Consider the following 72,089-nt stretch of genomic DNA (forward strand, 5'->3'; position numbering starts at 1 on the left):
TTTTTGCCTTTTTTAAAACTCTTTCTTAATTGAATTTGTAGGGGTGGAATTGGTTAAAAATTATGTAGGTTTTAGGTGTACAATTGTATAATCTATAATACATCACCTGTATATTATATTGTGTTTCTCTCTCCCTTCCCCTAAGTCATCTCCTTCCATCGCCATTTATTCCACTTTATCCTTTTCTTCTTCCCCCTACTCAACTTTTCCTCTGGTAATCACCATACTGTTGTCTGTGTCTATAAGTGTTTGTGGGGGTTTTTTGGTTAATCCCTTCATCTTTTCACCCAGCCTCTATAACCCCCATCCCCTCTGACAACTGTCAGTCTGTAATCTGTTTTTCTGAATCTGTTTCTATTTTGTTTGTTAGCTTATTTTGTTTATTAGATTCCATATACAAGTGAAATCCTATGGTACTTGTCTTTCTCTGACTGAGCTATTTCACTAAGCATAGTACTCTCCAGGTCCATCCATACTGTCCCAAAGGTAAGATTTCTTTTTCATTTTTAATATCCTAGTAGTATTCCTTTGTGTAAATATACCACAGCTTTTTGTTGTTGTTGCAGTTGTTGGCACTGTCATAGATGTCCCCAGTTCTCCCCTCCATTACCCACCTCCATCCAGTCGTCCCCCCATGACCTTCACCACACTGTAGTCTGTGTTCATGGGCCAGACATATATGTTCTTTGACTCTTCACCTTCTTTCATGAGTTCCCCCCGCCACACTCCCCCCTGCCATCTGTCAGTCTATTACATGTATCCATGCCTCTCGATCTATTTTGCTCATCAGTTTATTTTGTTTGTTAGATTCCACATATAAGTATTTGTCTTTCTCTGACTGGCTTATTTCACTTAACATAACAATCTCCAGGTTCATCAACGCTGTCACAAAAGGTAAGAGTTCTTTCATTTTTACAGCCGCTTTTCAGTTGTGTAAATGTACCACAGCTTTTTTATCCACTCATCTATTGATGGGCAATTGGGCTGTTTCCAGATCTTGGCTATTGTAAATAACGCTGCTATGAACATAGGTGTGTATATATTCTTTCTGATTAGTGTTTTGGGATTTTTAAGATATATGCCCTGAAGTGGGATTGCTGGGTCAAATGGCAGTTCCAGTTTTAATTTTTAGAGGAAACTTCATACTGTTTTCCACAGTGGCTGCACCAGTCTGCATTCCCACCAACAGTACCCAAGGGTTCTCTTTTTTCCACATCCTTGCCAACACTTGTTCGTTGTTTTATTGATGATAGCCGTTCTTACAGGTGTGAGGTAATATCTCATTGTGGTTTTAATTTGCATTTATCTGATGAATAGTGATGTTGAGCATCTTTTTATATGTCTATAAGCCATCTGTATATCCTCTTTGAAGAAGTAGCTATTCAGGTCTTTTGTCCAATTCTTGATTGGATTGCATGTCTGTTTGGTGTTTTTATAATTTCTTTATAAATTTTGGTTATTAACCCCTTATCAAATGTATCACTGGCAAATATGTTCTCTCGTTCAGTGGGTTGTCTTTTTGTTTTGTTCATGGTTTCCTTTGCTCTGCAAAACCTTTTTAGTTTGATGTAGTCACATTTGTTTATTTTGTTGTTGTTGATTTGCTTGCTTGAGGAGATATATCAGAAAAAAATATTACTACAAGGAATGTCAGAGATTTTACTACCTATGTTTTCTTTCAAGATTTTTATGGTATAGAGTCTTACATTTAAGTCTTTAATCCATTTTGAGTTTATTCTTGTGTATGGTGTATGAAGGTAGTCTAGTTTCATTTTTTTTGCACATATCTGTCCTATTTTCCCATCATTTATTTTTACCCCATTGTATGTTCTTGGCTCCTTTGTCAAGTATTAATTGACCATAAAAGTGTGGGTTTATTTCTGTGCTCTCTTTTCTACTCCAATAATCTAAATGTCTGTTTTTATGCCAGTACCAAGCTGTTTTAATTATGATGGCCTTAAGTTATAGTTTGATATCAGGTAGTGTGATACCTCCAACTTAGTTCTTCTTTCTCAAGATTGCTGTGGTTATTCTGGATCTTTTATGGTTCCATATAAATTTTTTAAATATTTGTTCTAGTTCTGTGAAAAACACCATTGTTAATTCTTCCTATCCACGAACATGGTATATACTTCCACTTATTTGTATCTTCTTCAGTTTCTTTCTTTGGTGTCTTATAATTTTCCAAGTATAGGTGCTTTACCTTCTTGGTTAAATTTATTCCTAGGTATGTTATTATTTTGGATGTAATTATAAATGAGATTGTTTTCTTAGATTTCCTTTCTGATAGTTCATTATTGGTGTATAAAATGTAACTGATTTCTGGATATTTATTTTGTTTCCAGCTACTTTACTAAATTCATTTATCAGTTCTAGTAGTTTTTTTGGTGGGGCTAGTGAATCTCTTTTGATTGGGGGGGCACCAATCAGGTTCACACGAAAGTGGAAGGAATGGCCCCTGACTTAAAGCCACACAACTCAGTCACTGACCCCCCCTTAGCCTGCCCAAATGTCGACATCCTAACCCAGGCAGCTGATTCCTCAGCAGGGCACAAGTTCCATTGGTTGAGTGACTGAGAGTCCAGAAGGTGGGCTATTACATTCCCCCAGGCTGATGCCATATGGAAGAGTGTGCTCTACCTGAGAAAGATGGAGTCTACAGTAAAGGACAGGGACTTGGCACAGAGCCTCTTCCCAGAACCACAAACCCAGTCTCCCCTCACACAACTCTAGTTCACTCACCCTCTCTCCGCCAGAGCCCAGGGTGAATGAATAAGATTTTTTGTGAGCTGGCCCTTTAAGAGAGTGCCTGTGTCTCTAGATAACTCTCATCTCTCCCTGGCAGGCAGAATCCCCACTGATTTTCACAGTCAGGTATATGGGCACCTCTTCCAGGCTCTGGTGCTCTGGGCTGAGGAGTCCAGTTTGGGGTTAAGATCCTATACTTGTCACGAGGAACCTTTGCAGCTGAGATATCCCTCCAGAATCTCAGTGGCTGCCCGTGGGAGCTGTGGGAGCATGGCCAGCCATTTTCATGTCTCTGCCCTTCCTACCAATCTTGATGTGGCTCCTTATATAAATTCTTGGTCATAAAACTTCTCTTCAGCTAGTATTCAGTTGGTTAATCAGGTTGATTGCTCTACATTTATAATTCCAGTTTTGTCCTGGTAGGAGGTGAGTATAATATCTACCTACTCCACTGCCATCTTGGATCCCCTTACTAATCATTTTAAATTATCAACATTTAACTATTTTTTCAGTACCTAAAAGCTAATTTCTTTTTCCTTTTCTTTCAGGTCACTTCAGAGTCTTTCCTTCTTTATGATTCGATGGACCAAGTAAATGGCTCTGTGGTAACAGAATTTGTATTACTGGGACTTGCACAATCTCTGGGAATGCAGTCTTTTCTTTTTCTTTTCTTTACTTTATTCTATGTGGGAATTATCCTGGGAAACCTCTTCATCGTGTTCACAGTGGTTTTTGATTCTCACTTACACTTCCCCATGTATATTCTGCTGGCTAACCTATCACTCATTGACCTGGGCCTTTCATCTACCACAGTTCCTAGGATGATATCTGATCTTTTCAGTGATTGTAAAATCATTTCCTTCCGCAATTGCATGGTACAAATGTTCTTTATTCATGTCATGGGAGGAGTGGAGATGGTGCTGCTAATAGCTATGGCATATGACAGGTACACTGCAATCTGCAAACCTCTCCACTATCTAACTATTATGAGTCCCCAAATGTGTGTACTTTTAATAGTGGCTGCTTGGACCATTGGAATGATTCATGCAGTGTTTCAGTTTGTTTTTGTCATAAATTTACCTTTCTGTGGCCCTAATAATGTGGGGAGCTTTTATTGTGATTTTCCTAGGGTAATTAAACTTGCATGCATGGACACTTACAGACTAGAATTTGTGGTTATTGCCAACAGTGGCTTCATATCTATGGGAACCTTCTTTTTCTTAATTATATCATATATCTTTATTCTGGTCACTGTCAGAAAACATTCTTCAAAGGATTTGTCTAAAGCATTCTTCACTTTGTCAGCTCACATCACTGTAGTGGTTTTGTTTTTCATTCCATGCATGTTCCTCTACGTGTGGCCTTTCCCAACCAAATCATTGGATACATTTTTTTCCATTGTGGACTTTGTTGTCACCCCTGTCTTAAATCCTGCCATCTATACTTTAAGGAACAGAGATATGAAAGTGGCAATGAGAAGGCTGAGTGGAAAAGTTATAAGTTCTAGGTAGATGACGTGACACATTTCATTGATAAGAGTACAAGATGAATATCATGGACCAAAAGGACCCTCGTGATTACCATAAACACTATGGAATGTGTACAATTTCATTATTGCCTTTGAAAAACTGAGAATTCTATCAAAAAAGAAGTATTAAACCAAAGAATTTCATTCTTAGATAGAGATGCAATAGTTTTTAGTTATAAAAAATAGTGTTATAGCCTGTCCAGCATGGTTCAGTGGTTGAGCATAGACCTATGAACCAGAAGGTCACGGTTCAATTCATGGTCAGGGCATATGGCTGTGGGGGGCATGCAGGAGGCAGCCAATCAATGATTCTCATCGTGGATGTTTCTCTCTCTCTCCTTCTCCCTTCCTCTCTAAAATCAATAAAAAATATTTTTAAAACAGTGTTATATATTTTAATCTAACCTACAAAACTAAATTATAGTTACCATCAATGACTACATTCAATTTTCAATGTGTATATAAATATATAGATGTACATATATATGATTTCCCTTTTTCACTATATTTATAGTAATAAAAAGTATCACTGGAAATCAGTTACTATTTCTTACAGAAATTATATGGATCCAATGGATAAAATATGAGTTTATATAAACCAGCAGATATTAAAGTCAAGGTAGAAATAATTCTCATCCTAATTGTACTTTAAGTTAGGTAAATAAAAAGGAAAAAGTATGTTACAACTCTTGAGAATTTTTTTCAATCTTTGTCAATGTGTTGTGGACAATGTTATTTTACAAATAGACTCTATATTTTGCACTATGCAAAATTTGCCTGTGTTCCATTTTTTCCAACAGCAAATTACCTTTGCAGTCCTCCTTATAGCGTCTCCTGATTCATTCTTTTTAAGTATCTGCAATTCTAAACATATTTGAAAGAACTTATTACCGAGAGGAAGGTACCCCACTGAGATCTCAGCTTATTTACTAGTAATGTGCCTGTTCTTAAGCTAGGTGCTTAGGACAAAGAAGGCGACTCTCATCTTTCAGGTAAAACCTGGAAAGTCTAGTGCTCAATGAGCACAATTGAGAGATCACTTGGATGTATTTCTATGACTGGTTAAAGCAACATTAATTGTGACAATTTGGTTCAGTTTTAACTTGTGCATGGTAATTAAAGATGTCCAATAAAATGATTAATGATACGAACTGAGTCTTTATTATTTTTTTTAAATATATTTTATTGATTTTTCACAGAGAGGAAGGGAGAGAGATAGAGAGTCAGAAACATCGATGAGAGAGAAACATCGATCAGCCGACTCCTGCACATCTCCTACTGGGGATGTGCCCGCAACCCAGGTACATGCCCTTGACCGGAATCGAACCTGGGACCTTTCAGTCCGCAGGCCGATGCTCTATCCACTGAGCCAAACCGGTTTCAGCATGAGTCTTTATTATTGATCAAGGTATTTCTCCTATATTTTCTCCAAAATTGGTCATCAATATAGCTTATAGGTTATAAGCTATCCCCTCTTTATAAAATCTAAAGCATTATTATTCTTTGTCTTGTTAACCCATCTATATGTTAATTTTATGTTTATCTTAGTTAATTGTTTTACTATGGTTCTTTAAAAAATTCACCTTTAGACCGAGTGAAGCAGCAAAAATATCTAAATGAACCAAGAACTTGTGACAATAGCCCTTAACTCAAGAAGATTATTTTGAGAATCCTCTTTTTAAATTATAAGAATTAGTCTCAGTACTCAAATTTCAGGCTAGCTATTTCCAGTTCTCTTCACTTACCTTTCATAAATCACCAAATGACAAAATGGTAAGAAATGACACCTAATTTGGGACATTTCTTTCACATAAAGATGAAAATCATACTCAGAGTTGTGGGAATTTTTTGGAGAGCTTTTTATTCAGTGAACTCATTTTTAAAACAGGCCCAGAGATTTTGAATGGCATGTTCAAGTTTACACAGTGAATTTGAAGAGGAGGAAAAGGTGCTTAAGACAAAAATATAGCAGTCTAATGGTTTTTTAATCTATTCAGTCACTCTGTGTATTTTTTTAACATTTGAAATTTTTTAATATTTGCTTCATGTTATTAAAATGAAAAATTTTAATTTTTACAGATAAAGTAAATTTCAATTTAGTGACACCCTGTGTCATTGTACTGCCCCACTCCTTTCCCATATATCAGATCTCAGCCCTGGTCAGAAACAGCCTCTATCTGGAATCCAATCCATTTTTAAGGTTACAAACACACACAGAGCACACAATTATTTCAAAGAATGATGCATAGCATCGCTTTAACAAATTAGCATTTTGATTGTGTATGTTAGTTTTACATTTATATAAATGTGATCACTATGGACATGTTGTGTTGCATTCAGAATATGTGTTAATAGCCCTACATAATCATTAAGATAATTTTCCTATTACCTCATATATATATGCTACTATATTATATTTAACAACATTATATTTAACTAGAGGCCAGTGCACGAAATTCACACACGGGGGGTGGGGGTGTCCCTCAGCCTGGCCTGCACCCTCTCCAATCTGGGACCCCTCAGGAGATGTCCGACTGCCAGTTTAACATCCCTCTCACAATATAGGACCGCTGGCTCCTAACCGCTCACCTGCCTGCCTGATTGCCCCTAACCGCTTTTGCCTGCCATCCTGACTGCCCCCTAACCGCTCCCCTGCCGGCCCGATTGCTCCCAACTGCTCTCCCCTGCCAGCCTGATCACCCACAACTGCCCTCCCCTGCCACAACCCGCCTCCTCCGCTGGAACCTGCCTCCTATGTGTGAGGCAGCAGAGATGCCAGGACTGGCCTCCTCCGTGCTGCGCAGAGCCATGGGACCCCCCAGGCTTCATTATGCGGAGCGGCCACCAGGCCCTGCCTCTGCTGTGCACATGGCCATCTTGTGGTGGCCATCTTGTGATGATGGCTCACGAGGGCCACCTAGACTTTTATTGGTATAGACTATATTTGATTTAACTCTTAGGCCTTATTTTTTCTATCTTTAGAGTATTCTTGCAATAAACATTCTAGTGCACCAGTGATAGAAATTGTGCATGTGTGTGTGTATTTTTTACATATACATTCTTTTTGTAGAATCATTTTCTATTTTAATAAATATTAACATTTGTTCTTCAAATGTTTTACTATTTTCTACTCCCACCCAAAATTCTGAACATTATTACATACACTCTATATTTTTAATTGACCATATTTCCTTTAACTTTGCTTATAATTTTTTGTTGTGATTTTTTTTTTTATTGATTTTTTACAGAGAGGAAGGGAGAGAGATAGAGAGTTAGAAACATCGATGAGAGAGAAACATTGATCAGCTGCCTCTTGCACATCTCCTACTGGGGATGTGCCCGCAACCAAGGTACATGCCCTTGACCGGAATCGAACCTGGGACCTTTCAGTCCGCAGGCCGACGCTCTATCCACTGAGCCAAACCGGTTTCTGCAAGTTGTGGTTTTTTATTATAAAATTTATTAGGGTGACAGTGGTTCTTTTGATTGGATAATTTAATTCTTTTACATTGGGTAGGTGAAGACTAATTATTGCCATTTTAGTCAATGCTTTCTGACTGGTATGTAGTTTTGTTCCACTTCTTCCTCTTTTGCTGTCTTCCGTTGTGACTTGATGATTGTCGTGTTTTGCTTTGATTTCTTTCCCTTCATCTTTTGTATATCTATTAAACAATACATTCCTTCTTCCCAAGTGCACATGGAACATTTACAGAATTTGGTCATTCTCAAAGAAACATCAGTGTCACGAAGTAGAAATATTACAAAAAGTATTTTCTGATAAGAGTGTAATAAAACTATAAGTTGAAAATAAATTTGAGAAACAAAGGACCCATCAATCTTGAAATTTAGAAGCCTGCTTTTAATACTAGGATGAAAGTTAATATACAGAAAAATACATATAAATTTTATGAATAGAGATAACAGAGTAGTACATATCAAGATATCTGAGATACAGTTAGAGTAGTAATCAGAGAAAAACCTGTAGCCTTAAACACATTTATTAATCAAAAAGAAAGAATTAAAGAAATGAATTAAATTGCCTCAAAATTTTAAAAGGAAACAAAAAAAGTAAATAAAAAGAATCTACAGGGGAAAAAACAAGATAGCAATAGGCATTAATAAAATAAAGAAAAAGTACATCAATACCAAAAGTTTTATTTTGTTTAAATCTACAAAATGGGCAATTATAGTTTCACCAAGGATAAGAAAAAGATAAATAACAAAAACAAATAATCTATAATAATAAAAGCATAATATGCTAATTGACAGTACATCCTTCCAGATGTCCTTCTGGACGACCGCCAGGGAAGCCCAAGTTCTGGGTGCCTGCTGGCGGCTGGAGGGAAGTCCGGGTCCCAGGTGCCAGAGAGAAGCCGGTGCCAGCAGCCAGGGGAAGGAAGGCCTACTCTTGCATGAATTTCGTTCATCGGGCCTCTAGTAAATTATAAGAGGATATAATTATTAACAATCAGCTAATAAAATGTCATTTAAAATAATGTTGTATACACTGTACAAATAAATTTGAAAGCTATATGAAATAAATAATTTCTAGGAAAATGCATTTCACCACTACTCACTCCATTAAAAATGTAACACTTAAAAATACCAATTTCCATAGAAAATACACATAAATTTATCAGGGAATTATAACAGACATCCCAAGTTTAACTGGTTCACAAAGTAATCTAGCAAAGCTTTAGAAATCAAATAGTTTCAATAAAAATAAATTGTTTCAAAGAAATAAAAATAACTCCCAAATTATTTTCATAAAGCAAGTGCAAACATTGAGCCCAGATTAAATAAAAATAGTACAAAAAATTATAGACCAATATCATCCATGAAAATTGAGGCAAAAATTCTAAATAAAAGATAAGTGAATTAGACTCCATTTCTCATACCGTGCATAAGAATAAGTTGCATTAGGTCTGAAATCCAAGTGTGAAACATGAAGATACACAGTAGAAATAAGGGTTGATGTCCCAAAATCCCTGAGTTCAAGGGAAAACTCTCTGACACTAAACCAAGATGTGATTTTTTTAAATGGTAAATTAAAACAATAACAAGCAATAACAAACTTTTGCAACCCAAAATGTTGTTTTAAAAAATACATGCAAATTCAAGACAGATTGGGAGCAAATATTTACAACATATGTCACAGATTAGACTAATGTTATTAATACATAAATAACTCTTACAATTGAAAGAGGAAGACCAAACATCTGGTAAATATAAAATGAACAGGGGTTGATGTTGGGGCAAATTGCAGAATAAGTCGATGCAAGGATTCATTGCTCTATAGAAACACTGACAAGTCAGGCAAAAGCTATCAGAATCAACTTTGTCAAAACTAGGGAAAATAGTCAAAGGCTTATAGCAACCAATTGAATGATGAATAAAATAAAATGCAACTTAAAATGGTAGTATAACTTTGTAGCTTTGTTTTCCTTGCCATTTCCTTAGACCCCTCCCTATGTCAGCATCAGTCTCTAAGATAGTGGCTCTCAGTTTGTTTGTTCTAACCTGTCTGAGGGCCACCTGAAGAACTTTGTTTCACCTAAATCAAAATTCACTGGAGGTGGAAAAGGGGCAGGCATCCTTCAAAAACACTGTAAGGCAAATGAATAACACAGCCACCTGGGACAAAAGATTATAATTGAAGCAAACTATGCATACCTGAATGCCTGTGAGGAAAAAGTGGGCAGAGTTCTTTTGGGAAATGAAGTTATTCAAAACTGCTCATTTACACTTGCTGCTGATTTTTTCCACCAAGAGGTTGAGTAGTGCAATGGGCTCACACAGTGCCGACCCAAAGGATTGTGGGTGATGCTATACCCGAAGTCATCGTAGAAAAGACATCCTAGGGACGTAGGATGGGCAAGGCTTTGGAAATAGGCTGATTTGAATTCATGGTATAAAACTTTAGTATAATGGTAGTTTTCCAAGTTTATTTCAGCTCATAATGTAAAGTATTTCAAATAAATACTTAATCATTTTGCATCGAAAATTGATAGTGATACTAGTCTACAATTCTTTGCAGTTTTGCTTTCTTGGGGAAATTATAAACTAGGCACTAGGCAGTTTTTAAGCACTTTTAGTACAATGAGAAGTGATTTTTTGGAAATGGGTGACTTTCTAGCTTGTGAACTTGGCATCTCTGCCAGGTTAGTTTCAGCAGATTTCATGTGTCTTCTCCCTTTCCCCCATTTTTTTTTACATAAATCAAATCATTTGGTAGAGGTGGAATCTAAGTGGTTGTCCATTCACTTTGCATGTGCAGCCTGCCGCTGTGCCCATTCAATATTTGATGCATAATTGGACATTGAATCAATAAATGTAAATAGAACTTCTGATCTGTAATGCTTTTATACAAAGTTTATCTTAATAATAAACATTTTGTTCTTTTAAAATCCTGCTGATTTATAGTGGGGAATTGAGAAAGCCATATGCATGCTCAGGCAGGGCACACACTCAGAAAATGCCGGAGAAGATCATAAGCTTTCACCTCTGGCTGATTTATAGGCTCATTCTAGCAGAAAGTAAAGGCTAATGCCAAGTTATATAAGGCCTAGGTAGTGAAGGAGTGCCCAAGCACATAGCCATCCAACAAAGACTGGAAGAAGGGTTTTTTTATATTTTTCCCTCTGTCTTTCTTCTTATTATTTTTCTTTTTTGGTTCTTGGTGTTCAAGAAAAATCTTTTTCAAAAATCACTAGCTGAACACATGCTAAAGGAATAGAGATTTCAGATACTCAACATAACAAAGAATACAGAAACTACAAAAATACTTTAAAAGAAATTAAACAAACAAATCATGAGGAGAAGAATCTTATTTCCAGAATTTCAACTTTATAATGTTCAAAATTTCCATTTTAAAAATTTAACCAGCATGCAAATAAAAAAATAAAATATAGCCTATGCACAGAAAAAATAAAAAGAAATAAACAGATACTATCCTTGAGAAAGCCCAGACATTGGATTTAATGAACAAAAACTGTTTTATACTAACTCAGAGAGCTAAAGAAAAGCAATAGAACAATAGGGAACAAATTGAGAATAACAGTAAAGTTGAAATTATAAAAAGGAGCCAAACTTAATTTTAAAAAGCACAATTACTGAAGCAAAAGATCCTGGAAGAACTGGACATCCATATTCAAAAGAATGAACTTGAACCCCCAGCTCACACCATAAACAACATTTAATCCAACTTCAATAACTTCAACATAAGAGCTAAAACCACAAAACTCTGAGATGAAAATGTAGGAATAAATCATGGCCTTGTATTGGTAATGAGTTCCTAGATATGACACCAAAAGCTCAAACAACAAAAGAAAAAATAAATTGGACTTTATGAAAACTAAACTTTTTTATAACAAGGGACATTATCAAGTAAATGAAAAGACAACCTAGACATCAGAAAAATATTTATTAATCATATATCTGAAAAGGCTCTAGCATCTATATTTAAAAATTTACAATGGAGCAACAAAAAGACCAAAAACAACAAGAAGAAATAAACTACAACAATTAAACATGGGGAAAAATGAATAAACATTTTTTCAAAGAAGATAAACAAATGGCCAAGAAGCACATGAAAAGATGCTCAACATTATAGCTATTAGGGAAATCACATCAAAACCACACAATACCACTTCATAATCAACGTAAGGCCATTATCTTTTTTAGAAAAAGGAAATTTGTCGGTGTTGGTTAAGATGTGGAGAAATCAGAATCCTCATACACTGCTTGTGGGTATGTAAAGTAGTACAACCATTCTGGAAAGCAGTTTTACTGTTTTCAAAATGTTAAAAATAGATTTAGCAAATGACCCAGCAATTTCAATCCTAGGTATTATATACCTATAAGGATTGAAGACAAGTACTTAGACAAAAATTATATAGATGTGTTCATAGCAGCACTTTTCACAATAGCCAAAATATCCAAACATCTGTCAACAAATGAATGGGTAAACAACATGTGGTATATTTATACAATGGACTATTACTCAACCATAAAAAAAAATAACATGCTATACATGCTACAATGTGGATGAACTTCAGAAATATGCTGAAAGAAGCCAAATACAAAAGGGTACCCATTGTATGATTCCACTTACATGAAATAACCATTTTAGGTAAATCTATAAACACAAAAGGCAAATTGGTAGTTTTCAGGGCCTGACAGGGAAGCAGAATGGGGAGTAACTGCTTAATAGTTTGTGGTTTACTTTTGGGGTGATGAAAATGTTTTGTAACTAGAGAGAGGGTGGTTGTGCAACATTGTGAATGTACTAAATGCCACTGAATTATTCACTTTAAAATTATAAATTTTACATTATGTACATTTAACCTCATTTTTTAAAGGACAAAAGATATAAACACTCTGAAAACAGATTAAAAAATCTCTTAACTATATAAAAATATTAGATTTCATCAACAGTAAGATAATGACAAGCTAAAACCACAATGAGATACCATTTCTCCCATATCAGGTTGGCAAAAACACTAAAATTCTTGTCAAGACTATGGAGAAACCTAGTGTTCAAGTGGGAATGCAAAATAGTTCAATTTGCACCCTAACATATTTTGCTCAGTGGGTAGAGCATAGTCCCATGGACTGAAGCATCCCAGGTCCAATTCCAGTCAAGGGCATATACCTCAATTGAAGGCTCGATCCCCGGGCCTGGTCGAGACATGTGTGAGAGCAACCAATCGATATGTTTCTCTCACATTGATGTTTCTCTCTCTGTGTGTCTATTCCCCCTCCCTTCCACTCTCTCTAAAAGTCAATGGAAAAATATCCTTGGGTGAGGATTAACAACAACAACAACAACAAAATAATTCAACTCCTATAGAAGGGAATTTGGCAATATCTAACAAAACTATGTATGCATCAATCTTTAACTCAACAATCCCACTGTTGGGACCTGGAGACACACCACCAAAGATACAAATATATATATAGTATTATTGTGATTGCAAAATATTAGACACTACATAAGTGTGCAAATATTGGAGATATAGGTTTAATACATACAAATACTGCATATGTATTTGACTTGATGTCTGCCAAGTCAAATGAAAAAAAATGGCCAATACAAACTATAGTGTCTTGGGATGCACATTTGGAATATAAAGCTGTAAAAATATGCAAGGAAGTTTTTACAATAACAGAATCATGATTTTGAGGAGAAAGGTGGTTGTGATTTGGATAAGTCACAGAGAAGATTTCTGGGATGGTATCATTTACATAGTTCTATACAATGACTTGAGTGATGACTACTTTATAAAATTGATTATACTATAAAATTTTGTGTATTATGTTTTATTTTGCAATTTAAAATAATAAATAAAATTAAAGCCAAAGTATGGTGAACTAGGTACAGCACAAAACCTCCAACCTTGTCATTCTTGTCTGGAAACCTACATTCAACTACCATTAGTAGAGACTAACCCTATCAGTATAAATATATTTTTAAAACTGAAACACAATGAACAAGGGAAACTTGGCTCCTCTGCCTTAGGGAATAAGGCGACTGCATCTTCAGGAAGCCATAACAACTTAGAAAGTTTCTTTCTGTTGCATAATTCTCCCCTGTGCAAAGAGTTACACAAAATGCTGCCAATGTAAAGGCAGTTAATTAACAGCACTAATTATGCTTGGGAAGTGACCAAGAGGAATTGCAGAGACTTGGTATTGCCAGCCAGAAATCAGTCCATTATGGGAATTGTCTCTTAGAATCATTTTGGCTTTCCCAGGGTAACTAAGGGGAAAAGTGGTTAATGGGTCACTTGGGGGGTGACATCTCTTTCTGTAAATTACCATTTCCTTCCCCTATTACACTTTTTTTGGCCATAAAGCCAAAAGACAGTCCTTGCGTAACAAGGAAAGCAAATAATAACTGAATAAGAATAATGGTGAGGAAAATCTTGTGTCAATTGCAATATTACAATATTCCTGAGCCTTTGAATAATGCTATCTTCTATGATAAATTAAGGAGGTTCTGGAAGATCAAGCTCATTCTATATATGCCAGATTTGCATCTAAGTTTGCAGTCAACCAAACAAAGCAAACTATTACAGTCACTACCAGCCATCTGAACTAACATATTGAACACAAAATCATTGTTTAGTGCCATAATATCATTAACTGTGGCCCAATCCAATATTATATTCCTTCCACCCAGCCCAACACCCTTAGACTTCATTCCCATACATGTTCTAGATTTCTGTTTATATAAATATGTAAAATCTTGCAATTCTTTTGATGTGTACTCCATCTTCTCATGAATCCTACTTTGTCCCTGACACATTGTAGATTTCTGGGACTTAAAACTGCTTATAAGACTAGAAGCAATGTGAATAGGTGAGGGCAGAAACTGAGGATTAACAGTAGTCCCATGTATGGCAACCTATTCAGGGAAGGTCATTAGTTTCTTCAGGTAAGTGGAGACAAATCTCATCAGATACAGAAAGAAAAGATGTCTCCACCAGTAGAAAGGATTGGAAGAATTTAGAGATTCAAGTTTCTTAGTTTTATTGGAATCTTCCCATATGCCTCCATTTTTATTTTACTTCTCAATCAATCCCATACCTTTAATTTAAGAGATGGTGTGATGTTGTGAACTCAGCTTGCCTTGTAATTCAGCAATATCCATATTAGAATTTTCCCTATAGAAGACCGTATGCAGCAGTTACAGATGACAACAGTTTCTTTTAGGGGAGGCATAGAGGCTTTGATCTCAAGGCTTTGATCTCTCTTGCTTGATTTCTCTTGCTTGATCTCTGAAGATGGGAATTTGCACTGACATGGTCTACATTTGGTATCAGGGTAATGCTTGTAAAATTAGTTTGGGACTATTGACTTCTCTTCAATTTTTAAAAGAGTGTTTGTAAAGGATTTACATTAATTCTTTTTTAAATATCTGGTAGAATTGACCAGTAAATCTATTTAGACCTGGACTTTTCTTTGTTGGAAAGTATTTGATTACTAACCTCCTCATTCATTGTTCCATTCAGATGTCACATTTATTTACAATTCAGAGTTGGTAGATCATATGTTTCTAAGAATTTGCCCATTTGTTCTAGGTTATCCAATTTGTTGGCATATAATTTTCTTATTTATTTTTACTTTAAAGTTTTTTTTATTTTTTAATTATAGCTGTCATACAATATTATATTAGTTTCAAGTGTATAACCCAGTTTTTAGACATTATATAACTAAGTGATCATCCCAAAAAAATCATGTGCCCATCTGACATCATACATTGTTATTATAATACTAGAGGCCCGGTGCATGAACTTTGTGCATGGGTGGGGGGGGGGGGAGGAAGGGTGTACCCTCAGCCCAGCATGCACCCTCTCCAATTCGGGACCCCTCAGGGAATGTCCGACTGCCTCTCACAATCCGGGACTGCTGGCTCCTAACCACCTCTGCCTGCCTGCCTGCCTGATTGCCCCTAACCACCTCTGCCTGCCTTATTACCCTTAACCACCTCTGCCTGCCTGCCTGATCACCCCTAACTGCTCCCCTACCAGCCTGATTGCCCCTAACTGCTCCCCTGCTGGCCTGATCACCCCTAACCACCTCAGCCTTGCTCCACACCTGGGACCCAGGATTCCCTCCTCTGGCCAGTTGCAGGCACCTGGGACCTGGGCTTCCCTCCCTCTGGCCAGCCACAGGCACCCAGGATCTGGGCTGGCTTCACCCAGGCCGGCCACAGCTGTAGGGGACCGTGGGCGGGCAGCTTCGCCTGGGCCACAGCCACAGGCGCCCGGGACCGTGGGGCGGGCGGCTTGGCCCTCTCCTGGGCCGCAGCTGCAGGAACTGTCGCCTGGGACCATGGGATGAGTGACTTGTCCCTCTCCCGGGCTGCAGGCACAGGCGTTGGCACCCAGGACCATGGGGCGGCAGCTTGTTCCTCTCCCAGGCCACAGGTGCAGGTGCAGCCTTTGGCACAGGGGACCGAGGGGTGAGCGGCTTGTCCCTCTCCCAGGCCACAAGTGCAGATGGAGCCGCTGGCACCCAGGACCATGGGGCTGGTGGCTTGTCCCTCTCCCGGGCCACAGCCCCAGCCGCTGGCACCTGGGACTGCAGAGTGGGTGGCTTGCCTGTCTCCCAGGCTGCAGGCGCTGGGCATGCAGCTTGTCCCTCTCCTGGGCTGCAGGCACAGGCACAGCTGCTGGCACCCGGGACCATGAGGCAGGTGGCTTGTCCCTCTCCTGGGCTGCAGGATGGCTGGTCCCCATTCCTCTCTCACGAGCTCATTTGTGCCTGGTTGGTCCCCATTCCTCTCTCCCCAGTGTTGAGTGTCTGAGCTTGACCACATGAGGGTGTGATGACCATTTGCATATTAGCTCTTTATTATATACGATTATTGACCATATTCCTATGCTGTACTTTACATCCCTTTAACTATTCTGTAACTACCAATTTGTACTTCTAAATCCCTTCATATTTTTCAACCATCCCCCACACGCCCTTTCATCTGCCAACCCTCAGCTTGTTCTGTGTCACTATTTGTCTGATTATTTTATTTTTTACATTCATTTGTTGACAGATATGTATTTATTGCCATATTATTATTCATATTTTTAACTATTTCTCTTCTTCTTAAAGAAGACCCTTTAACATTCATTGTAATACTGGTTTGGTGTGATAAACTCCTTTAGTTTTTCTTGTCTGGGAATCTCTTTATATGTCCTTCCATTCTAAATTATAGCTTTGATGGGTAGAGTAATCTTGGTTTTAGGTCCTTGCTTTAATCACCTTCAATATTTCTTTCCAATACCTCCTGACCTGCAATGTTTTTGTTTAGACATCAGCTGACAGTCTTATGGGAGCTCCCTTATAGGTACTAATTGCTTTGCTCTTAATGCTTTTAAGATTCTCTGTCTTTAATCTTTGGCATTTTAATTATTCTGTGCCTTGATGTGGGCCTCTTTGGGTTCATTTTGTTTGGGACTCTGTGCTTCCTGGCATTGTGTGTCTTTTTTCTTCACCAAGTTAAGGAAGTTTTCAGTCATTATTTCTTTTTTTTTTAATATATTTTATTGATTTTTTACAGAGAGGAAGGGAGAGGGATAGAGAGTTAGAAACATCGATGAGAGAGAAACATCGACAGCTGCCTCCTGCACATCCCCCACCGGGGATGTGCCCGCAACCCAGGTACATGCCCTTGACCGGAATCGAACCTGGGACCTTTCAGTCCGCAGGCAGACGCTCTATCCACTGAGCCAAACCGGTTTCGGCCAGTCATTATTTCTTCAAATAGATTATCAATCCCTTGCTTTCTCTCTTCTCCTTCTGGTACCACTATGATGTAGATATTGTTATGCTTCATGTTGTCCCAAAGATTCCTTAATCAATCCTCATTCCTTTTAATTCTTTTTTCTTTTCCTGCTCTGATTTTGTGTCTTCCAAATTACTGATTCAGTCCTCCATTTCATCCAACCTACTGTTTATTCCTTCCAGTGTAATCTTGATGTCAGATATTGTATTTTTTTATTTTTGACTGGTCTTTTTTATAGTTTCTATGTTCTTTTTCATGCTGTTGTAGTTCTCACTAAGTTTCTTGATCAACCTTATGATCATTACTTTGAACTCTATATCTGATAAATTGCTTGCCTCCATTTCATTTAGTTCTTTTTCTAGAGATTCTCTTTTTTTCATTTGGGACCTGTTTTTTTGTTGTTGTTTTTCTCCCCATCTTGGCTGCCTCTTTGTGTTTGTTTCTATGTTTTATATAAACCTACTATGACTTCTAGTTGTCTTGGGGTGGCCTTAAATAGTAGGTGTCCTGTGGATTCCATTGGCACAGACTCCTTGATCACCTGATGACAAGGGTACCCGTGTCTCTAGCAGATTCTGGTCTCTTTCTGTTCTCTTTCTTGGTGCTCCAGTAATGTTCCTTGTGTGGGTTATGTAGGCCCTCTTATTATAATTGAATCTTTTTTTGTTTTGTTTTGTTGTTTTGATTTTTGTTGCTGTTTTTAATCCTCATCCAAGGATAATTTTTCCCATTGATTTTTAGAGAGAGTGGAAGAGAGAGGGAAAGACAGAGATAAATACCGATGGGAGAGAAAAACATCGATTGATTGCCTCCTGCACAGGCCCTGACCAGGGCCTGGGCTGGGGAAGAGGCTGCAACTGAAATGCTCTATCCAGTGAGCCAAACCAGCTAGGGCTGTAATTGAGCCTTGATTGCTATTGGTGCATTCCTGTGTAGGATTGATCCTCAGACTGGCTAACTGTGAGCCACAAACCCAACAATAGTAAGTGAACTGCTGAGCAGGTGCTGACCACACAGAGTGGAATTTACCTCAGCAGAGTTTGGTGTCTGCCGAGATCTCCCTTTGGATATTCTGCTTGTGAAGCTTATTGCATCCTGCTCTGATATTGTCTGAAGCTGGTCACTGGGTGTGTTGGTTCTGGACCTTTTCAGAGGGACTGTGGTGCAGCCAGTGACAGACACTGTCTGTGCCTGGCCCTGGACAACCTGTTTGGAGCTACAAGCGATCCACAGTTTGTGGCTGCCTCTGCAGGGCTTGGATGCATGTGGGAAAAACCAAGCTGTGCACCAAGTTTGGCTTTTACCAGCAGCAGCACCAGCTCCAGGAAGGCAGGTCAGCAAAAGTTCCTAGGCATCCTGAGATCTGCCTGCACCTGCCTCTGCCTGCCAGCTGCCTGTTAGGTTCAGTTATTATAAGAACCTCTGTTGGAGTTGAGAGAATGGAGCTAGTGAATCTCCCATGATGGTGCCAGCTGGGCTTCAGGGAAGGTGGTGGATGTGGTCCCCGCCACATCCCACATAAGTCAATCTGTCCTGGATTTTACCCCAACCTCAGGAAGGCAGAGCCACTAGGGATCAGGTATTTAGGGCCTCCAGAGACCAAAGGGTGGGTCTGCGAAAAGCTAAGAGGGTAGTTCTATCAATCTCCAGTGAGGGGGAAGCACCATTCAGATTCATGGGAAATTGGGTGGAATGGCCCCCACCCCAAAGCCAGACAACTTGGTCACTGACATACCCTGAGTTTGCCCAAACCTCTACACACTAGCCAAGGTAGCTGACTCCCAGCAGGGCCTAAGCTTTGCAGGGTGGGATGACAGAGTCCAGAGGGTGGGGCAATTGCTTTGCCCCAGGCTGATGCCACATAAAAGGGAGTGTTCCATCCAAAAAAGAGGGCATCTGTGGTATGGGAGAATGACTCAGCACAGGGATCCTGGTGGCTGTCCTCCCAGGTCTCTAGTCTGCTCTTCCTTCCCTCCACCAGAGCCCAGGGTGAATGTCTGCAAATGAAATTTTGTGCACTTGCCCTTTAAAAGGGTACCTGTGTCTCTAGCAGATTCTGGTCTCTTTCTGGTACACAGAAACCCTGCTGCTTTTCATAGCCGGATATTATTGGGCACCTCTTCCTGGCTCTGGTGCTCTGGCTGGGGAGCCCAGCTTGGGGTTTAGGCTCCACACTTATAAGGGGAAACCCCCTCAACTGAGATATCCATCCAGAACCTCAATAACAGCCAGTGGGAGTAGGGACAGTTTTTTATGCATCTCCATCTTTCCTACCAGTCTCAATGTGCCTTCTTCTATAAATCCTTGGTTATAAGACTTCTTTTCAGCTAGTCTTCAGTTGATTATTCAGGATGATTGTTGTTATTCCAGTTTGGTCCTGGAAGAAGGTAAGTGTAACTTCCACCTATTCTGCCACCATCTTGAAATCCCCTGGATTTTTATTTTCTTCCCTAGATATAGGAAGTTTTCAGCCATGATTTCTTTAAATAGGGTTTATACTCCTCTCTCTTCTCTTCTCTTCTCTTTCTGGATCTACTCTGATACATATATTCATTTTCTTGTTGGTGTGTCATATTCCCTTAGTGTTTTTTCATTCTATTTCATTCTTTTATCCTTTTGCTCCTCTGACAGGTATAAATTCAAATGGCTTGTCATCAGGTTCATTAATTCTTCCTTTTTTTGGACGAATTCTTCTTTTGAATCCCCTCTAGTGAACTTCACAGTTCAATTATTGTATTCTTCACTTCCAGTATTTTTGTTGGTTCTTTTTCCTATCATATCTATCTCTTTTGTTGATATTCTCGAGGTGTTTTTTTTTTCCCAAATGTTGCTTTCCTGATTTTATTTAGTTGCCTATTATGTTCTCTTATAACTCAATGCTCCTATTAAAGATGATTATTTTTAATTACTTTTCAGACAATTCACAGATCTCCATTTCTTTTAGATTAGTTCCTGGAGATTTGTTTTCTTCCTTGGGTTGTGTCATGTTTCATTCTTTTTTAAAAAAAATATATTTTATTGATTTTTTACAGAGAGGAAGGGAGAGAGATAGAGAGTTAGAAACATCGATGAGAGAGAAACATTGATCAGCTGCCTCCTGCACATCTCCCACTGGGGATATGCCAGCAACCAAGGTACATGCCCCTGACCGGAATCGAACTTGGGACCCTTTCGTCCGCAGGCCGATGCTCTATCCACTGAGCCAAACCGGTTTCGGTTAGGTTTGCTTTTTTTGTCTGTGTATTTAAATAATCAACTTCCTCTTCAAGTCTTTATGAACTGGTTTTGACCAGGAGAGACCTTCACCAGTCAATAGTGCTCAATATAAAGCAAGATCCCTCAGTGTGTGCTTTAAGGCTGGAACAAGACCCTCTTAACTTCTTTCTTGCCTTCCTGAAAAAAAGCCTTGGTTCTGTGCTTTTTGTCAATCTTACAGAACAGTGACAACTATGGGAGGATACACACTTCTTTACTTTGTTGCTTGCTTACCAGAAGACTTGGCTTTTCCAGTTTTTTTTAGCAAGTATGAGCCAGAACTTGGCTTCACAGAGGGCACTCTGAATTTCTGGGGATTAGGCCCCTTCTGCTTCCTTCCCTCCTTTCTGGAAATAAACCTCAGTTCTGTGTTTATTTCCAGTCTCACAGAGCAGCACCAGCTGTAAACAGTTGCCCTTCCCTTTCCTATGTTCTTAGCTGTGTCAGGGAACCAGGATCTGCAAACTGCCAATGCTAAATATGAGGTGAGATTAAAAACCTGCTCTCTTATAGGCCATAAGACAAGTCTTCATAAACTTTTATAATCCTCACCCAAGGACCTACTTTGATTTTAGAGAGAGAAACATCAATGTGAGAAAGAAACATCAATCAGTTGCCTTCTTGTAAGCAGCCTGACTGGGGATTGAATCCACAACCTTTCAGTGAATGGGACAACACTCCAACCGAGTCACACTAGCCAGAGCAAGTCTTCATAAATTTGAAACTATTCAAATCATACAAAGTAGGTTATGAACTACAGTGAAGATGAATTAGAATCAATAACAGAATATCTGGAAATTTTCCATAGAAATTTTATCCCATGTGTTTAATTTTTTTAAAATTAGAAAGTATATTGAACTGAATGAGAAGAAAACAAGATATAAAAATTTGTGATGCAGTTAAATCAGTGCATCACAAATTAAGGGGAAATTAATACAACTAAATGCCTTTATTTTAAAAAAAAAAAAAGGTCTCAAATAAACAACCATAGTTTCTACCTAAAGAAACTAAGTAAAAGGCAAATTAAAAATGAAGAAAAAATAATATAAATATAAAAATTACAAGCAGAAATTAATGAAATTAAAAAAACAGAAATAGAGAAAATAAATGAAACAAAAACCTGGTTCTCTGAGAAAATAAAAAAGTTGAAAAATTAGTCAAGCTGATAAGATAAAAAACAAAAAAGACACAAACTACCAATACTCAGAATGAGAGAGAAAGGAAAATATCACACATCTTATAGATATTTAGAAAGATAATAAGGGAATATTGGAAGCAACCTAGTCCAATAAATTTAACAATATAGATAAATGTACTAATTTATTGGGATACTCAAAGTATATAAAAATTTAATTTATATGAAAACCTTCCCACAGAGAAAATTCCAGGCCTAGATGACTTCACTGATAAATTTTACCAAACATTTAAGAAAGAAATCATATCAATTCTATAAAACTCTTTTTTTTTCTAGAACCAAGACTGTCTTCATCTACTTTATTCACAGTTCTGCTTGGCTATGGCCCCAAGAACCTCTGTGGTCACACAGTGTGCCTAGGAAAATGACCCCAGCAAGAGATGCCATTGATTTTTTTAAGAAGAACAAACAGAATTCTATAAAACTCTTGCAGTAACTTTAAAATAATAAAATACATTTTAAAACTAAAAGTAATAAATAAGTACAAGAAAAACAAAAGAACTTATAGACACAGACAACAGTATAGTGATTACCAGAGGGAAAAAGGGTGGGAGGGTAGTAAAAGGTAAAGGGGATCAGACATATGGTGAGAGAAGATGATTTGACTTTGGATTATGGGCACACAATGCAATATATTGATCATGTGTTATAGAAATGTACACTTGAGATGTATATAATCTTATTAACCAATATCACCTTGATATACTTAATTTTTAAAAAGACCAGCGTTACCCTGATACTAAACCAAAAAAGTCATTTTACAAAATCCAACGTTTATTCTTGGTTTTAAAACCATTCAACAAACTGAATAGACTGGAACTTCCTCAACTTGATAAAGGACATCTATGAAAAACCTATAGCGAGCATGATATTTAAAAATAAAAAACTGAATGTTTTTCTCATAAGAATAGGAATAAATCAAGCATGTTCACTCTAACCACTTCTATTCAGCATTGTACCTTTTGATCTAGCAAGTATAATAAGGCAACAAAAATGAATAAAATCAACACATTAGAATAAAAGGTGTAAAATGTTTTTATTCACTGACATGATCATCTATAGAGAAAATCTTTATAAAAAAACTAGAAGTAATAAGTCTTCAGGATTCAATGTCAATCAATAAGCAAAAACAATCTATTGTATTTATGTATATTAGCAATAAACAATTATAAATTAAACAAAAATATACTTTTTTAAACAGTACCAAAAATTTAAATACTTAAAGATAAATCTCAAAAAAAGATATGTAAGACCTATTCACTGAAAACTATATAACATATCTGAAAAAATTTTAATGGGAATTACATAGATAGATAGACTGTTTTATGGCTCACTCTTCCCTGGTAATAAATATATTCATCAGTTAAAAAGTATGTTAAAGGTGTGATAACATTCAAATCAATATGTGGTGCCTCAAACTTCCTGGATCTAAAATATCAAACATAGAAACAAAAGGCTACACCATGGTTAGTAAAAAGGACTTATCATATCACTTAAGAGATCTTTCTGTAAATCACTAAATTTTTGCATGCTCTCTTCATTGCCTCCTTCATATCTTTATTCCTGAATGTGTAGATGACTGGATTCAGAAAAGGCGTGAGAACTGCATCAAAAATAGCAAGAAACTTGTCCATCTGTGAATTGGGGTGTGGCCATGTATAAACAAACATGGTTGGGCCAAAGAACAAAAGGACCACAGTGATGTGAGCTGACAAAGTGGAGAAGGCCTTGGATGATCCCCCGGAAGAATGTTTCCAAACAGTAAACATGATGAAGATATAGGAAATAAGGAGAATAAAGAAGGAGCCAACACAGATAAACCCACTGTTGACAGTGACCATGAACTGCAATCTGTAGGTATCTGTGCAGGCCAGTCTGAGGAGCCGAGGAAGGTCACAGTAAAAGCTGTCCAATACATTAGGACCACAGAAGGGCAGATTAACAATAAATGCTAGTTGGAACAACGAGTGACTGACACCAAGGGCCCAGGCAGCAGCTGTAAACAAAATGCATACTCGTGGGCTCATGATGGTCAGGTAGTGGAGAGGCTTACATATGGCCACATATCTGTCAAAGGCCATGGCAATGAGCAGCACCATCTCCACACCACCAATGACATGGATGAAGAAGATCTGAGCAATGCAGCCTCCAAAAGAGATGACTTTATGCTTTCTGAAAAGGTCATAAATCATCTTTGGTGAGGTGACAGAGCAGGCTCCTAAGTCAATGAAGGAAAGACTGGCCAATAGGAAGTACATGGGGGAGTGTAAATGAGGATCGGTGGTCACAGAAAATACAATGAGGATGTTTCCAGTCATGCTTGCCACATAGAGCACAGAGGAAGACACCAGGAGTAGAAGCTGGATCTCCCATGAATGGGTGAGTCCCAGAAACACAAACTCAGACACAACCGAGTGATTCCCTTCATCCATAGATCCACCCAACTGGGATGTGGCTGAAATTATGAGAACTAAGAAAATGAGGAGGAAATTGTGATTATGGAGATGACAACATGTCAAAGAATTTCAATGTTCTCATTATACATGAGAAGTATACAGTTATCCAGTTCCTCAAATATACAAAACGAAAAATAAAAGTCAACATAATATCACAACATGTGAGCTGCAACATACTTTAAACCTATCTCTAATACTCTCACTGTAATGTTCAGCTCTCAAATTGACAGATTAAGCAAGAACAAAAGATTCATGAGTGCTCGTGACATTCATCACCTGTTTAAATCACTTCTGATATTGACTATTCCTCATTTCCAACATATTCCATCTTGCTTTTATGTATATTCTCATTATCCTCTTCTTCTTCCAATTTGTTCTCACAATCCGCTGACAGAAAGCAGGGATAAGAGGAAAGCATGATTAACTGAAGGGCTATCACCTAGAGTGAAAGGTTCCTGAGACATGAGTTGAGACTGAGTTAGGATAGACTGTAGATCAGCGGTTCTCAACCTGTGGATCGCGACCCCTTTGGCAGTCGAACGACCCTTTCACAGGGGTCGCTTAAGACCATCCTGCATATCAGATATTTACATTATGATTCATAACAGTAGCAACATTACAGTTGTGAAGTAGCAACAAAAATAATTTTATGGTTGGGCCACAACATGAAGAACTGTATTTAAAGGGCCAGAAGGTTGAGAACCACTGCTGTAGATTGAAACTAAATGAAGAGACTGGTGTTTGTGAAACTGGAGAGCCTCTAAATATAGTAGAACAGGACAAGTATGCGGATCTTGATAAAATATAGAACCAGAGCTATTTTCCATCGTACTTTATCGTGTTCAAGCTATCCTGGGTGTCTCTAATTTGCACACAATTTTTCATAACTACAAAGCCCTAAGCTGGCCTCAACACTCTGCAAGGCTTTCATAAGGAGCCTATGCCTCCTAATGATGCAAGGCTTTCTCCAGGCCTAATCAATGTGTATTTGGTATATTTCAGCAGAGTTTAGCCAAGGCACATGCCTAACTTAGCCACTAAAAATACAAAGTAGCGCTGCAGCTTTTTTCTGTCCATACAAACCTGGGTATTAAGGACCAGCACTTGGAATAGTTGAGATATGGAATTTTAATTCATCAGTGATACCCTTTGGTGACACCCTTATGTCCACTGGCATCCCCCCACCCTTTAATATACTGAGTACTGCCTGCATGGTAACCCTCTGATATTTTATATTATCCTGCTTACTTTGACTGAAATACATTCTGATATTTTATCTTCAAGAGACTTTGTATTTTATACTTTTGATTTATGATTACAAACATAAGAGAAATATCACACTAATGAGACACATTTTAGGAGGGCAGATTAGCTTTCTTCTTCATCTGAACCATAAAATACAAAATGTAACACTGGAGATTTAGTCCTTTAATATGTATTGTATTTATATGTGATGTGAAGGGTGCGCAGAAAACAGTGTTATGTTTCTCCATATTCAGTGCCCGCCTCAATCATTCCCTATAGTAGATAGTAGTTCCTGAAAACACTTAATACAGGTTAATCATTTTAGGAGTCGATGAAATACACTAGAACAGGTATACTGACATCCTTCATTTTTGAAGCTACAACTCCACAAAGGGCCCTATGACTGATGCCCTCATTCATCCCAGACCATAAAACTCATAGAGGCTGTCACTGTGTCCTGACCCCAATTCTGGGTCACCATCACTGGCATGAATCTCTATATTCTCACCTACACATGGTAATTACACTGTCACCTCTGGGGTCCACAGTCTCAAGTACACACTTTCTATTATCAAAACCTGGGCCCTGGAATAGGGGGGAGGCAGGGAACAGCCGCATGTGCTGCTCATCAGGGCAGGGAGAGTCTGACAGGAGAAGACTGATGAGATGAATATGCATGGAGATGTGATGGAGACACTGGGGAGAGACCCAGGAAACTCAGTAATTGTTAAAAAAGACCCAAGGCCTTAGTGAGAAAAAGCACATGTCCACATTGTGATGAGAAGAAATTCTCATGGAATTATATAAAGACCATGCTGTCCAATTGGTCATCACTCAGGTGGAAAACATGAGACCCAACAAAGTAAACTGAACTCCTCAGATTCACACAATTGTCAGAATTGGGCACCAACAGTTAGGTCTCTTGATTCCTATTCCAGAAAGACAAATGCTAGAGAAAATAAGTAAAAAAGAGAAAAATGGGAAACAGTGATTTTTCCTGGTTAAAGCACAAACTAACCAGTGACATTTACACAAAGTGTCCATTAATAATACTAAACTATATAGCAGGCTAACAACAAATAAATGTAAAATGTGCGCCCAATTAAGGATTATTTGACCGATACAATAAATAGTTCATTGTATTTAGGAAAGTGATTATTCATTGATAGTGTAATTTGTATACTGATTCTTATTTTGCTGCTTCCGTAACTGGTCACTACAACTGTTAAAAAAAACTCAAGGTGAGCCCTGGCCCATGTGCTCAGTTGGCTGAGTGTTGCCCCATGCACCAAGAGGATGCCAGTTCAATTCCCCGTCAGAGCACATGCCCGGGTGTGGGCTCGATCCACAGTAGGGAGATGCAGGAGGCAGCCAATCAATGTTTCTATCTCTCTCCCTCTCCCTTCCTCTCTGCCTAAAATCAATAAAAACATATTTTAAAAAATTTAAGGTGATGTTTCTAAGAAGCCCATTCTTTTGGTCTTTCTAAATTTTATTAAGCCCAAAAGTCAATTAAAATCCTAAACACTTCTTGTAGGTTCTATTGAAAAATTTCCTTCATAATGATTTCGTTGTGTTTTTTGTTGTTGCTTTTTTGCTAACTCCTGTAAGTCAAAGAACCAAGAAAACAGTTGAAAATACATGAATTGCACACATAACAAATACAATCTAATGTGGTATACAACATGCTTAAAGTGAATAATAAGATGAATATTAGTGAGGGGTTTTTTGCTGGGGAAGGGCGGTGATAGAAGATAACTCACGTCAGCAAGAGCAGGTGGGGAAGGCCAGGGGCACAGATATTGATTTGGCCTTTTAAGGATTAGAGAGAACTGAATAGGAAAAAAGGAAGAAATTTACAATGTGAAGAAAATGCCTTGAATTTTATAATAAGAAGTTGTCCTTTAATATTAACTATCATTATTCATATGTATATAGCCCATATTATATACCCAGATACCTAGAAAGTCAGTAGAAAGTTCTTGATTGAGAGGTTAGATTAATAACCCCAACCAGCCCTAGCCAGTTTGGCTCAGTGGATACAGCGTCGGCCTGTGGACAGAAGGATCCCGGGTTCAATTCTGGTCAAGGTCATGATCAAGGTCATATACCTAGGTTGCAAGCTCCTCCCCGGCCCTGGAGCATGCAGGAGGCAACCAATCTATGTGTTTCTCTCACACTGATATTTCTCTCTGTCTTTTCCTCTCTCTTCCACTCTCTCTGAAAGTTAATGGAAAAAATATCCTAGGGTGAGGATTAAAAAAATAAGTAAATAACCCCAGCCTGTAGTAAGGCCATGCCTTCAGGTCAGTGATCTTTATTATTTTTTATTCTATTCTTTCTCAGTCACATTTTCCAATAGTTTTAAACAGGCGTAAGGGAAAATTCCTCATTGAAAACTTTATAAAAGCCATGATTAATAGTCTCCCAGAGAGAAGGCACCTAAGGTTTCACAACATATTTCTTGCCAGGGATTAGAAAGCATTTAATCTCTAAACCTAGAGCCAGCACTCAATTTATTTTTCTAAAGTCTAAGGAATAATCTCATATGCAGGGGGAAAAATAAAATAGAGAAAAGATAAAGAATGAAGATTGAAAATATGGGAAAGAAGGGGGAAGGAGTAATTAGGGAAGACATGCACAATATAAAGGAAATGAGAATCCGGAGAAAAGAGCTGAGAAGGTTCAGGTAATATGAAATATGGTAGCCTCTGTTTCTGAGAACCCAGGTAAGTTAAAGAGAACATCTCTCACCTTTAATTCGGGGCTGCTTCTGTCTTTGACACTGGGTTCATTTAAGGAAGGAGACAAAAAGCAGATGCTTCCATTACGTGCCCTCTAAGGCTCACAGAGTTTCTGTGAAAACCACACATGACAATGAACAGAAAGATTGCTTGTTATGTTGCACAACGATATACATATGTAATTTACTGTAAAGGTTTTAACTGTTAGTATGATTTGAGGAGTCTAGTATATACCAAGCAGGAGAAGGAGGTATACAGGACAACAGACAACAAGCACATGAAATTCTCTCTGGTGTGTGTTTCCTGTGTGTTCTACCATTCCAGAAGGGTTCTCTGTCCAATCAGCTTCTGTTACTGAGGGTCACAGTACAGTTATTTCCAAAGGTATGTGGTTCTTCATGGTGGAGTTATCACACGGCTATATGATCACATTCAAAAGTCCAGAAATCATTTCCAAATTTTCATTCCCATCTTCTTTAACCCTAAAAAGACAAAAATTCACAGATTGCCTTTCCAACACTATACCAGAATGGTTAAAGCTTCGACTTTGACGTTGGCCAGGCTTGTTTTTGAATCCAGGCTCCATCATTCACTTGCTATGTGATTACAACCAAGTTACTTGACCTCTCTGAGCTTCAGATTTCTCGTTACTAACATGGAGATAATAATACCTCACTTGCTGGGTGTTTGAGAAATAAATGATATAATAAATGTAAACATTCCTAACCATACCTAGCACATAGGCTGGCACAATAAATGGTATCTTTTATGTATTGAAAGCTATCTGTATGAGCAACTTTCAAGTATAGAAAATTATTCCTCAAATTCATTTCTGCCATTATTCTCAAGTATTGAAACTAGACCTAAATTTAGGTAAAGCTTTCATATCTACAACTGCACCCAATCACTTGAGTATATTTTCCAAATGAAAATTTTGCTTCTGGTAGAGATACTACTGAAAGGCTGACTGAGGGATGCAGGGGGAGGCTTTGCGCTCTGATGAGGCTGTGCCCCTTCCACCGCTGCTGTCCCCACAGTCCAATGCCACTGACTTCAATTCCCACATGAAGAACATTAAATTAATTTTTATGACCACATCAGATTACACTGGATAATTCACTTGTCCTTCAGGATAAATGAGAGGGGGAAAAATGAAGAAAGGGCAAAGGCAGGTGCTTCAAGAGATTACTGAAGGTTGTGGCCATTCATATTGCAAATCTGTGTTGATCTGCCAAGGCAAGAAAGACAAACTATACAATACCAGCTGCTCAGGATAATAGACTTTTCTCCCTAACTGCCTTTTTCATGAGGTATATAAATTCTTTAGTTTTTACCTCCACTTTAATTGTGTAAGTGGAGAAAGAAGAGGAATTTTAGGCACATTATAAAGTCAGATGGCTCCTCAAGACCAAAGTTTTCAGTTATGTTCTACTCCTATTCTTACCTTCTCACTTATTCACTTTGCTAATTTAAAATGAATTTATTTGTAAGGCCTTAGACCATAAAACTCCTAGAAGAAAACGTGAAGTAAACTATCTAAAGAAGTCATTTTCAGCAGGTGGTAAAATATGAAAAACGGATACATGCAGTGTTCAGTGGGTTAATGACAAAGAATACAGATTATCTACAACATAGATATTGTTTTGTAGAACAGAAGAAAATAATATGAGAAATATGGTAGAGATTAGTTTGTGCCTAACATTGAGACCTAATCTAGATATTTAAGAATTATTAAACAGAGGGAGTCAATAAATAAGAGGGTACAAAGGGCCAACAAATCAGGCAGAATAATCACAGAGGTCAGAGGACAACCAGCAGTGTCCAGAGAAGCCAAAAGAAAAGAGTGTATCAAGAATGAAGGAGGAAATGGGTTAAGCAAAAAAGAGAGAAAAAAACTCATAGACACAGACAACATTACAATGGTTACCAGAGGGAAAGGGCAGTGGGGGAAAGTAGAAGAGGGTAAAGGGGGTGGAGAGATAAGAGTGACAGAAAGATTTGACTTTGGGTGGTAAACACACAATACAATATACAGATGATGTATTATAGAGTCATACACTTGAAACCTATATAATTTTATTAACCAATGTCACCCCAATAAATTCAATAAAAATATTTAAAAAGAAAACTTTCAAGCTTCTAATCATGGCTTTATCTTTCTGGTGACCAGCCCCCCTGCAGGAGCCCACCCACCAAGACTCACCTCATTAGAACCAGAGATGCTCCTATCACCCAGGAATATCTAAGGGATTTAGGAGCCCTGTGTTGGGAAGCAGGTTCAAAAACCAAACATTAGAACAAAAGATGCTCCTTGTGCTATTATCACTTAGGAATTTATAAGGATTCTCAGAACTCTGTGCAAAGAACCAGGGACTGAAATATATATATATGTATATATATATATATATATATATATATATATATATATATATATAATCACAACTCCATACCTATCAGAATGGCCAAAATTCAAAACACTGACAACACCAAATGCTAGCAAGGATGTGGAGCAACAGGAGCAGAAAACTAGTAGGAATAAAAAAATGGTACAGCCACTTTGTAAGACAGTTTGGCAGGTTCTTACAAAACTAAATATACTCTCGGCCGGGGAGGGTTGGTGGGGGGGGGTGGTGGTAAGAGATCAACCAAAGGACTTGTGTGCATGCATAAAAGCATAACCAATGGACACAAGACACTGTGGGGTAGGGGAGGCCAGGGGGAGGTCAAGGGGAGAAAAAAGGGAGACATATGTAATACTCTTTGTAATACTTTAAGCAATAAAACAAAATTTTTAAAAAAACTAAATATACTCTCACCATAAGATTCAGCAATCATGTTCCTTAGTATTTACTCAAATGAATTGAAAACTTTTGTCCAAATAAAAACCTGCACATGGATGTTTATAGCAGCTTTATGCATAATTGCCAAAACTTAGAAGTAACCAAAATGTTTTTAATAAGTGAGTGGGTAAATAAACTGGCACATCCGAATAATAGAATATAATTCTGTGTCAAAAATAAATGAGCTATGAAGCCATGAAAAGATATAGAGAAAACCTAAATGCAAATTAGTAAGTGAAGAAGTCAATCTGAAAAGACTATATACTGTATGATTCTAACTATATGACATTTGGACAAAGGCAAAACTATGGGGACAGCCAAAAGATTAGTGGTTGCCAGGAGTTAGAGGGGAAGGAGGGATGAGCAAATAGAGCATAGAAAACTTTGAAGGAATAAAACTAATCCATATGACACTACAATGGTGGATACAGGTCATTATTCATTTGTCAAACCCCATAAAATGTACAACACCGAGAGTGAATCCTAATGTAAACTATAAACTTGGTGATAATTATGTGCCAGTGTAGGTTCATCAATTATAACAAATGTACTACTCTGGTGGAGGATGTGTGTGTGTGTGTGTTTAAACAGGGGTTTATGAAAACTATCTGTATCTTCTGCCCAATTTTGATCTGAACCTAAAAGTGCTCTAAAGAATAAAGTTTATTAATTAAATTTTTTAAAAAGAATGAAGGAGGAAAACAGAGGAAAAAGGGAGGAAATACAGTAATTTTATGACTGAAGAAAGTAAGAAGAAATATATAAGAGAGCAGAAATAGAAGTTGAGGTAGCAATTTACATAAATTTTCCACTTTGTAAATGGGCAGTTTGGACCTGGTATAGCATAGACACATATTATATATATCAAATTGTTTCATTAAGCCCTAACTGGTTTGACTCAGTGGGTAGAGCGTTGGCCTGTGGACTGAAGGGTCCCGGGTTTGATTCCGGTCAAGGGCATGTACCTTGGTTGTGGGCACATCCCCAGTGTGGGGTGTGCAGGAGGCAGCTGATCGATGTTTCTCTCTCATCGATGTTTCTAACTCTCTATCCCTCTCCCTTCCTCTCTGTAAAAAAAAAATCAATAAAATAAAAAAAATTGTTTCATTAATGAATGAATAATATGATAGGGCTGCCAAAGAATGAATTATTGAAAAGTCCCCATGAGAGGCTGGATGACAAAATTTTCAGAGGACCTACATGACACTCTGCTGTAACCCACACCAGTAATGCTCAACAGCTTGAAATCAGTCAAAAAGAGCTGCAAACATTAGGGTGATAAAGGTTGAGAAGTGGAATGGAAGGTGAGGCAGAAGATTACCAAAGGACTAAAGGTTTCTGGGTATTGGATAGACTAACCAGGTGGCCAGGCTGACTATAAACCACAGGCTGAAAGGAGGGCACGTGAAACCAAAAAACAAAAAAATAAAAATAAAAGAAAGAGATCAAACAGTTGGGAAATTTGGAAAAGAGGACAAATAGTCATAGCTACACTCTGAGTCTTCCCTGAGATTCTTCTGCAATTTTATTGTATTCTTTGAGAGCAAAATTTACACTTTCCCCCACTCAGACCCCCAACTGACCACTCAAAGAATTCTCGTTCATGAGCTGGATTCCTTTTCCATCCTTCTCTGGTGCCAGCAGCAACCTGCCACATAGAAAGCTGACATCACAATGAGTTAAGAAAAGCTTAGTTTTGCATGCCTGGAGCATAATAACCTTGGTTAGCTGATTTATTCACTATAGATTTTATTTCGGTCCCCTTACCTACCTATTTTGCCAGGGAACTAAGAGAATAGCATCAGTTAAGATTCAGAAAGATATAGTTCTTCCAAAATCAACTATATCTTATGCAGGATCATTACAGACAAGCACAAATGGCTTTATAAAACAATCAGAGCATCAGCTAATTACAGCCCCAGGGGGTAATGACCAAGGGATGCTGCAGAGATCTGAGACTGTGAGATCACTTGGCCTGGGGAATCATGGCCTATGGTCCTTTAGGTTTTCGCAGTGTAGCTAAGCAGGGACATTTTTAATGAGGAGAAAGAACGGCATTTGGTTTGGGCACTTAGGCTGTTTCCAAATCTTAGTTATGGTGAATTGTGCTGCATGAACATAGGGGTGCATATATCCTTTCTGATTGGTGTTTTTGGTTTCTTGGGGTATATTCCTACAAGTGGGATCACTGGGTCAAATGGGAGTTCCATTTTTAACTTTTTGAGGAAATTCCATATTGTTTTCCACAATGGCTGCACCAGTCTACATTCCCACCAGCAGTGCACGAGTGTTCCTTTTTCTCCACATCCTCGCCAGCACTTGTCGTTTGTGATTTGTTGATGATAGCCATTCTGACAGGTGTGAGATGGTACCTCACTGTCGTTTTGGTTTCCATCTCTCAGATGATTAGTGACTTTAAGCATGTTTTCATATGTCTCTTGGCCTTCCTTCTGTCTTTCGAAAAGTATCTATTTAGGTCAATTGCCCATTTTTTGATTGGGTTGTTTATCTTCCTTTTGTTAAGTTGTATGACTTCCCTGTAAATGTTGGAGATTAAACCCTTATTGGCGATAACATTGGCAAATATGTTCTCCCATACAGTGGGTTTTCTTGTTGTTTTGTTGATGGTTTCTTTTGCTGTGAAAAAGCTTTTTATTTTGATGTAGTCCCATTTGTTTATTTTCAAATTTTTCTTCTTTCACCTATAGCTACCTTCTTTGTTTTTTAATTGAATTTACTGGGGTGACATTGGTTAACAAAATTACATAGGATTCAAGTATACAATTCTACAATACATCATCTGTATATTATATTGTCTGTTTGCCACCTCAAGTTAAGCCTCACCATTTATCCCCCCTTTACTCTCTCCTACCTCTCCCCACCCCACTTCCCTCTGGCAATCACCATACTGTTCTCTGTGTCCATGAGTCTTTTTGTTTACCTAATTCCTAACGCTTTCACCCAGCTCCCAACCCTCTCCCCTCTGACAGCTTTCAGTCAATTCTCTGTCTCTATGAGTCTGTCTCCACTATGTTTGTTACTTTATTTTGTTCATGAGATTCCACATATAAGTGAAATCATATAGTACTTGCTTTTCTCTGACTGGCTTATTTCACTTAACATAATACTCTCCAGATCCAATCATGTTATTGAAAAAGATAGCATATCTTTTTTATGGCTGAGTAGTATTCCACTGTGTAAATGTACCACAGCTTTTTTTATCCACTCATCTACTGGTAGGCACTTGAGCTATTTCCAGGTCTTGGCTATTATAAATAACATCGTTATGAAAATAGGGGTGCATATATTCTTTCTGATTGGTGTTCAGGATTCTTGGGATAAATTCCCAGAAGTGGGATCACTGGGTCAAAAGGCAGTTCTAGATTTAATTATTTTTAGGAAACTACATACTGTTTTCTACAGTGGCTGCACCAATCTGCATTCCACCAACAGTGCACCATGATTCCCTTTTCTCCACATCCCCACCAGTGCTTGTTATTTTTTATTTATTGGTGGCAGCCATTCTGGCAGACATGAGGTGATATCTCATTGTAGTGTTAATTTCCATTTTTCTGATGATTAGTGACATTGAGCATTTTTTTCATATATCTATTGGCATCTGTATGTCCTCTTTGGAGAAGTATCTATACAGGTTCTTTGTCAATTTTTTCATTGGATTGTTTGTCTTCCTGGTGTTGAGTTGTATAAGTTCTTTATATATTTTGGAAATTAACCCCTTATCAGATTTATCATTAGAAAAGATGTTCTCCCATAAAGTAGGTTCCCTTTTCATTTTGTTGAAATGAAACCTTCTTATTTGGTTCCATATAAATTTTTGAAATATTTGTTCCAGATAATGAAATATGCCATTAGTATCTGATAGGGATTGCATTGAATCTGTAGATGGCTTTGGGTAGTATGGGCATTTGTGTCGGGGTGTGGAGCTCCCTTCTCTGTGTCCCGCACAGGGAAAGAGAGCGTGAACCGGTTCTTTCAAGTAGAGGCGCTTTGAGATTGAAAAATGAAAGGAAAGCTGGGTCTGGGTGGGCTTCTGTCCTCTTCTGGCAGAGAGGCAGAGAGACCCAATACCAAAGCAGCGTGTTTATTTTATAGTCCAAATTCCCCAAAATATCAGGAAGTTTCACCGAAACTCAAGATAAAGGAGGTATTCCCGGTGCTTGACTGGATTTACATAATAAAAACCCATCCCCGCACCTAGGCTTTGAAGAGTTGAGCTAAAGGCAGAAATGCCCCCAAGGTATGGCTATGCCCACGTCTTGAGTTCAGTCAACATGATTTAAAGGAGAGCCATGGCGCCTTCCCTGGCAGGGGGCCTCCCACAGGTATTTTTAAAAAAAATTTTGATCCATGAACACATATTATTTGTCCATTTATTTTTGTCTTCTTCAATTTCTTTCATCATTGTCCTATATATCACTGTTCAGATCTTTCACCTCATTGATTAAATGTATTCCTAAGTATTTTATTCTTTTTGGTACTATTGTGAATGAGATTGTTTTCTATATATCTTTTCCAGATAGTTTATTGTCAGTGTATCAAAATGCAAGTGTAGTTCTGGTCAAGTTGGTAGAGTAAGTGGATGCTGTGGATGCCTCTTCCAATGACTACATCAAAATTATAATTAAATATATAATAATCAACCTGAAGAACCTTCTTGGAGACCAGCTGAGCAGAAGTCCTACAACTAAAGATATAAAGAAGAAACCAAGTCAGGAGGGGTAGGAGGGATAGAGACATTAAATGGACTGGCCTCACACCCAGATGTGGCAGTTAAGAATTCAAGAGGGACATCTCAACTGCAGAGGTCCCCCTAAGGAGCAAGGGGTCCTATCCCAGCCCTATGCCAGGCTCCCCAGACCAGAGCGTCAGTGCTGGGAAGAGAAGCCCATAAAACATCTGGCTGTGAAAACCAACAGGGATTCTGTCTATCTGGATGAGGCAAAAGACTGCTGACAACCAAGATATACTCTTAAATGGATCACACACAGACTCCCACTTGCAGGCACTCACCTGGGCTCTGGTGCGGGGGACAGTGGCTCAGAAGGCTCCAGAGACATACAAGGAGAAACTGAGTTATGTAGCTTCAGGGCAAGGACTCAAGGGACAAGTTGCCAATATCCCTGTGTTGAGCTCTACTTTGAGGTAGTCAGCAGGTGGATGCTATCCTTCCTATGTTCAGCCCTCCTCCAACACAGCCAAATCTGAATCTGCATTAACCTGGTGAACTTCATTTGCTCCACTCTGACAATCCCCTGAGACCCCACCCTATCCAACTTGTCTACCAACCAAGGCTCTTTGGGTGGCAGGCAGCCAACCTTTGCCTGTGCTATTCTCTTACTTAAAAGACTCTTGAGGAGTTCTGGTCAAACTTTCAGGGACATCAGAGACATTAATGGAGAAACAGTTGGGTGGCTCCAGAACAAGTAAGTGCTGGAGGGACAGCCACCATCTTTCTTATGTTGAGCCCTCCCCACAGACAGTCAAATCTGAATCTACATTAGCTTGGTAAATCCAACTAGCTCCACTGTGAGGATTTCCTGAGACCCTACCCCACCTCAAATATCCACAGGCCCAGGCAGGTGATGGCTGGCCTCGGTGTACACTCTGAATTTTTCTGAGTGGCCTTGGGCTCAGCATTGGTGCCAAATATGAATCTGCACTGACCTGGTAAACACTACTCACCCAAACCTGGTGACTCCCTGTGACCATGCCTCACCTAACCCATTTACTGCCCAAGGCTCTTTCAGCAGCTTAGCCTTTGGGGCAGCCAGGAGGCAGTGATAGGTCTTGGGGTGCCTTGTGCCTTTTACTGACCTATTCTAGGTCCTGTACTGGTGGCAGCCAGAGTTGGTTCACAGTATGGACTCTACCAAGTCCACCGCAGGCAGCTACCAACCACAGATTACTTTGTAGCTCCTAATAGGTAGCCCTGGGCCAGAAACAGGCAGCACCTGACAGAGCCCATTCCAAGAGTCCCCATAGCAAACACACCTGGTGGCAGGCTTCAGACCACAATAAAGGACCATGTGATTAGCTACACACGCAGCACACCCAAAGGGTGGTCTCAGCAGGCATCAGACTCCATTGGGGTAAATTCCATTCCATGGGATCAATACCTGCACAGCAGCTTATATGCTGTAATTATGGCCAGTCCTCAACAGCCAGTTTCTCTGAGAGTCAATACCACCCACTGACATGCCAAAAGCAATGAAAACTCATTACAACAGAAGTGCACACAAGATTCATACAAGGGACACTCCTAGAATACCCAGACCAGGTAATCACTGGGCCTCATAGCACACTTACTACATAAGGCCACTTTGGCAAAACTAAGAGATGTGGTAAATCTAGCTGATTATAAAAACAAACAGAGAGGCAGCCAAAATTAAAAGATAAAAAAATATATGTTCCAAATGAAAGAAAAAAAACAAACAGGAGAAATCTTCAGAAAAGAACTAAGTGAAATGGAGGCAAGCAAGCTACCAAATACATACCTCAAAAATACCAGTTATAAGGATATTAAAAAAACTTGTGAGAACTTCAACAACAAAAATAATAAGCATAAAATATAACACAGAAACCATAAATAAAACCCAGTTGGAAATAAAAAGTACAATAACTGAAATGAGGAATACACTAGAAGAAATAAGCAGATTAACTAAAGCAAAGATACAAATGAGCAATTTGGAAGACAAGGTATCAGAAAATACCCAATAGGAACAAAACAAAAAAAAAAAAAAAAAAAAACCACACACCAAGAATTTTTAAAACTGAGGATAGTTTAAGGAACTTCTAGGACAACTTTGAGTGTACCAACATTCAAATCATGTGTATTCTAGAAAAGAAGAAATATAGCAAGGAATCAAAAACCTGTGTAAAAAACTAATGACAGAAAACTTTTCTAACCTGATAAAGGAAATAGACATACAAGTCCAGGAAGCACAGAGAGTCCCGAACAAGATGAACCCAAAGAGGCCCACAGCAAGGCACATCATAATTAAAATTACAAAGGTTAAATACAAAGAGAAAATCTTAAAAGCAGCAAGAGAATAGCAGTAGGTTACTTACAAGAGAGCTCCCATAAGACTATCAGCTGATTTCTCAAAGGAAACTTCACAGGCAAAGGGGGATTCACACAAAATATTCAAACTGATGAAAACCAAGCACCTATGAACCAAGATTACTCTACCCAGTAATGTTATCATTTAAAATTGAAGGAGAGCCCTAACTGGTTTGGCTCAGTGGATAGAGCATCGGCCTGCGGACTCAAGGGTCCCAGGTTCGATTCCGGTCAAGAGCATGTACCTCAGTTGCGGGCACATCCCCAATGCGGAGTGTGCAGGAGGCAGCTGATCCATGTTTCTCTCTCATGGATGTTTCTGATTCTCTCTATCCCTCTCCCTTCCTCTCTGTGGAAAATCAATAAAATATATTAAAAAAATAAAATTGAAGGAGAGATAAAGAACTTTCCAAACAAGAAAAAGCTAAGTAACTCATCATCACCAAACCAGTTTTACAAGAAATACAAGAAATATTAAAGGGACAAGAAGAAGAAAAGAGAAGGAGAAGGAGAAGGAGAAGGAGAAGGAGAAGGAGAAGGAGAAGGAGAAGGAGAAGGAGAAGGAGAGGAGAAGGAATGAAAAGAAAAAAAAAGAAGAGAAAAGAAAAGAAAAGGAAAGGAAAGGAAAGGAAAGGAAAGGAAAGGAAAGAAGAGAAAAGAAAAGAAAAGAAAAGAAAAGAAAAGAAAAGAAAAAAAGAAAAGAAAGAAAGAAAAGAAAAGAAAAGCTATCATGACTCAGTGGTTGAATGTTGACCTATGAACCAGGAAATCATGGTTCAATTCCCGGTCAGGGCACATGCCTGGGTTGCGGGCTCAATCCCCAGTGTGGGGCATGCAGGAGGCAGCTGATCAATGATTCCCTCTCATCATTGATGTTTCTATCTCTCTCTCCCTTCCTCTCTGAAATCAATAAAAATATATTTTTTAAATAAAAGAAAAAAATAATAAAATTGAAATAACTACATTCCTGTCAATAAGCACTTTAAATGTAAATTGATTAAATGTTCCAATCAAAAGATATAGTGTACCTGAAGGGATAACAAAGCAAGACCCATACAAATGCTGTCTACAAAAGACCCCTTTCAGAAGGAAAGACACACAGAGACTAAAAGTAAAGGTATCTTAAAGATATTCATGCAAATAGAAATGAAAAAAAAGCTGAAATAGCAATACATATATCAGATAATATAGACTTTAAAACAAAGGTGATAATAAGAGCCGAAGAAAGACATTACATAGTGATAAAGGAATTAATACAAATAAGAGAATATAACCCTTATAAACATTCATGCACAGAACATAGAAACACCTAAATATATAAAGCAAACCTTGATGGACATAAAGGGAGAGACTGACAGTAATACACTCATAGTAGGAGTGTCTAACACCCCACCGACATCAATGATTTTCCAGACAGAAAATCAACAAGGAAACAGTAACCTTAAATAGCACACCAGATTAGATGGATTTAATTGATATCTTCAGAGCATTTCACCCCAAAGCAACTGAATATACATTCTTTTCAAGTGTACATGGAACGTTTTCTAGAGTAGATCATATGTTAGGACATAAAACAAGTCTCAGTAACTTTAAGAAGATTGAAATTATATCAAGCATCTTCTCTGACCATAATAGTATGAAACTAAATATCAATCACAAGAAAAAAACTGAAAAACATAAAGACATGGAGGCTAAGTAACATGTCAATAAATAATGAGTGGGTTAACAATGAGATCGAGGAAGAAATCAACAGATACCTTGAGACAAATGAATTAAAAACACAAAGGCCTGAAATCTATGGCACACAGCAAAAGCAGTCCTACGAGGTAAATTCATAGCAATACAGGCCTACCTCAAGAAACAAGAAAAATTTATAATAATAAAGCATAATATGCTAATTAGACCAGTCGTTCTTCTAGACGAAGCCAGGGGTGGGAGGGAAACCAGGGTCCCGGGTTCCTGCTGGCAGCCAGAGGGAACCCCGGGTCACGGGTGCCAGAGGGAAGCTGGTGGCATCAGCCAGGGGAAGGAAAGCCTGTTCTTGTATGGATTTCATGCATTGGGCCTCTAGTCTCAAATAAATAAACTAACCTTACCCCTAAAGGAACTGGAAAAACAACAACACACAAAGCCCAGAGTAGAAAGAAAATAGTAAAATCAACGCAGAAGAAAAAAGAATACTCTTAAAAAGTAATACAAAAGGTTAATGAGACCAAGAGCTGGTTCTTTGACATGATAAATAAGATTTATAAACCTTTAAACAGACTCAGAAAAAAAAATAGAGAGGAATCAAATAAATAACATCAGAAATGAAACAGGAGAAGTAACAACTGTTACCACAGAAAAACAAAGAATTGCAAGAAAATACTGCAAACAATTATATGCCAGCAAATTAAATAATCTCTAAGAAATGGAGAAATTTCTAGAAACATTCAATCTTCCAAGATTAAAACAAGAAGAAATAAAAAAAAAACTCTCAACAAACAAAAGTCCTGGAATTAATATCTATCTTTCTCAAAATATTCAAGAGAAGTGAAGGCTCCCATTCTCATTTTATGAAGCCATCATTACCCTAATTCCAAAACCAAACAAAGACATAACAAAAAAGAGAAATTAATATTCCTGATGAACATAGACGTAAAAATTATCAACAAAATATGAAACCAAATTCAGCAATACATTTAAAAGTTCATACACCATGATCAAGCTGGATTTATTCCAGGGATGCAAGATTAGTTCAATACCCATAAATCAATTAACATTATACATCACATAAACAAATTGAAGAATAAAAATCATATGATCATATCAATACATACAGAAAAAGCGTTTGACAAAATTTAGCATCCATTTGTGATTAAACAAAAACTCTCAGCCAAGTGGGAATAGAGGGAACATGCCTCAACATAATAGAGGCAATATATGACAAACCCACAGCCAACATCATTTTCAACAGGTATTTTCCTTAAGTATTCCTAAAAGTATTTTCCTTAAGATCAGATACGAGACAAGGTTGTCCACGTTCACCATTTTCATTCAACACAATATTAGAAGTCTGAACCACAGCAATTACACAAGAAAAAGAAATAAAGGGCATCCGAATTGGAAAGGAAGGAGTAAAACTGTCATTATTTGGATATGACATGATACTGTATAGAAAGAACCCTAAAGATTCCACCAAAAACTGCTAGAACTGATCAATGAATTCAGTAAAGTAGCAATAAAACATTATTATTCAGAAATCAGTTGCATTTTTATACACCAATAATGAACTATCAGAATGAGAAATTAAGGAAACAATCCCGTTTGCATAAAAAAAAATACCTAAGATTAAACTTAACCAAGGATGTAAAAGACCTGGACTCGAAAAATTAATTACACAATATTAACTTCTTGAAAGACAATTGTATGAATGCAACATAGCTAGACTGAATGTTTAATGAACTTGCAAGGTTTGTTTTTTAAAAAAGCTGAATGGCTTTTGTCATTTAGCATAATTGATAGATTTTGAGTACACAGTACTAGATATTAAAGGTCTTAAAACTAATTGAATTGTATTATCACAAACATTAAAATAATTAACTTGAGGGTTTCAGATTTGTTGTGTTAAAAAAATAAAAACATATTGATTGATATCTACTGTCAGTAAAAGATAGGATTCCTTCATCTCAAAAACAGACTCAAATTTTTAGTATTAAAAAATCAAATAAGAATAAGAGACAAAAACTAAAGTGCAATCACCAACTAGAAGAAAATGTCTAGCCTCCTTTGAATCTTGACTTGAAGCTACTGCCACTATGGTTTCTGATCCGAGAAAATAAAAGAAATATCCCCCCACCCTCCTACTATTTCTGAGGTAAAGATGAATTTTAAAATTCACATTACAAGTATCCACATTAAAGGTTTCCACATTTTAGAACTTTTTATAGTAAGTAGTTTTGTTTATAAAACCAGGGAAAAATGATATAATTTTTTACATTCTCAGTTTAGGAATTTCCTAAATAAAATGTTCTACAGCATTCATTAGTAAATTTAAGAGTTTTTATACAGAAATTTCCTCCTCAAATAGAAAAATTTGATATGATATTAGTAAACCATATTTTTTTAGTTACTGCAGAAAGGAAGAACACAAGAATTCCAAACTAGCACTTAATTAGGACAAAGTGGGTTTGGGGTGAAGAAGGAAATGTTATGTATATCACAAGATATTCCCTGGTTGTTATTACACAAATGATTATTCCAGTTCTCAGTCTTGCATAATTGATGACTGTGCTCTGACCTGACCAAACCAGAGGATCAAAAAAAGTAGCCTCATTCCTGATTTATATCACTGTCAGGATCTCTAGATGGCATCGTTGTCACAGTTTTGCATTCATTTAGAGACTAATCTCCATACTCCTTTTGTCAAATGATGAGCTGGTGAATCATATGGTATGACAGTAACTGTACCTGTACAGCAGCATTTAAAGGTTTGGAAGTTGCTTGCTCTTACAATGGAAAACCATAGCAATGAATGTGTCAGAGACATAATTTAAAATTACCAAACTGAGGCTAAAATAATGTGTCCCTGGATCTATTAACCCTACCTGGTGAGCCAGGTAAACCCTCTTCTTCAGTTTAGAGATGAATTGTTCCATCTCACTCCTATAATTATCCAAGTGTAACAAAAAGTGTTGGCAATAACACAGGCATAACATACTTGGCTAGCTAATAGAAAATCTAAAGCTATTATCACATAGGCTAAAATATGTAGACTTATTTATTGAGCCTCAAGAGTTGTCAGTCACTATAGCTTTGGTTAAGGTTAGTACAAATTTCTGAACACGTATTCCAATTAATAATCCTACTCTAGGAATCTCCTTTTGGATGGTGCCGCAAAAAGTGAATCGGTGATCTCGCTAGGAAATTCTCCAGGTTTTGGGTCATACTAGGTTTTCTTGGGAGAATGAGGAAAAGATGCTCATACCTGTTGATGATAAGACTAAGTGTATTACATGAGTTCCTTGTGGCATTAGGCTATATCTGCTTGCAACAGGGTGGAGTCCAAGATCAGATGATATTATATACATGCATACATTAGGTGGAAGAATAGATAGGTAGATAGGTGTATAGATACATAGATACAGTTAAATATATAGAAACTTAGATACGTATGTAAATTCTATGTTAGGTTTTGATATGTGTATATAACTGGAGTAGCACTAATAAGGATTGCCAGTGCAGGGATTGGAGAAAGTTGTTTTTCAACATTTTACATCAGATATTTTACTTCAGGTGGGCCAGTAGGAGGAGCACTGTGATAAAGCAAGACTTGAGCAGGGACCTTAAAAGAGGGAGAGTATGAGCTAAGTAGGTGTACCTGGTGTTGTGGGCAGAGGACACAGGCCAGTCCTGCTGTTTACTGGAAGGAGACGGGTGACGTGGAGGTGTGGAGGTCCCTGCACAGGAATCTGACAATAATAGGGAACTAGAAGTGCTAGACCTGAGGCTCAGGGAGAGGGAACTTGAAACCTGAGCTACAAAGCTGTGAAGCTACATGATACTAAAGCCCCAGCATCAGCCTGGTAGAAATCTGAGTCAAGGATACAACAGCAATATGATATGACAGAACCTTGTCCCCTCACTGATCATGGCTGGTAGGAGGCAGGGTTCCTTGAAAAAATGTTCATATTATGACATCTAGCAAAAAAAAATCAAGGTTGAAAAGTTTATATTCATAAATTTTAATTTTTAAAAATTTATATTTTTATTTTAAAAAGAGACGGTGACGGTTTTAAAAAGATAAAATGATATTCTTAGAAAAAAATAACATAATGATAAAAAAAAAATCCAGCCTCTGGCCCAGCCAGGGTGGCTCAGTGGTTGAGCATCAACCTATAAACCAGAAGGTTATGGTTCAATTCCCAGTCAGGGCACATGCCAGGGTTACAGGCTCGCACCCCAGTGTGGGGTGTGCAGGAGGCAGCCTATCAATGATTCTTTCTCATCATTGATGTTTCTATCTCCCTCTTCTTTCCTCTCTGAAATAAATAAAAATATATTTTTTAAAAATCCAGCCTCTGGAACCAGAATTAAACTCAAATATACCATTAGACAAGTTATTTAGCATCTGTGTGCTCCATCTCCCAAACTGTAAAATGGGATGATAATAGTATCTATCTCAAGGATTAAATTAATTAAACAGGTAAAGCTAAGAGCAGTGCCTGACACATAGTATGTACTCTGTAAATATTTGCCATTATTATTTTTACCAATGAACTGAAAAAGGAAGTAAAGAATTAAATCTTCAATTTGACAGGTGACATAAAGCAATGAAAGTACATACCACAATCCTATGAAAAGACAAGATAATTGAGATATATCATAAGATATTTCCAGGGGGTGAAGGGAGTACAAAGGAGAAGACAAGGTTAATATGTATTAAAACATAAAACAAACTTTATTTTTAAACTGACAGACTCTAAGCAAATGATAATAGCCCAGGAAAGGAACCCAAGCTAATTTTTAAGTGGATAAAGCCCTTTCAAATATCATCTGACTTAGTCATAACCATAATCTGTGAGTTGTATTGCAATCTTTGAAGAAACTGAAATTCAGAGAGGTTAAGTAATTTATAAAGATAGCACAACAAGTAAGTTGGTGCTGTTTGGACCAGAATCCCTGCAAATTTTGAGTGATGCTATACTGCCTTTTATTTTAAGAAAAAGACAATGATATTTGGGGGAATAGGGAAATCTATATGTTGGCCATCCCAAATCTGGCATGCTTCCTGTTTTTGTAAATAAAGTTTTATTGGAACTCAGCAATGTCTATTCACCTATGTGTTGTCTATGGCTATTTCTATACTACAACAGTGGAATTGAGTGGTTGCAAAGGAGATCGTACAACCTACAAAATCAAAACAATCTGGCCATTTACAGAAAAAGTTTGCTAACACCTGATTTATTTGACTAAAAACAAAGTCAAGAACATTTTTCAACATATAGAAAAAAGTATGAAAGCAAGATTTGTGAATTAGAATGTGTAAGTAACCACAGATCTAAAGATGATTGCTACTTTTTGCGCATAACCAAAAGGCTGAAATAACAAAGAAGAACAAGTGAAAAGGGAGATATGGAATACAAACAGATAATGAAGCATGGTTTTAACAAATGTACCAAAAATAAGGCAGAGTAGCTTGAAAACAATAGTATGGTTCTTCTAAAAAATACTTATTTACATCATAATTTAACATATGGGAAAGGTATTATTGGCACAGTAATTTTGGAACTGAAACAGAAGGGTTAATATAACCTTTGATCCCTATACCTACCATATAAAAGTCTCTCTGTCTTGTCAGGAAAGAATGTCACCCATTCTTCAGTTAAAAACAAAATACAAGCGAATATGGTGCTGAAGGGCCATATACCCTCAATGATGTATCGCAGAAAATGGTCCTGGTTCCAGTTCAAGATGGCACCTAAGAGGGCCCTAAACTCACCTTCTCCCTCAAACATACCAAATCTACAGTTACATTTGGATCAAATTCCTCTGGGGGGAAAAAAACTGGCTAAGTGACTAAGTGACTCCTACACATCGAGCCAAGGAGAGCAGGTAGGAGAGGCTAGAACACAATCTCGTCATAAACCCCACACCAGGCACAGTGACCCATAGTTGGGAAGAACCCAAAACCTGGAGCTGCTCCGTGCGGAGCAAAGGGTTTGAACCCTACAACAGGCACCCCAACTTTTAAGATCTTCACCAGTGACAATCCCTTAAGACATCTAGCTTGTAAACTAACAGGGCTGTCATCCACAAGATCATCAAGGCTATAATAATCTGAGAAACTGCTTTTCAGGTGCAGAACTCACTTGCCCCAGGGCCCAGTGTGAAAATGGTGGTCAAGGGCTATCTAGACCTGGTGCTGGAGAGCTCCTTTGATTTTTGCCTGCCTTGGAGCATGAGCCTGAGGTCAGGCATGTGACGTGACACACATTTGAGGACCTGCTGGAGCGCTCTCCTCACTCTCCCTATGCAGAGCTCTAAAGCAATGCTTTTCAACCCATATGCCCCCAGAATGTTTAAAACATCCAATACCTAACTATTTAGTCAGGGGCACTGACCTCTTTTCCCTTAGATTGTCAAATTAAAGAAATGACAACAGCCAACACAATAGCTGTCTGGTGTGAATGAATCAAAATTTACCTATTTGTTTATCAGTTCTGCCTAAAATATAAAATATATTTTGGATTGCTGCAGCATTTTAGTAGTTTATGTGTGCCATGAGATGAAAAAGGTTAAAAATCACTGCTCTAGAGCATTAGTATCTCCCCAAGGGGAGCTTTTACATGGGTGTCTAGTGCCCTGGTCTTTGTGGCTGCCATCCAGAGGGTTTCTCTTGAACACCTGGCCCTGGTGGCCAGGGAGGCTGGGGTTCCTGGGTCCCAAAAGACTATAAAAATTGGAGAGACAGTTCTTGGCAGGACTACCACCCCCAATGCACAGCACAGACAGCAGACTGAAACACAGCCCAGTCTTTCTGTGAAAGAGGCCTATTTGCCTGTACTGGAGCTTTGGCCTGAGGGGAAAGCTTTAGGTTGGCTCACATATAGGGGCCTAGGGACAGACCTGCTCTCAGAGAATAGAGGCAAGTGCCCACCATCTTTGTATTCTCCCTCTGCTTCACAGAACTCATCATTATCTCCCAAATAGGAGCTTATATATTCGTTTGAAACCCCAATTTTTGTAACTGCTATCCAAGGGATTCCCTGGCACTGGTGGTCAGCGGGCTTATGTTTGACTATATATATTTACAAACTTTAAAAATTGCTACCTGAAATCTGGCTTTCAATCATTCTGAATCTTGGTGCTGACCAGGATCCTCTCCTTGAGACACTGACAGGTCTTGGCACACCCTCAACTACTGGGAGCCATTAAAAATAAAATGGGCTGGCCCTGGCCAGTGTGTCTCAGTAGTTAGAGTGTTGGCCCACACACTGAAGGGTCATGAGTTCAATTCCCAGTCAAGTGCATGTACCTCAATTGTGAGTTTATTCCCCAGCCCCAGTTGGGGTGTGTGGGAGGCAATCAATTGATGTGGCTCTCTCACATCAATAATTCTCTCTCTCTCTCTCTCTCTCTCTCTCTCTCTCTCTCTCTCTCTCTCTCTCTTCCTCTCTTTACCCCTCCCTTCTTCCTTCCCTTCCACTCTCTTTGAAAATCAATTTAAAAAATATTCTCTGTAGGGGTTAACAAAATAAATAAATGAAATAAAATTAGAAAGTGTGAGAGATAACCAAGAGTTAGGGCAGGGTTGAACAATAAGGTTTATCTCCTATATGAAGCCACTTTTTCAAGACTGGGAGCAATGGCTGCTTTATCTAATGCATGGAACTACCACAGGCAGTCAGCAAAATGAAGGCTCAAAGGAATATGTTTCAAACAAAAGAACAAGATCTAAGAAAGATGGTTCATTCTCCATGAAGGTTTAGGGACATAAAATTTAAGAAGAGTCACTTGGAAATTTTGTGTTTCAAGAAAGCCGTTTAGTGATTTTTTCTAAAACCCATAACCTGACTGAACACTCTCCTTATTGCCATCATCAGCTCTCTGTTCCTGAATGTGTAAATGACTGGATTTAGAAATGGAGTTAAAACTGCATCAAATATGGCTAGAAATTTATCCAGATGTGTTGAAGGCAAGGGCCATATATAGAAAAAAATCAATGGACCAAAGAATAAAACCACCACAATAACATGAGCTGACAGTGTACAAAGAGCCTTGGATGAGCAACCTGAGGAGTGTTTCTGAAGAGTGACCAGGAGGAAGACGTAAGAGAGAATGAGCAAGAAGAAAGCACCCAAGGAAATGAACCCACTATTAGCAGTGACCATGAACTCCAACTTATAGGTGTCTGTGCAAGCAAGTTTGATGAGCCGAGGTATGTCACAGTAAAAGCTGTCTACTACATTAGGCCCACAGAAGGGCAAGTTTACCACAAATGCCAACTGGGTTGAAGAGTGAATGAGACCAATAGTCCAGGAAACCACTAAAATCAAAATGCACAGTCGTGGGCTCATGATGGTCAGGTAGTGGAGAGGCCTACAGATGGCCACATATCTGTCAAAGGCCATGGAGATGAGCAGCACCATCTCAGTACCTCCGACAGCATGGCTAAAGAAAATCTGAGCTAAACAACCCCCAAAGGAGATGACTTTCTGCTTCCTGAAAAGATCACAAATCATCTTGGGTGCTGCAATGGAGCAAAATATCATGTCAATTATGGAGAGGTTGGCTAATAGAAAATACATGGGGGAACGTAAGTAAGGGTCGAACGTCACAGTGACCACTATGAGGAGGTTTCCCATCATACTGGACATATAGAAAAGACAAGAAAAGCAAAAAAGAAGAAGCTGGATCTCCCAGGAGTTGGAGAGACCCAGGAACACAAACTCAGACACCACAGAATGATTGGCTCTATACATTGACTCATTTGGTAGGTGCACTCTTCTGTTACCTAAAGGAAGAAAATGACACAACTCGAATTAATACTATTATATTAATACCCTCTGTGGAAAAGTATATAAATTTTGGAAATCAAATATTACCTGAGCATTTCACAAAAATCAAATAACATTCTGTTGGCCACTGTTGCTGTCATTACATATGACAGTAAGTGAGTTGTCAGGTGGTCTTGCTAGCACAAGGAATGGTGAGCGATCTGGTGGACTGGTACCCATAGATGCACCTGATGAAACCATAAACAAAGGGCATTCGATATTAAATTGCTTTATCAGTTTGGTCACTGTAAACTATCCTCTCCCTCACATACTGGATAGGCAAAAGAGGACTATTCCATGACAAAGAGACTTATAAGATCCTGTGAGTCTGATTTTGCTCCTCAAGCAAGAAATTATCCTATTTTTATTTCCAAAAATATAATTAATTAATTAATATCCAAATCAAACGGTACCTCATGTCTAATTTTACCCATGACCCACCTACACATCTACATTTATTTACTGTATTTAGAGTTGGTCACATGTCTATTTCCTCAAATGATTATAAACTACTCAAGGTTATAAATCATTGTGTCTTTAAATTTTTAATCCCATACAATATCTTGCAAATATTAGGTAGTGAAAGAAATCTTTTAAATAAATGAATGAGTTACATCAGAGGAATGGCAGTGTGAGAGATCCCCTTGGCCTGTTGCCTGGAAACTTCAACAAGTTTATCAATTATAACTCAAAGAATATCAACAAAGAATTCCCTGCTCAATATAGCACACCTGACAGACCCATGCATTGAAGCATTTGGTGAGCAACTGGGAATAAATGAGGAGGCAAGAAGGGAGAAGAGCCCAAACAACCACAGATGCAGCCCAGCAGGTTGGCCCAGAGAGGGGAGGAAGCTGGTGGTAGCAGGCTCTTCCGTGGGTCTGGAGGAACAGAGAGTCAAGCTGGGCTCTCCAGCAGGCAAGCAGTGCAAATAGTGGCTGAGTCAGCAGAGAGGGCAAGGACACAGCAGAGGGATGGTGCCACAACTGTCTGCTGTTGGGCAATGATGTTTCAGACAAAGAAATGGAGCCACGGAGCTCTGCCACACCTTGAACTCCCAAAACTCATGTCCAGTTGCCCTTGGTTATTAGGTCGAGGAGCACATTATCTGCAAACCAAAAGCTATTGCAATAGAAAAGCTATTGCAATAGAATTGTGATTCCCAGGTGGGGCACACTGGGAGGACCCCATGGAGGTCCAGGGTCATCATGATAGTGGGGACAAAACAAACCCCACTCCCAAGCAGCACAACTGTACTGTCTGAAGAAAGTCAGCGAGGCCAGCTCTGGGAGGTCACAACGGTAAAAATCTTGTGATTCTGTGCCACCTACTGGAAAATAGTAGAAAGACCTCTTCAGAGAAAACTGATTGAGAAAGGTCAGCAGTACAGTAGATGCCTAGACAGAGGAGACCAGCAAATACCATGAATAGCCATGGTAATGAAGAAGTTCAGAAAGAAAATGAAAACTCTCCAGAAAGCTAGTTGGAACACATGGAAATATGTAATGTAAATGACCGAGAATTCAAGATTGCAGTTCTGAAAATACTCAATGAGATGTGAGAAAATAAATAGGCAATTCAAGCACTCAGAAAACAAATTAATGAACAAAATGAGTATTTTACCAAAGAGATTGAAGTTTTAAAAAAGAACAAATCAAATCCTGGAAATGAAACATGCAATTAAGGACATTAGCAATGAACTACTGACCTATATACTGAAAACTACAAAGCATTATTAAAAGAGATTGAAAATATAAATAAAAAATGGAAAAATATCTTGTATTCATGGATTGGAAGAATCAACATAGTTAAAATGACCATATTACCCAAAGTAATATACAGACAATGCAATTCCCATTAAAATCCTAATGTCATTCTTTAAAGAAATAGAACAAAAAAATAAGATTTGTATGGAACCACAAAATCCCTAATAACCATAACAATCCTGAGGGAAAAAAAGCATAGCTGGGGGTATCACACTTCAAATTCTATTACAGAGCTATGATAATCAAAACAGCAAGGTAATGGCAAAAATACACACATATCAATGAAACATAATTGAGAGTCCAGATATAAAACCACATATATATGGGCTGATAATTTTTAACAAAGGAGCCAAGAAACACACCATGTAGTAAAGAGACTGTCTTCAGCCTGGCTGGTATGACTCAGTAGTTGAGTGTTGACCTATGAACCAGGAGGTCACAGTTGGATTCCCGGTCAGGCACATGATCGCCAGTAGGGGGCATGTAGGAGACAGCTGATTGATGATTACCTCTTATCATTGATGTTTCTATCTTTCCCTCTCCCTGCCTCTCTCTGAAATCACTAAAACATATTTTTTTTAAAAAAAGAAAGCCTCTTCAATAAATGGTGTTGGTAAAATTGGAAAGACACATGAAAACAAATGAAATTGGATTATAGCTTACAGAAATTAACTCAAAATGGATCAAAGACCTAAATATAAGATCAGAAACAATAAATTACATAGAATACAGCATAGGTACTAATCTTATGGACCTTTGTCATAGAGAACATCTTATGAAGTTGACTCCAAAGGCAAGGGAAGTAAAGGCAAAAATAAATGAATGGGATTATATCAAACTAAAAAGTTCTGCACCTCAAAAGAAACTGACAACTAAACAAAGAGGCAGGATTGAATGAGATATTTGTGAACAAAGCTCTGACAAAGGCTTACTATCCAAAATACATAAAGAACTCATAAAACTCAACACAAAACAAACAACTCAATTTAAAAATGGGCAGAGGTGCTATTAAAAAGAAGGAACTTTTACCATTTGCAGCAGCATGGATGGAACTGGAGAGCATTATGCGAAGCAAAATAAGCCAGTTGGAGAAAGATAAATATCACATGATCTCACTCATATGTGGGATATAATGATCAACATAATTTGATGAACATGAACAGATCCAGAGACAAATGGTAGGGGAGGGGAGGCTAGAGAGCAACCAAAGGACTTGTATGCATGCATATTAGCATAACCAATGGACACAGACACTGGGGCAGTGGATGCTTGCCCAGGGTGGGAATGGCTTGGGGGAGGGGGGGTCAAGTGGGGTAAAAGAAGACATATGTAAAACTTTAGACAATAAAAAAATGGACAGAGGACCTGAACAGACACCTCTCTGAAGAAGACATACAAATACCCACAAATAGCCAACAGATATATGAAAAGATGTTCAAACTCACTAGCAATTAGAGAAATGCACATCAAAACTGCAATGAGATACCACCTCACTCCTGTTAGAGTGGCTATTATCAACAAGGCAAGTAATAACAAGTGCTAGAGAGGTTGTGGAGAAAAGGGAACCCTCATTCACTGCTGGTGGGAATGTAGACTGTATAGCCACTATGGAAAACAGTCTGGCAATTCCTCCAAAAATTAAGAATAGAGCTACCATGTGACCTAGCAATCCCTCTCCTGTGTATATACCCAAAAAAAACTTGTAACTATGTAATCTCAAAGATATATGGACCCCTATGTTCATTGCAGCATTATTCACAGTGGCCAAGACAGGGAGACAACTGAAGTGTCCTTTTATAGATGATTAGATAAAGAATACTGCTCAGCTATAAGAAAGGATGAAATATTGTCATTTACAACAACATGGACAGACCTTGAGAATATTATGTAAATGAAATAAGTCAGGCAGAAAAAACTAAGAACCATGCAGTTTTACTCATATGTGGGATATAAAACTGAAACTCATGGACACAAACAGCAGTGTTGCGGTTGCCAGAGGGAAAGGAGTTGGGGTAAAGGGGGCCTAATATATGTGCCGGAGACCAATTCCAGCATGACAACAGGGCTGCATCTGGGAATGGCTGAAGGCATTTCCCCAAACCTGAATAGGATACATTAAATTGATTGTGGCTGCCAGACAGCTAAAAGGCATCTTCATCTACATGTTATTGCCTCCTACTGGCCAAACACCTGAACAGCCGTTGGCTAATTCCCCCATTCTGACAATGTTTCTGTATACCCTTTGAAGTGTATATCTCTGCCTCGCCTCAGGACAAGTTGTGTTAATAAAAAGCATGGGGTCCTGGGGATGAGAACCTAAGGCCTTAGACTTAACACCTTAGATCTTAGCTCCTTTAGCTAAGCTCCTCTGACCCCCAAATGCCTTTCAAAATTATATCTCGTCTCCGGACTCTTTATTAGTCTCTGGATTCCTATGTCATCTATGCACAGCCTTTTCCAGATTCCTGAACCTTTCTTAATGCTGGGACAAGAACCCCGGCATATATGGTGACTAAAAATGAGTTGACTTGGATGATGGGCAATATATAGATCTTGTAACTTAGAAATTTACACCTGAAACCTATTTGATCCTGTTAACAATGTCACCACAATAAATTTAATAATAAATAAGTAAATAAATAAATAATAATTGGACTGATTCAACTCAATTAATATCAGGTCCTATTAACTCATTTCCTTCAATAAACATTTATCAAACACCTACTATGTGCTAGGAAATAGTCCAAGCACTACCAATAGAGCAAAGAACAAAAGTACCTATCCCCTTGGATTTACATTTTGGCAGGAAAAAAAAGACAATTAAAAATTAAATACATAGATAGATATATAGATGTCAGTTGATGATTTCACTATGGATAAAAATAGGCAAAGGAGGGGAATAGGGCAGTATGGGGAGTGCTTTTATAATAGAATTGATGAGAAATTTTTGCTGATAGATTGATCAGAACGCTAAAGAAGGTGAATGAGCAAACCATGAAGGTTTGGGGGTGAGGATATTCCAGGTAGAGATAACAGCAAGATAAAATCTCTGAGGTGTGAATTCACTTGGTCTTAAACCTGAGTTTTTGGGGGATGGAGCAAGGGGAGTGGTATGTGTAGTAGGGCCTTATGAGCCATAGGACTCTGGTTATTATTCTGAATGAGATAAGTAATTGGAGTTTGAACAGGAGAACAACAAAATCTGGCTTACATTGTTAAGAGATCACTCTGGCTGCTTTATTGTTAATACACTTAAAACTCTCAAGGATATAACCAGGATTATTTTTGCAATAATCCAAGCAAGAAATGATGGTGACTTAGAGGAGGGTGATAAAGGTAGAGATAATGGGATGTTATATTCTGGATGTATTGAGATGATGCATGGTGACATTTTCAGGGCTATAAATAACCCTCACATTTAGAGATTGTAAAATAGTGCACATAATGCAGGGCTTTAATAGGAAAATAAAAGAATTATGAAAGGTACTAATACAGTAAATGTACATTTGGTCACCAAATTTAGTAAGAACTCTAGAATAAGGAGGCATTTGAAGCTTTAAGATGGGAGCCTGTGGGAAATAAAAAGAAATCATCTCTAACACAGAAAGTAGAAAGCTACGGGACTCAATAGTGCAAATAGTAGTACCAGCTAAAATGTTGTTATAACCCAGTAGGAATTATTATGTGAAGATAACAAAATATTCTCTATTTAATTTTTTTGAAGCTAAGTCGTTGACCTCTCAATACAACCTCACCAAAACACATCCAAAATTGCAAATAAAGAGCAAAATACTAGAGCTAAGTATATATTAGTTTCTGTGGTTAGCCAAAAAAAAAAAAAAAATACCAACTCAGTACTGTCAGACCTGCATGTACCAAAAGACAAAATGTCTCTCTGTTATGGTTGGCTACACTGGCAACTTACCAATGGCAGGCCAGATTGCACTTGGGCAAAGATGCAGATGTAGTTCCTAAAGCATACTTCAGCCACTTCTACTACAATGAATGGCGGATGCTACAAGGAAGACATTCTCTTTCTGTGTCATATGCATTTATTCTGCCAAGACATCTAGAGCTGTGATAGAAAACTATGTGTACTCTACTGAAAACCCACAAAGATGAACATTGCAATATTACAGGCAAGTGTCAGCTTTACCACTATTTAAGAAGTTTCCTCTGCATATCTAAAATGTTAGGCAGAGAAAAATTTAATCCTCCTTAGCCTCTCTTTATAGGTTTATAACCAGGGTAAATTAAAAGTGAGAAGTATTTATCTCTGAAAGAGCTAAGAATTTTCAATACTATAGTAAAACTCTGCTGTCATTGACACCTACTAATTATCAAAACTTCAGCAAAAAGACAATTGCAAATTCCTCCCACTCCTACTCATGGCCAATAGATAAAGATTTCTTACAATCAAAGTTTTACAGGACCAAGTGAGGAGCAGGAAAGCATTTGAAGCAATAGTCAGATGATTCCTTGAATACTAGAACATAGAGAACCATGGCATTCCATCAACACTCTCCAAAACCTGAAGCAAGATATGCTTCAATCTAGAATTTAAGAGAAAACAGCATTGGAGCGTCAATAAGTGAAATGATATAAGCAAAGGAAATGTGACGGTAAGGGACCTATATTATCTGCTGTATGAGCAAAGCAGTACAAACGTCTCACATCCAGTACGATTTAATGGAACATTGTTTAACTGTTGCCAACCTTTGTTTATGGCATAAACTACTAATATATGAGTAATAATAACCTCATTTAAAAGTAATCAAAAATTTTTATTAAAAAGGCACACATAGGCCCCCCAAAAAAATTTTTTGTTGAGGTGATTACATATTCCAGTTCTTTGTATCCTGATCTGCACACCAGCTCATTTTTAATAGTTTATATTTAATAACTACTTTCTTTAAAAGAGAATTTATATTAAATATCTCTATAAGCCATTTCAACAGAAACTACATGGTAGAAAAAGCAACAATAAAGTCTAATTAACTATTTTGGCTGGATAATTTACCTGGATGAGTATCTGTCACATGAAATACCAAAACAAATCAATCATGAATTGTGATGAAGTTTTCTGATATGTATTATGTCCTTTTGGGATTGAACCAAGAACTGCTTTGCAGAAATATATTAGCAATGACCAGAGGTAGGAGCAAAGACAGAATATATCCAAAATATATCCCCAATATGTGCACCTTTCTTATAAGACTTATCAAAATGCATGGAAATAGGCCTTTTTTCAATCTCTCTCAGTAAGCCAGTGGTCTTATTGAGGATGCTTAAGTATAGCCCCCAACAACAAAGAACTATCTAACCCCAAATGTCAATAGTGCCAAGACTGAGAAGCCCTGCATTAAACTATATGTTTCTCCAGGGAAAAGTCAAAGTCTTCCATATTATTCTATTCCTCCAGGTTCCCCAGCACCATTCCCATCATACAGTGTGCCTCTAATTAGTGTTTGTTGGAGGGGTGAATGAGTAAGTGGATGGATGGATGGATGGATGGATGGATGGATGGATGGATGACTGGGTTAAGAGAGGGAAGAATGATGAATAAATGGACAGACAAAAGATAGGTAAGAATAAATAAAGCAAAGGAAGAAATATTTCTAAACAATTGCTAACAAGTCATTTTTATAAGCATTATGAGCTAATAATGACCACACTTCATAAAAATGTAAACTTTATGGAAGAATTCATTATCTCTACACACACACACACACACACACACCATATACCTAATGTACTCCCTAATTTGGTAGTTAGAATTAGACTTTTTCTAGGCACCCACGTGATACATCTTGGAAGCAATATACTAATGTCCCCAGTCTTAAGCAATAAGAAATTACAACTCTTTCACATCCTTATGTAAATTACTTTTTCTTATCACTTTTTGGGAGTAGTAGCTAACACAAATATAGGTATTTAAGCCACTGGTATTTTAGATAGTATAAAAAGTCAAATAAATTTGGAACAGTATAATAAGCCTAAAGGAGATGCATCAAAGTTTTGGATAAAGAAACAAGAAAAATATGGAGTCTAAAAATGGGTCTGATCATCTAAAAAGGGAAAGAAAGCAAAGCAAAGACCTGAATACCAGAACACATTAACATGTATATGGTTTGCATCTTCAGGGTTCCAAAAACAAAAGTGACTCCTGGTTGAATACACAAAACTGGATGAAGGCATTTACCAGCCCCCTGAAAGAGTGATATGAGCCCATTTTTGCTCCAGGTAGATTGAGTATGTTCTACAAGAACACTGAATCGTTTGTTCTCCAGGACTTTCATTTACCACCAAACTTTTCTTAATTAAAGGCCATGAAAGTTATAATGATTCTAACATTCACTCTAAACATCGTCATTTCTTTTTCAGACTTACATGGATTTGGTCAGTCCCCCAGGAGAGATTCTCGTTTATTTTCAATTTTATAGTTGAAGAAAGTAGAGAGAATTAGTGTGCTACTAATAAACCTACAGAAATAAACCAGTAAATATGTAAATGAATTTCTGGCCTGGCATATATAATACATCAGTTGGCATATCTAAATCATGAATAATATACACTATTTGAGAATTCAGTACCTCTGTTTAGCCATTCTTATGCTTTATCACTCTAGAGTCCAAAACTTTTTTCCTGCTTCCAACTGAACTCTTTAGTTCTTTATTTTAAGTCTATATCCACTTGTCTGTTGCTCTGTGAAAGTAAAATAAAGATATTATTAAGAACTATTTTAAATAAATCCTTACAGTACTTGATTGACTTAAGTAACCACATTTGTCCCTTTCTTCTTATGATCAATTTCCATATTCCTAGATTCCTAAATTTGTTATTTTCTTCTAACTTAATTTGACTTTGTGGTACCCAAAGGTAGATATGAAGGAAAAAACAACTAAATGCCCAACAAATAAAGATTTTTTTCTATATAACAGTCAAAAATGATGGTAGATATGTCAATAGACATGCAGGTGGGGTCAAGTACATTCTCAGGAAGACACTTTACCAGTCAATCCTTCTCCAAACTCTGTGTGCATCATTTGGTTCTGGTCTCAAGAAATACCTGAGGTGAATTTCTTCCTTTTTTAGCTTCTCTGTAAATACAGAAATAAAATAGAGTAAGTGGTCTTAATTTCTAACATCTGTGAATTATTAATTTCCCTTCACTCCAATAAAAAAAGTTAATGAGATAAAAAGTAAATAACTCTTCTTCTAAGTCATCATTTGAAACACCAAATCCCTTGCCTATGCTAAAGGCATTGCATTGTCCTGATCCTGACTCTCCTCCATAGCTTTAGTTTTACCTTGGAAACCTGAGACACACTTCTAGCACCAAGTAAAAGTAAAAGTCAGTTATTTGCTTTTCTCAACAATCATATAGCTCCTTATACACTCCCTAATGTGATCTGTTCCTTTTCCCTACATTATAACCTACCTAACCACACAAAAATTGAATTGATATCTGCAAATGAAGATTCTATCATTAACACTATTTTTCTGAAACTGAACTGAATATAACAATTCAAAATTTTTTCCTGTTGTTATCTTGACTTTTCATCTTTCCACCTACCTGTTCTTAGACCACAGAATCTTCAGAGAACTAGAATACATTGATAACTGAGCTTCTGCTTATACCAATACTATTATATAAAAAGTTGAAAAATTTTTTAAAGGCAATTAATTGACAGCACTGGAGAATAGTAATCCAGTGCTGCTGCACAGACTGGATTTGCTAACTTAGCTCAGGTGGTCAAGGGAATTGTCCCTGGAACCCAGTCGGTTTGGTAAGAACAACTGAAAGGAAAATCTTGTAATGAGTCACTGGAGATGAAACAAAATGGAGACTGGATGTTTTAAGAGCATCACCTTTGACAATTTTACCTGTCAATTCTAGATTCACTTACTGGTGGTTTAAAATGAGGCAGAATACCTGGGGAGTGTGAAGACATTTAAACAAAGTCATGTGGATTTTACTATACATTTCAATAAGGTTAAGCACACATAAGCTGAAGATGCAGGAGAAATTGCTTAAGCATCTTTCACATTTGTAAACAATGGCATGGGTGAAGATAACAGGGTGAACTGTTATTCATGTTGGGTGTCAAGGTAACTGAGATCTCAGGGGTGAGGAGGAGCCAGCATGGAAGACAAAGAGGCAGTGAGAATGCTTCTAGGAAAAGGAACAGCAGGTCAGGCCTGGAGGCAGGTAGGAGTTGTGCATTTTTTACCCTTCAAACCCTGCTCAAAGCTCTCCTTTTCCAGAAGCCTCCTAGTATTGACCCCAGTGCATATCGATTCTTCCATATCTTTTTGGCATTTTCAGGACCCCCATCCAAGCAAACCCAGCAATAAAATGTGCATAAAAATAAAACCAATCAAATATTACTTTATTTTTTAAATGATACCTTTACATTGAATAGATGCTTACAAAAAAATGAAACTAGGCCCCTTCTTATACCATTTACAAAAATAAACTCAAAATGATGAAAGACTTAAATATAAGACTCAAAACCATAAAAATTTTAGAAGAAAACATAGGCAGTAAAATCTCAGACATTTCTCATAGCAATATTTTTTTTCTGGCACATCTCCTCAAGCAAGGGAAACAAAAGAAAAAATAAATAAATGGGACTACGTCAAACTAAAAAGTTTTTGCAAAGAAAGCCATTAACAAAATGAAAAGACAATCCACTGAATGGGAGAACATATTCACCAATTATATACCTGATAAGGAGCTAATATCTAAATTTTATTAAGAACTCATACTATTAGCCTCACCATGAGCCGGAAGCTGCTTGCAGGCCTCACCTGGGGCTGCGGCCCGGAGCCAGGATACCAGAAGGCCATCTGTGAAGAAGTTTCACCATTTGTTCTCCCCCTTTGTGGGGCAGCAGGTGGTCAATACAGGGGGCAGCAGTAAGAAGCTAAACCCTGCCAGCTTCCAGTCCCTGTGGATCCAGGACACACAGGTCCATGGGAAGAAATTATTCCTTAGATTTGATCCAGATGAAGAAACCAGGTCTGGCAACAACCCACTGCCAGAACCTCTATGAAAAGGAAAGAGGAAGGAAGAGGCTGGGGACCAAAAACAGACCTTGGGCCCTGCCATCAAGGAAATCTCAGACCAGTCCTCCCATTCCCACAGTGGAGACAATGTCTCAGAGTGTTTGGGGGGAGACAGCTCTGCAAGAGGTGCTGAGAAGTGGCTGTAGGTTGGTCCTGCACTTTGGCGGTGGCGGCTTCCTGGCATTTTATAATTTTCAGATGTCTTGCAGCCCAGTGCTCCAACTCACCTCTGACATCTTATCTGAAAAGTCCCATCAAGGACAAGCCTTGGAAGCTCTGGGCCAAAGATACGCTGTTGGACCAAAGATACTTCTCAGGCTGAGGGAACATCATTAAGAATGAAGCCTTGTACAGAGCTGAGATCCATCCCCTTTCTATCGGTTCACTCCTCAGACCTCAGCAACTTGAGATCCTCATGGATCATGTGGTGGAGTTCAGTATAGGCTGGCTTCAGGGTAAGTTCCAGGGAAGACAGACTCACACACAGATCTACCAGAAAGAGCAGTGCCTTGCTGGGCACCAGGTCAGGAAGGCGGCCTTTGGCCCTCCAGGTGGCTTCCAGAGGCTCACCTGGTGGTGCCCACAGTGCCAGCATAGGCTGCCACCCAATGAGCCAGAGCAAGTCCAGCTTTCCTAAGGCTCTCAGGCCCCTTCTTCACAAAACCTTGCCCTTCAGGGACCATGATGCCTGAGTGTAGAGAAATGAGATGTGGGCAAGGATTTGGACTAGAGGCAGGAATTAGAGGGGAGGTTGGGTCAGGAGGATATCGGTCCTGTTTATATTCATCTCACTGAAGTTATGTCTAAAGCAGAGTTTTCACAGGGTTAGATTATTTTTTTCAAGTGTTGGTTAATTCTTCCTATCTAATTCTGCCATTGTGAAAGATAAGAAAAGTTATGTTGACATTAAGAGAAAAGCCTCCCAGAACAACAGTGGGTTAATGAAAATATAAGTCTGTGAAAATAGCTGTGCCCCAACATGGCTGTTTGGTTTGGTTTTGGTTTTGAAACATTGGTTAGTTTTAAAGCCCTCCATTTGAGAATCAGGAACATGGGATTGTCTTTCTTCATCCCCTGGAGAGATCCAGGGATGAGGATGGAGTAGCACAAGTTTCATGCTCAGTTTCAGCCTCTTGCCTGGGTCCTTTCTCATCGAATGGAGATACCAGGAGAAGGGGTGGGGGTGACCCAGGAGCTGGACACCATTCTGATATACCCTGTGGGCTTTAGAACAGACCAATTTGTTTCCTCCTAAGGTGAAATATTTGTGACCACTGCTATGTGGAACCAGCAGGAATCAAGGTTGTGGAGACACAGTATAAAGGTGTTAGCAACAGCTGGAAGAAACTGAATAAAGACATCTAAATAAAGCTCTTTGTTTACTCATACTATTCAACACCAAAAGAACAAACAATCCAATTAAAAATGGGCAGGGCAGCCATGCAGGCCTGCCTAGCAGGACTGTGACTTTGATCCTCAGTGCACTCATATGGGGACTATGACTCTGGGCACATGCGCAAGGGGACTATGATTCTCAGCATATGCGAGGACTATGATACTCAGCACACGCACATGTGCCCCCCACTGATACAAGGCGGCCAAACCAAGCACCCATAACTCTGATTCTCAGCACATGCACACAGGGAAACTCGGTGCACACACTCTGGGACTCTGATTCTCAGCACATGTACAAGGTCCCCGCTGACCCAAGGTGGCCTCACCAAGCGCCCATGACTCTGATACTTGGTGTATGCACACTCGGGGGGGGCTGCTGCTGACACCCAGCAGCCACGCCACCACCTGCTAGCAGGCCAACTCTCAGCACGCATGGCTCCTGCCGATCCAAGGTAGCGATGAGTCTTGGTGCCTGAGCTCTTCAGTGACCCTCGGGTTGCATGACGCTCCCGATGCACCTGGCTCAGGCCTCAACAATTCGGCACTTGGACTCTTTGGTGATAGCAAAATTAGGGAGGCAACAAAACAATCCCCAAAGGCAGAAAAGGAGGACTCGCCAAGAAAGGAACTAAATTAAATGGAGGCATGCAATATGTCAGAAAAAGAATTCATAGTAATAGTCATACAGTTCATAAACCGGATGGACGAGAAAATCAACAACCTATACAAAACTAAGGAGGAAATCAAAAGTGATATAGCTACAATCAAAAACATGATGGAAGGTTCAACAGTAGACTAGGAGAAGCAGAGGGCTGAATTAGTGAGTTAGAAGATAAGGTAGAAAAACAAGCCCAATCTGAACAGCAATTGAAGAAAAAAATTAAAATGCAGGAGGAAAGCGTAAGGGAATTTTGGGACAACATGAAATAAAACAACATCCGCATAATAGTGGTGCCAGAAGGACAAGAAGAGCAGCAAGGATTAGAGAACATATTTGAAGAAATAATGACAGAAAACTTTCCTGATATGGGGAAGAAAAAAGTCACACATGCACAGAGTGTCCCAAACAAGATGAACCCAAAGAGATCCACCCCAAGACACATTGCAATTATAATGGCAAATGTTAACAACAAAGAGAGAATCTTAAAGACTGCAAGAGAGAGACAGAGAGTCACCTACAAATTATCTTCCATCAGATTATCAAATGATTTCTCAACAGAAACATATCAAGCTAGAAGAGAATGGAATGAAGTATACAAAGTGATGCAAAGCAAAGGACTGAATCCAAGAATACTCTACCCAGGAAGACTATCAATCAAAATTGAAGGGGAAATCAGGAGCTGTGCAGACAAAAAAAGGCTAAGGGAGTTTATCACTACCAAGCCAGCAATATAACAAATGCTAAAGGGAATGCTGCAAAAAGAAGAAATAGAAAGGGAGGAAGGAAAACAGGCATAAAGAATGTAAATGGCTACAAAACAAGTACCTAACAATAACAACATTAAATGAAAATGGACTATATGCTCCATCAAAAGACATTGAGTGATTGAATGGATAAGAAAATATGACCCATATATATGCTGTCTACAAGAGACCTACCTCAGAACAAGGGACTCACACAGACTGAAGATGAAGGCATAGAAAAATATTTTTCAGGCAAAGGAAATTAAAAAAAAAACTTGGGGTAGCAATATTTATATCTGACAAAATAGACCTCAAAGTGAAGGCCATTACAAGAGACAAGGAAGGCCACTTCATAATTCTAAAGGGATCAATACAACAAGAGGATATAACTCTGATAAAAATATATGCACCCAATAGAGGTGCACCCAAATACATTAAAAAAAAATTCTGGAAGATATAGGGGAGAGATTGACAGCAATAAAATCATAGTAGGAGACTTTAATACTCCATTAATATCACTGGATAAATACTCTAGACAAAAAAAATCAGCAAAGAAATAGCAATCCTAAACAACTCACTAGTCCAGATGGATTTAATCAACATCTTCAGAACATTCCACCCAAAGCTAAAGAATATACATTCTTCTCAAGTACACATGGGACATTCTCAAACATAAACCACATATTGGGATACAAGCAAAGTCTCTCCAAATTCAAGAAGATTGAAATCATATAAAGCATCTTCTTAGATCACAATGGCATAATACTAAAAATAAAATACAATATAAACAATCACAGCAGTCCCAGCAAAAACAACAACAACAAAAATCACAGACATTCCAGAAAACTGGGATCTTAAGCCAGCCAAGGAATGACATTTCAATTTTTCATTTTTATTTTTTTATTATTATCTTGTTAGCTTTTTTTTTTGCTTTTTGCTTTGTTTTCCCTTTTTTTGTCTGTTCCTTTTTTTTTTTTGCTCCTTTCTTTGTTCTCCTTTTTTTTGTTTGTTCCTTTATATCCTACTTCTTTTCACATTACTTTTTCAACCACGTGAGCAGCAGACATGTGAGCGGCGCACTCTTGTCCAGGGAGCATCAGCCCCATGAGCAGCCTGACTCGAGCCTAAGAGAAGCAGTCTCATGTGACCTGCCCCTGTCCAAGGAGCAGCAGCTGTGTGAGCGACCCACTTCCCCATCCGAAGAGTAGCAACAACGTGAGCAGTCCGACCTGTCTGAGGAGCAGCAGCTGCACGAGCAGTCTTCCTACATCTGAGGAGAGGCAGCCCTGCACAGCCCGCCCCCATCCGAGGAGCAGCAGCTGCACAAGCATCTTGCCCTCGCCCAAGCAGCAACAGCCACATGAGAAGCCTGCCCAATCCGAGGAACAGCAGCTGTGTGAGCAGCCCGCCCCCATCTGAGGAGCAGCAGTTCTGCGAGCAGCCCGGCCCCATTAAAGGAGCAGGAGCAGCCCACCCCGGTCCTAGGAGCATCAACCACATGAGCAGACCGCACACATCTGAGGAGCAGCAGTGCTACACAGCATGCACTGGTCTGAGTAGCAGAGCCACAACAGCCTGCACCTGTCCGACGAGAAGCAGCCAGTCCTAGGAGCAGTAGCCCCACAAGAAGCCCACCACATCAGAGGAACAACAGCAATGTACAGCCAGCCCCCATTCAAGGATCAGCAGCCACGTGAGCAGTTTGCCCCAGTTCAAGGAGTAGCAGCTGTGTGTAGCCCGCCCCCATCCAAGGAACAGCAGCCTTGTGATCAGCACACCCTCTGTCTGAGGAACGGCAGCTGTGTATGAAGCCTCCCCGCACCAGCAAGAGGAGCCACCACAGCTGTGAACAGTACCCACCACAGGAGCTGCTGTCAGCTGAGGAGCAGCTGCTACCACAACCACCTGAGGAGCAACCAGAGCCCGAGGAGCCACTGCCAGCCAAGGAGCAGCCCCTGAACGACTCAACATCTAGATATGTCGGTGAGATCAAACATGGGTAGACAAAGAAACCCCCAAAGGAAAGAAAAAGAGGACTCGCCAGAAAAGCAACTTAGTGAAACAGAAGCATGCAGCATGACAGAAAAAGAATTCAGATTAAGGGTCCTAGAATGCATAAACTGGATGGAGGAAAAAATCAACAACTTATGCAAGAATCAAGAAGAAACGGATGAAAAAAATCAATAAATTATGTAAGAACCAAGAAGAAATGAAGAGTGATATAGCTGCAATAAAAAAACACCATTGAAAGTATCAACAGTAGACTAGGAGAAGCGGAGGACCGAATTAGCGAATTAGAAGACAGGAAAGCAAAACACACCCAAACTGAACTGAAATTGGAGAAAAAAATTAAAAGACAGGAGGAGAGCCTAAGGGAGCTATGGGACAACATGAAACGAAACAACATACGAATAATAGGGGTGCCAGAACAACAGAAAGAGGAACAAGGGTTAGGAAACCTATTAGAAGAAATAATATCAGAAAACTTCCCTGAGGTGGGGAAGAAAAAAGTCACACAAGCACAGAGAGTCCCAAACAAGATGAACCTGAAAAGACCCATGCCAAGACACATCATAATTACCATGGCAAATGTTCAGGACAAAGAGAGAATCTTCAAGGCTGCAAGAGAGAGACGGAAAGTTACATACAATTTGATGATCCCATTAGATTATCAAATGATTTCTCAACAGAAACACATCAGGCCAGAAAAGAATGGACGGAAATTTACAAAGTGATGCAAAGCAAAGGAATGAATCCAAGAATACTCTATCCAGCAAGGCTATCATTCAAAATTGAAGGGGAAATAAGAAGCTTCACAGACAAAAAAAGGCTAAGGGAGTTTATCACCACCAAGCCAGCAATGCAAGAAATGCTAAAGGGACTGGTGTAAAAAGAAGAAATAACAAGCTCAGAAAGAAAACAGCCACACACAAAAAAAGAAATGGCTACAAACAAGTACCTTTCAATAATAACTTTAAACGTAAACGGACTAAATGCTCCAACCAAAAGACATCGAGTGGCTGAATGGATAAAAAATCATGACCCATACATCTGCTGTCTACAAGAGACCCACCTCATTAGAAGGGACTCACACAGATTGAAAGTGAAGGGATGGAAAAAATATCTTTCACGCAAATGGAAAGGAAAAGAAAGCTGGGGTAGCAATACTTATATCGGACAAAATACATCTCAAAGTGAAGGCCATAACCAGAGATAAGGAAGGCCACTTCATAATACTAAAGGGATCAATACAACAAGAAGATATAACCCTGGTAAACATATATGCACCCAATGCAGGAACACCCAAATTCATAAAAAAACTCCTGGAAGATATCAAAGGAGAGATCGACAATAATATAATCATAGCAGGGGACTTTAATACACCACTGACATCACTGGATAAATCAGCTAGACAAACAATCAGCAAAGAAACAGCAATCCTAAATGACTCACTAGATCAGATGGACTTAATTGACATCTTCAGAACACTTCACCACAAAGCCGTGGAATATACATTCCTCTCAGGTGCTCAAGGGACATATTCAAAAATAGACCACATATTTGGTCACAAGCAAAGTCTCCACAAATTCAAGAAGATTGAAATCATAAAAAGCTTCTTCTCAGACCACGATGGCATAATGTTAGAGATAAACTACAATAAAAACAACCCAAAATACTCAAACACTTGGAAGCTGAATAGCATGTTATTAAATATTGATTGGGTTACCAATGACATCAAAGAAGAAATTAAAAACATCCTGGACACTAATGACAATGAAAACACAACAATCCAAAACCTATGGGACACAATGAAAGCAGTCCTGAGAGGGAAGTTTATAGCTCTGCAGGCCTATCTCAAAAAACAAGAAAAAATGGTAGTAAATCATCTAACTCTTCAACTCAAAGAATTAAAAAGAGAGCAACAAGAAAACCCCAGAGTGAGCAGAAGGAAAGAGATAATAAAGATTAGAGCAGAAATAAATGACATAGAGACAAAAAAACAATACAGAAAATCAAGGAAACCAAGAGCTGGTTCTTTGAAAGGATAAACAAGATTGACAAACCTCTAGCCAGGCTCACCAAGACGCAAAGAGAGAGGTCCCAAATAAACCAAATCAGAAACGATATGTGGGGAGCTGATATAGGGTTAAGCCTCGGACTGACCTGTGGGCAAAGTCACAAACAATTCCCAGCTTAGAGGGCACAGTCCTCTTAGCATAATTAGGCTTGACCTTATGAGGCTCTCTAGATCTTATCTGGGAAGCTAATGGGCTGAGGGAAGTGCAGGAAGTGTAACTATGGTCAAAACAAGTGAAACTCACAAGAACTGTGTAACTATAGAAACCACTACCTTGTTTACCGCTCACTATAAAATAAAGGCTCAGCTTGCCTTGGGATCTCTCCTTTTTTCTCTGTAGCCTCAGCCAGGCACAGGGAAGATCCATGGAGACTAAGGAAAGCTGGAGAGTTCTGAACGCTGTCTCTGTGTAAAACTTTCTTCGCCGACTCCGTCCACACCTTTGGGAACCCCTGGACTGCTGGGGCTAGCCCCCGGCAACGATAGAGGCAAAATAACAACAGACCCCACAGAAATACAAATGATTGTTAAACAATACTACGGACAACTCTACTCCAACAAACTAGACAATCTGGAGGAAATGGACAAATTCCTAGAAAAATACAACATTCCAAAACTCAATCAGGAAGAATCTAAAAATCTCAATAGGCCAATAACTATGGAAGAAATTGAAGCAGTCATCAAAAAGCTCCCAGCAAACAAAAGCCCAGGACCAGATGGCTTCTCAGGTGAGTTTTACCAAACTTTCAAGGAAGAACTAAAACCTATCCTCCTCAGACTACTACAAAAAATTCAAGAGGAAGGAACACTTCCAAGCTCATTCTGTGAAGCCAGCATCACCCTAATACCAAAACCAGGTAAAGACAACACAATGAAAGAGAATTACAGGCCAATATCCCTCATGAACATAGATGCCAAAATCCTCAACAAAATCTTAGCAAATCGGATCCAATAGTACATCAGAAGGATCATACACCATGACCAAGTAGGATTTATCCCAGGAATGCAAGGATGGTACAACATCCGTAAATCAATAAACGTAATACATCACATAAACAAATTGAAAGAAAAAAACCACATGGTCATATCAATTGATGCAGAAAAAGCATTCGACAAAATCCAACACCCATTTTTGATAAAAACTCTCAGCAAGGTGGGAATAGAAGGATCATACCTCAACATAATAAAAGCCATATATGACAGGCCCACAGCCAACATCATACTAAATGGACAAAAACTAACACCATTTCCCCTAAGAACAGGAACAAGACAGGGATGCCCACTCTCACCACTCCTGTTCAACATAGTACTGGAAGTATTAGCCATTGCAATTAGACAAGAAGAAGAAATAAAAGGCATCCAAATTGGAAAAGAGGAAGTAAAACTGTCCTTATTTGCAGACGACATGATATTATACATACAAAACCCTAGAGACTCCATCAAAAAAATACTGGACTTAATACATGAATTTGGCAATGTAGCAGGATACAAAATTAACCCCAAGAAATCTGAGGCATTTCTATACACCAATAGTGAACTTTCAGAAAGAGAGATTATGAAAACAATCCCATTTACCATCGCACCAAAAAAATTAATATACCTAGGAATAAACTTAACTAAAGAGGTAAAAGACCTCTACTCAGAAAACTACAGGACGTTGAAAAAAGAGATAGAGGAAGACATAAAGAGATGGAAGAACAAACCATGTTCTTGGATTGGTAGAATCAACATCATCAAAATGTCCATACTACCCAAAGCAATCTATAAATTCAACGCACTTCCCATTAAAATACCAATGGCCTACTTCAAAGATCTAGAACAAACTCTCCAAAAATTCATCTGGAATAAAAAAAGACCCCGAATAGCTGCGGCAATCCTGAGAAAGAACAAAGTAGGTGGGATCTCAATGCCAGATATCAAGCTGTATTACAAAGCCACTGTTCTCAAAACTGCCTGGTACTGGCACAAGAACAGACATATAGATCAGTGGAATAGAATAGAGAGTCCAGAAATTAGCCCAACCCAATATGCTCAATTAATATTTGACAAAGGAGGCAAGAACATACAATGGAGCCAAGATAGTCTCTTCAATAAATGGTGTTGGGAAAATTGGACAGATATATGCAAGAAAATGAAGCTAGACCACCAACTTACACCATACACAAGAATAAACTCAAAATGGATAAAGGACTTAAATGTACGACAGGAAACCATAAAAATTCTAGAAGAATACAAAGGCAACAAAATCTCAGACATATGCCAAAGCAATTTCTTCACTGATACAGCTCCTAGGGCAGTTGAAACTAAAGAGAAAATGAACAAATGGGACTACATCAAAATAAAAAGCTTCTGCACAGCAAAAGAAACCATCAACAAAACAACAAGAAAACCCACTGCGTGGGAAAACATATTTGCCAACGTCATATCTGATAAGGGCCTAATCTCCAAAATTTATAGGGAACTCATACAACTTAACAAAAAGAAGATAAACAATCCAATCAAAAAATGAGCAAAGGATCTAAATAGACACCTTTCAAAAGAGGACATTCAGAAAGCCAAGAGACATATGAAAACATGCTCAAAGTCACTAATCATCCGAGAGATGCAAATCAAAACAACAATGAGGTACCATCTCACACCTGTCAGAATGGCTATCATCAACAAATCAACAAACGACAAGTGCTGGAGAGGATGTGGAGAAAAAGGAACACTTGTCCACTGCTGGTGGGAATGCAGACTCATGCAGCCACTATGGAAAACAGTATGGAGTTTCCTCAAAAAGCTGGAAATGGAACTCCCATTTGACCCTGTGATCCCACTTCTAGGAATATATCCCAAGAAACCAGAAACACCAATCAGAAAGGATATGTGCACCCATATGTTCATAGCAGCACAATTCACCATAGCTAAGATCTGGAAACAGCCTAAGTGCCCATCAGTAGATGAATGGATTAGAAAACTGTGGTACATCTACACCATGGAATACTATGCTGCTGTAAAACAGAAGGAACTCTTACCATTTGCAACAGCATGGATGGAACTGGAGAGCATTATGCTAAGTGAAACAAGCCAGTCAATGAAGGAAAAATACCACATGAGCTCACTCATTCATGGATAATAAAGACCATTACAAACTTTTGAACAATAATAGATACAGAGGCAGAGCTGCCTCAAACTGATTGTCAAACTGCAGTGGGAAGGCCAGAGAGGGTTGGGGGACAGGAGGGAGGGGAGTAAGAGATCAACCGAAGGACTTGTATGCATCCATATAACCATAACCAATGGACATAAGACACTGGGGGGTAAGGGAGGGCAGAGGATTGTCAAGGGCGGGGGGTGGGGGAAGGACACATATGTAATACCCTTTGTAATACTTATTATAATATTTTTTTAAAGAATAAAAAAAAAAGATCTGAAGTGGTCACTGTGCCTCATCCCATTTATAAAACACTGGCACAAGTCAGAATTACGGAATTGATAAAATCAAGAGGTCTTGAGAGACACAGGGACATCCAGTGCGTCTTAAAAATTGATTCCATCAAAACTTGATTGGATCCATCTTGTTGGTTCCCTCATTCATGAGTCAATTAAGTGACACGTGATCATTTTATATTAGCTTTGTTTTTAATATTTAAAAATTATACTTTGACTACTCTGAAGGTCCCACCAAGATATTCAAGTAGACTCACTTTCTGGAGCCAGTAGTAAACTATTTCCTAAGGAATGCAACTCATGGGATGTTTAAGCCGAGGCATGACTCTTCTTGGTTCCCATAATGAAGCAGCACTAAGACTTTACCTTCATTGACACCCTGATCTATGTTTTGTTTTTCTCCTTGGTTGGTTTTCTGTTTATGTGTTTGTTTCTGTTCTTGGCCAACTTTGTTTCCAATCCTCGTTTGCACAGGTCTCGGTTATTCCTCATTAGTCACAACAGAGATTGTGCATTTTGTTTTGTGATCTAATCATTGTTAATCTCTCTATGGTGGGGACCTATTCTCTATCAGATGACAGATTATAGAGATTTTTGTTTGTTAGTTGGTTTTTGTTTGTTTTTTCAGTCTTTTTGTCTGTTTCCATTTTTCAATCTGTTTGTCTTGTTTCCATTGGAAGTAGAGATCCAGTGTGAGATTTGTGTATCTATCTATACTTTTTAAACTTTGTAAATCTGAGTCTTGATCTGTAGCTGAAGTTCTGTAACTAACCCTAGAATTTATGTGTATGAGTGTGAAATATTTTCCTAATTCAAATGCATATTAATAAATTAAATATAGAGCCTCTTAAAGGAGTTCTGTTAGCATTGCTTTATGGAGATTAGTAAGTAATGATTTGAATCTAATATTCCCCAAATTTCCAAAACATAAGGGAAACTGAATTACCACTGTTTTATATATGCCATCTTTTTCAGAGAAAAAAATTCTTATATAAATTATGGCTCACGGCATTTTTATATGAGAACTCAAATAATCAAAATTAATTTTTGGACAACTGAATGGTTTGGTAACATTTTTAATAAAATAGCCATAGGTCTTCTCCCTGATCTTATCAGAATGGCATATAAAGCAAGCATTTAAAATTACCAAAAATATGTAAAATTATGTGCTCAATCAACTGTAATTATAATTCTGACAATTTTATAGTGAGTCCACTGAAATATAACTTCTTAGATCCTTAACTATTTTAAGATTTTAGTTTAGTGTTAATAAAGTATTTTGTGGAAGTTTGTTGGATAATCTAATCTAATAAAAGACAAATAGGGTAATTAACCGTATCTCCGACACACTTCCCATTGGCTAATCAGGGCGATATGCAAATTAACTGCCAACCAAGATGGCGGCCGGCAGCCAGGCAGCTGAAGCGAACAGGAGGCTTGCTTGCTCCAGTGATGGAGGAAGCCAAGGTTCCCCGCCTGCCTTGCCGGGCTCTGAGCTGCACTCTAAGAAACAATGTTGCAATTATAGAAGCCAAACAAACCCTAGATTCCTGCTTTCAGCAGCCAAAGCCTCAAGCTGGAGCCAGCCTCAGAGCTAAAGCCAGCTCTCAACTCCAGTGACAGCCATAGAAGGTAAATAAATCCCAGAATAAAAGAAAAAAAGGAGAGACTGGGAGCTTCAGTCGCCCGCCAGCCTGAAAACGGCCCTCAGCCCCTCACCCAGACTGGCCAGGCACCCCAGTGGGGACCCCCACCTGAAGGGTGTGTGACCAGCTGCAAACAGCCATCATACCCTCATCCAGGCTGGCCAGGCACCCCAGTAGGGACCCCCACCCTGAAGGGGGTGCGACCAGGTGCAAACAGCCATCAGCCCCTCACCAAGGCTGGCCAGGCATCCAAGCGGGACCCCCCACCCTGATCCGGGACACCCTTCAGGGCAAACCAGCCTGCCCCCACCCATGCACCAGGCCTCTATCCTATATAGTAAAAGGGTAATATGCAAACTGACCCTAACAGCAGAACAA

The 72,089-nt window shown here is 38.6% G+C and overlaps 3 protein-coding genes and 1 pseudogene across 3 annotated transcripts; 2 read left to right on the forward strand and 2 right to left on the reverse strand.

Moving 5' to 3' along the window:
- Positions 1–3,329: 3,329 nt before the first annotated feature.
- On the forward strand, positions 3,330–4,259 carry LOC102428678 (olfactory receptor 4F17-like). Its single transcript, XM_006087469.1, has one exon. It carries the CDS (start codon positions 3,330–3,332, stop codon positions 4,257–4,259), a length of 930 nt encoding a protein of 309 aa, XP_006087531.1.
- A 19,223-nt stretch (positions 4,260–23,482) lies between these two features.
- LOC102428975 (olfactory receptor 4F3/4F16/4F29) lies at positions 23,483–24,457 on the reverse strand. The gene has a single exon (XM_006087470.1). It carries the CDS (start codon positions 24,444–24,446, stop codon positions 23,508–23,510), a length of 939 nt encoding a protein of 312 aa, XP_006087532.1. The 5' UTR covers positions 24,447–24,457; the 3' UTR covers positions 23,483–23,507.
- A 23,418-nt stretch (positions 24,458–47,875) lies between these two features.
- LOC102429271 (olfactory receptor 4F6-like) lies at positions 47,876–48,869 on the reverse strand. The gene has a single exon (XM_006087471.1). It carries the CDS (start codon positions 48,841–48,843, stop codon positions 47,905–47,907), a length of 939 nt encoding a protein of 312 aa, XP_006087533.1. The 5' UTR covers positions 48,844–48,869; the 3' UTR covers positions 47,876–47,904.
- A 9,961-nt stretch (positions 48,870–58,830) lies between these two features.
- Positions 58,831–60,393, forward strand: LOC102427835 (annotated as a pseudogene).
- The last annotated feature ends 11,696 nt before the right edge of the window (positions 60,394–72,089 follow it).

The sequence above is a fragment of the Myotis lucifugus genome, unplaced genomic scaffold, assembly GCF_000147115.1.
Source record: "Myotis lucifugus unplaced genomic scaffold, Myoluc2.0 scaffold_38, whole genome shotgun sequence".
NCBI lineage: Eukaryota > Metazoa > Chordata > Mammalia > Chiroptera > Vespertilionidae > Myotis > Myotis lucifugus.

Excerpts from the sequence above, each read along its gene's own strand:
- LOC102428678 (XM_006087469.1), top strand. The coding sequence starts at position 3,330 with ATGGACCAAGTAAATGGCTCTGTGGTAACAGAATTTGTATTACTGGGA.
- LOC102428975 (XM_006087470.1), bottom strand. The coding sequence starts at position 24,446 with ATGGATGAAGGGAATCACTCGGTTGTGTCTGAGTTTGTGTTTCTGGGA.
- LOC102429271 (XM_006087471.1), bottom strand. The coding sequence starts at position 48,843 with ATGTATAGAGCCAATCATTCTGTGGTGTCTGAGTTTGTGTTCCTGGGT.